The sequence below is a fragment of the Musa acuminata genome, chromosome BXJ3-1, assembly GCF_036884655.1.
Source record: "Musa acuminata AAA Group cultivar baxijiao chromosome BXJ3-1, Cavendish_Baxijiao_AAA, whole genome shotgun sequence".
Taxonomy (NCBI): domain Eukaryota; kingdom Viridiplantae; phylum Streptophyta; class Magnoliopsida; order Zingiberales; family Musaceae; genus Musa; species Musa acuminata.
This window is the reverse complement of record NC_088349.1, coordinates 28,566,737-28,638,825: the sequence shown is the minus strand read 5'-3', so window position 1 is coordinate 28,638,825 and position 72,089 is coordinate 28,566,737. Positions and strand designations below refer to the sequence as shown.

The window sequence follows — 72,089 nt, the reverse complement described above, 5'->3', positions numbered from 1 at the left end:
AAGGTTAACTCCATTATCAATTTATTGTCATCATCAAAAAGGGGGAGATTGTTGAATCTCGGATTTTGATGATGAAGTCAATTGTCATTTGTTATCTAATCCATATGTTGAGATAAGTGTGTAGGATTAACTACAATGAAAGTAAGACATGTAGCAGGAGTTGCGCCGGAATCAAGACTAAGATCACGTTGGGAGTTCGAGAGTTCGACGGAAGTCCGGATGGTCGTCGGAGGATCTACAGGAACAAATCCGAGAAGTCCAGGAGCTTGCCAAAAGAAGCTCATCAGAACTGGCCAAGTGGATCATCGCAAGTCCAAGAGTTTGCCGGAAGTCCACAGGAGCATCACCGAGGGTTCATCGGATGATCGACGGAAGTTTGTCGGAAGCTCGCCGGAAGAAGCGATTGACGCACTGGAGCAAGTTGCAGTAAATGTCTTAAGAAATATCGTAGTTAACACAATGATTAAGTTAGAAATGGGAGGTGATCCCACTAACTTAATCTTGGGGTAATTGGGCCCTTGACATACCCAAATTGGGCCGAATGGATCAGCCCATGCGGACCCAGATTTCTTGGCCAGCGGTGGCACCGCTTGGGTCGGCAGTGGCACCGCCCAGGGCTCAGTCTCCGAGCTCGGCTGGGCGGTGCAACCGCCCTTGACAGGTGGTGGAACCGCCTGAGCTCGGTCTCCGAGCTTTGCCAAGCGGTGCAACCGCCCCAATCAGGCGGTGGCACCGCTTGGGCTCAGTCTCCGAGCGAGACTGGGCGGTGCAACCGCCCCTGTCAGGCGGTGGCACCGCCTAGAGGCTCAGTCTCCGAGCTCTGCCAAGCGGTGCAACCGCCCCTGACAGGAGGTGGCATCGCCTAGAGGCTTAGTCTCCGAGCTCTGCCAGACGGTGCAACCGCCCCAATCAGGCGGTGCAACCACCAGACCCCGGAATTCCGGGAGATGACAATTTTGAGCTCAGAATTCATACTAGTTTAGGGCCTATAAATACCCTACCCTTTCAGCAATGAAAGGGTAACCAAATGCACCGAAAATTCAATCTTACTTTGTGATTTTTAGAGCTCAAAAGTGTTGTATGAGTTAAAAGTTCTCCTTCCTCATTTCTTCCAAGTTTTGATCTGTCAAGAGAGGAAAGAAAATTCTATAAGGGTTGTCTCCTAAGCCCGTCAAAAGGAGTGAAACTGTAAAAGGGTGGTTGGCCTTCGCCTATTGAAAGAAGGCCTCTAGTGGACGTCGGTGACCTCATCGGAGGAGGAAGCCAAAAGTGGATGTAGGCTAAGATTGACCGAACCACTCTAAAATTGTGGTGCTTTCTGGTTTGCATTTATTCTTGCTACTTACCTTACTGCAAACCTCCATATGTGCTTTACTTCCTCTTTACTTTTGCTGCACTCCTTTACGAACTCGCTTTCAAGTTAAGTTTCTGAAAACGGTTTTACGTCGGAAACAATTTCATCGTACAAACATAGTTTTAAACGTCGAAAGTTTTCCGCTGCACTAATTCACCCCCCCCTCTTAGTGCTCTTGATCCTAACACTAAAAAATAAAAGACAATCGTACGGTTTATAACTGAAACTGAATATCGTGTCATCGCCATCGCCGTTGTTGAACTCAATTGGGTCACAAATCTGCTCAAGGAACTCAACATCAACTCCACAGTTACTCCTACAAGATATTGTGATAATATTGGAGCTACCTACTTATGTGCCAATCCAATGTTTCATTCCCGCATGAAACATATTGTCATTGACTTCCACTTCATACGAGATCAAGTTGTTAGACATCAACTATATGCTTCTCACATGCATACGACTGATCAACTAGCAGACTCACTTATAAAGCCTCTCTCTCGCAAACATTTTTCATTACATCGGTCCAAGATCGGGATCCTTGATAGAAGCTCAATCTTGCAAGGGCATGATAGCAAATAAGATTTCCTTAACTGCATAAGAAAATCTCTGAGCAATCAAGGAAAATCCTCTCTGCTAAATGTATATAAATAGCTTTTAAAGTTCACTATCTAAAAATACTTTTGTAATTATGTTTCATAGTTCATCAACATATACATTGCTCCCCTCTAAATATAGTCATCATCATGAGAAGATGGAGGCTAAAATCCTAAAGATTGTTTATCTTTGTGTTACCTCTTTGTTTCTATTTCTTTCTGTTGAAATAAGGGTGATTGTGATGGCTATGTGTTTGATTTTTCTTCTAGAGTAGATTGGCGAATGTTATTGAGAGTTTTTTTTAACTATTGACCAAAGGAATTACTTAAGTGTTTATCGTTCAATCTCCAGATGTAGCTAACTAACAACTCATTCCCACCTTATCGAACTACCATCAATATTATTATAGATTTTCTCATATATTGATTCATTAAGAGCTCAAACTTTTTCACTAATTCCTTGAAGGATATTATAATATGGCAAGAAGATAAGAATATATGATACTTTCTCATAAAGTGTTTGAAAAAGATTGACACACGAGTGCTTTAGAAATGACATACAAAACCATAAGCACCCTGAAGGCAACCACATGCTTCATGGTCAATGCATACATCAAAAATCTCTACTACGCAAGGGAGGTAAAATTTAGAGGAAATAGATTTCTTTGATATTCGGTGGATAACAATACTTGTAATAGAGATTCTCTTAGTCAGACTCTTTCCTAGGTTGAATATTATATTTTATGTCAATGTGCTTGTCTATTTCTTATAATTGCTCATGCAAAATAGGACCCATTTTATTGACCAATTACATAACAAAATTCAATACAGGTGGTTGAGGCTAAATTGGATTGCTTAAGGAAAAAATTGTGGTGCTTGAGAAAGAAATTGTGCTATTGGATCGATTGATGGCAGGACCAAACTCGAAATCTTCTCATTGTCTAATAAGGGGTTATGTATTGTAGTTAACTATGGCACTATATGTCACACCTCCTAAATTTAATCCTCCTTCAGGAGATATGAAACTAACAAAAAATTGATAATATTATAATTCACCAAACAATCCAAGATCCAAACACACATTTGAGGCCACTAAGAAAACACTCAAGTCAAAATTCACCTCTATGATCTATAATTTATAAAACCTGTGCAGTTTATAATCATACCATCATATCACTTAATGATTCATAAAATCCAAAGCCAACTCAACTAAACCATAACCACATCATAAATTCATAAGCATGGGAATCTATACAATCACAAAACCAACATATACTCTATGTTTATATCATTACACAATTTAAACTTAACATTCCCAAAATCTTGATATGAGGGGTATTTTTTAAATATTTATAAGATATATCAATCTAGATTTATCGTTGATATACACAAAAGGAACTTATACAACATCAACATATCAAGTACGAAAGATTTGCCCAAAAATCTTCTAGCTTTCCACTGCTTCAACCCAAATTACACATTTTAGCGAGCGATAAGCTATCCTAAAAAAATTTATATAGCAATAGGGTGAATATAAAGCTCAGCAAGTGACTAACATATCCATAGCAAAGAAGACAGTTTTCAAACAAAAAAGGTATCAAAATATAAAGTAGAGATACAAGATGAAACAGAAGCATGTTTTGTTTGAATGCAGAATTACGATGTCATTTCGTTGGTAGCATGTTTTGTTCATATAATCAAGAAAAGGTAATTGGAGCATATCATTAGCATAAGGAGCATATCCATGGCATATAGTATATTTCAAGGTATAACAAAGGTTTATAAATATTTCGAAAACATATCAAAGAATAAAACATAAATAAAAGCTCAAATGTCACATGACATTGCATTCATTTCATTCATATCTAAAGCATGCATAGAAACACAGCCAAAGCTTTGGGTATTATACCAAATACATAGAAGGTGAAGTGAGATCATAATATAATATGGTCCATTCATTTCTGAATGACTACCAAACATAAGTCTCCCACGTCTAGGAGCTCCATCCATCCACGGCAAAGCATCATAGGCTCTAAGCATTGTTGAATCTCGTATTTTGATGATGAAACCACTTGATATGTGTTTATGTTTTAATCTGCGTTTTGAGTGACGCAGGATGCTTTGATCAGGATGAGACAATAAAAGCAGGAAAAATTATGTTGTGCTAGAGGAACATGTCAGAAGATTGGACGTCGGGTCGGTGGATCGGTCGACATATCGACAGAAGATTTCGGGTCGTGGACTTGGGCATCGAGCCAAGAAGAGCAGGTATTATGCTAAGGATATCAGAGTTGCAGAGTCAACTGGCCGATTGGGCAATAGGCCGCAAGAGAGGACGATGCGCCGAATAATCGGACGAAGCGTCGAGGGACCAATGACATGCCGGACAACTTGGTTAATTGTTTAGGATTAATTGTCTCGATTGAAGTTTTATTTTACATGTGTAGGATTAACTACGATGGAAGTAAGACATGCAGCAGGAGTTGCGCCGGAGTCAGACTATGATCACGTTGGGAGTTTGATAGTTCGACGGAAGCCCAGACGATCGACGGAGGTTCTACGGTAACAAATCCGAGAAGTCCAAGAGCTTGCCAAAGAAGCTCATCGGAACTCGCCAAGTGGATCATCGCAAGTCCAAAAGTTTGCCAGAAGTCCGCTGGAGCATCGTCAAAAGTTTGTCGGATGTTCGCTGGAAGTTCGCCGGAAGCTCGCCGGAAGAAGCGATTGATGCACCGGAGCAAGTTGCAGTAAATATCTTAAGAAATATCGTAGTTAGCATATAGATTAAGTTAGAAATGGGATGTGATCCTATTACTTAATATGGGGGCAATTGAGCCCTTGATAGACCCAAATTGGGCCGAATGGATCAACTCATTCGGACCAGAATTCTTGCTAGGCGGTGGCACCGCCCAGGAGATAGTCTCCCAGGAAAGCTGGGCGGTGTAACCGCCTAGGTTAGGTAGTGGCACCGCTTGGGCTTAGTCTCCGAGCGAGACTAGGCGGGCAACCGCCCTAGTCAGGCAGTGGCACCGCCTGGGCTCAGTCTCCGAGCGAGACTAGGGGGTGCAACTGCCCCTGTCAAGCGATGGCACTGCCCAGAGGCTCAGTCTCCAAGCTGTCAGGCAGTTGTACCACCCCAGGCAGGAGGTAGTATCGCCAGGACCCCAGAAATCCGGGAGGTAACATTTTTTAGCTCCAAATTTAAACCAATTTGGGGCCTATATATACCCCACTCTTTCCTGCATGAAAGGGCAACCAAAAGGCACCGAAAATCCAATCTTACTCTGTGATTTTTAGAGCTCAAAAGTGTTGTAAAGGTTAGAATTCTCCTCCCTTTTTTCTTTCAAGTTTTGATCTTTCAAGAGAGGAGAGAAAATTCTGTAAGGGTTGTCTCCTAAGCCCGTCAAAAGGAGTGAAACTGTAAAAGGGTGGTTGGCCTTCGCCTATTGAAGGAAGGCCTCTAGTGGACGCTGGTGACCTTGTAATAGGAGGAAGTCGAAAGTGGATGTAGGTCATGTTTGACCGAACCACTCTAAAATCTGGTTTGCATTTCCTTCTTGCTATTTATCTTAACTGTGTTAGGATCGGAGTGGCACTAAGAGGGGGGGGTGAATTAGTGCAGCGGATTAAAACGTTGATTTCGACAAATTTTTCGTACGATAAGAACGGAACTTGAAAAGCTTAACTTGAAAGCATATTCTTAAAGTTGCGCAGCAAAGGTATTGATGAAACAAAGCAAGTAAGAAGATTTGCAGTAATGTAAATGACAATAAGAAATGCAAACCAGAGATTACGCCATTTTTAAAGTGGTTCGGTCAAGTGACCTACATCCACTTGCGAGGCCCCTCTTCGATGAGGCTTCCACCTTCCACTAGCAAATCTCTTGAAAGTGAAGGGTGAATACCCCTCTTACAACTTTTACAAGCGGTTCACTCTCTTACAGATTTTCAACAAGAAAGAAGGAGGTGAACACTAGCAAATTGAAAACAAGACAAGCTAACACTTTTCTAAGGCTTTTCTCTCAAACACTTGCTGCTCAAAAAGTTGTTCTCTCAGCTGAGATTTGAGGGGTATTTATAGGCCTCAAGAGGATTCAAATTTGGGCTTCAAAATTTGAATTCTCTTTGGGTTCCCGCTGCAGGCGGTGCCACCGCCCAACGCTCGGGTGCTGGATGGTGGAACCGCCCAGCCAAGGAGGTGTCACCGCCCAGCCAGGCGGTGCCACCGCCTGGCTCTTATCAGCTCACTAGTTGGGCTCCAAACTTGGCCCAAACCAGTCCGAACTCGGGCCCAATTGGCCCCTACTTGGGTTATAGGATTAACACCTAATCCTAACCCTAATTAACGTGCTAACTACGAATTTAAAGACAATTTCTAAGCTATTACAAAGTCTGCAAGTCAAGACTTCTTTCGACGAGCTTCCGGCGAACTTCCGGCGGTCTTCCGACAAACTCTCGGAAACCATTCTGCGGACTCCCGGCAAGCTCGTAGACTTCACGATTTGATCTCGGCGAGTTCCAATGAGCTTCTTTGGCAAGCTCCGATCTTTCTCAGTGAGCTCTGTGAACTTCCGACGAACCTTTTGGCGAGCTTCCGAAAAACCCTTCGGCAAGCTCCCTACTCATTTTCGGCTAGTTCCGGCAGCATTCCCGACGAGCCTTCGGACTTCCATAGAACTCTCGAACTCCCAACGAATCCTTCGTGCTTGACTCCGGCACTTTGTTTCGCTTCATGTCTTCATCGTTATCGTAGTTAATCCTGCACACACAAGCCAAAACTCTACTCCGATCTAGACAATTATTACAATGCGAATTGACATTCTGTTGCCCGGCACGTCATTGGTTGGCGCTTCGTCCGATTCTTCGGTGCATCATCCTCTCTTGCGGCTTGTTGCCCAATCGGCGATTGACCTCCGCAACCCCGATATCCTTGGCGCAATTCCGCTCTCCTTGGCCCGATGCCCGACGTCCGAAGCCTTCTGCCGTCCAATATCCTAACGTGATCTCCTCCGGCACAACGTCAATTCCTCCTGCGTTAACTGTCTAATCCTGATCGAGTAGACCTGTATCACTCAAAATGTAGTCAAACATTTAAACACAATCAATTAGTTTCATCATCAAAATCCGAGATTCAACAAACTGCAAACTGCCACCATATGTTCTTTACTTCCTCATCACTTTTGCTGCACTCCTTTACGAACTCGCTTTCAAGTTAAGTTTCTGAAAACAATTTTACATCGGAAACGATTTTATCGTACGAATGCAGTTTTAATCGTCGAAGGTTTTACGCTGCACTAATTCAGCCCCACAACCCCCCCCCCCCCCCTCTTACTGCTCTTGATCCTAACAATTGGTATCAAAGCCCTGTATTTCTCATTTCGGATTTATACCTAAGAGAAATGGCTCTTCATGGCTTTCAAGAAGGCTTATCGTTTGTTCATCCACCGTTGTTTAACGAATTAGACTACACTTATTGGGAAACTCGAATGGGAGTTTTCTTGATTTCTATGAATTTGGATTTATGGAATATTGTTGAAAATGGTTTTTAACTTCCCTCTAAACCGATGAACGAATGGTCGGATTTGGAGAAGAAGTATTTTTCATTAAACGCAAAGGCTATGAATGTCTTATTTTGTGCTTTGGACAAAAATGAGTTCAATCAGATTTCTACGTGCGAAACGACTTTTGATATTTGGCGAACACTTGAAATCACGCACGAGGGAACTAGTAGAGTCAAAGACTCGAAAGTTAACATTTTATTGCATGATTTTGAGCTTTTTCGAATACAACCAAGCGAGATTATATGCGACATAAAAACCTGTTTCATGGATGTAGTCAATAATCTTAGAGTTCTTGGTAAATCTTTTTCGAATTTTGATCTCGTAAGCAAGATCTTAAGATCCCTTCCAAAAAGGTGGGATCCTAAAATAACCGCAATACAAGAGATAAAAAATTTAAATGATTTTCTATTAGAAGAATTAATCGGGTCATTAATGACTTATAAAATGACACTTTTGGAACATTTTGAACCCGATGAGCACTTGAACCACCTTCCAAAGAATAGGAAGGATTTGGAACTCTGGACAAATGAATACCACTTGAGCAATGACTCAAGTGATGAGGACAATGATGAACTTGAACTTCGAACACTAAATCTTAATAAGTTTATTAAACAAAAATCTAAAATAAACAATGAACTTGAACGGAGGAAGAGGTCAAAGAAGAGGAAGGCAACGAAAAATGAATCAAGAACTTCCAAAGGTGAAATGGCGAATTGGGCTTTGACGGGCTTCGACTACAAGATAAGTAACTCAACTCTCTTGAATTATTTTGAAATTACTTGAAGTTTTTCATGAGTGCTTAATTTAGATAGTAGGAATAGAAAATAAAAAAATTATTTTTTAAAAAATTATATCATGTTTTTCTTTTTAGCATCTTTGAAAAATTAAAAATTTGATCATGAAAAGTATATTGCTAAGGTTTGATGCATGTTATGTTTTGAAATGTTGAATGATGTATGCAACATTAGGGATGATAATTATATGATATGTGATAATGCTTAGGATTAATCCATGCATGTATCTTGATGATTCATGCATGTGTATCTTGATGATTTTATGTCATGCATGAGTTTTTGAAGTAAATGTTGATTTGAAACTCTCATTTTAGATTAACATGTTTTTGGTCTAATCATTTTTATGACGAATTAAGATAATATTCTCATGACATATTAAGATAACATAGTGTATGTACATCTATGTATGAATTTCTTGATAGTCTTTTGATGATAGATGTGATATCATGATGAGTTTGGTCTTGACGGTTTCATGACGAAACTTATGTTTCAATTTTAAATGATGATACATGTTTTCACAAAAGACTTGAATACCCTCACATGAAATCAATTGTATGAAATGGAAATGAATTTTCTATCCTATTGAGATTAATGAATTTATTTTACCAATCTTGTGAATCTCATGAAAATAAACATGATGAATATTTTAAACATAAATGAGTGTATCATGCATTTGGTCTTAATGATTTCTTTTGAACATACTTTTTGAAATCATATTTGATGATGAATATCAAGATATTAAAAGGATGTTATCATGGAATCATGCATGATGATTTATTTTATAAAATTTACCTTTCCATCTTAAATGTTGGCACTTGTTTTATTAAAGGTAAGGGCATGCTTATAAGAAGCAAATCACATGAATAGAAATTTATAAAAATGAAATGCGATCCTCTATCTTATTGACTTTTCAATAAATCTATGCTTGTCATATATGAATTTATTGAATGTGACTTTGAGGATGATTTCGGATTTCACAAATGCTTAATTCATACTTATGACATGAGACACATTTTAAATATGAATCATGTTCAATACTTCAATCATGTTATATCTCCCTTTATTCATTTTGTTCTCCTAGATTTATTTACCAAAGAGGAGAATCTTCTGAATGAATGAAATGATACAAATGAATCACTTATCGATATATCTTTTTGAAATATCTTTTTAATGTGATGTTGATAATTTGAGATGCCTGTTGGAATTCATGACATTAGATTATTGAATCCTTGACTTACTCTTTATATGGCTTGAAAATAGATGTTTAAAATCCTGCTTGATGAGTTGTTTTATAAGATTTTGCCTTTATGTCTTGAACCTTCATGCTTATCTTGATTTGGCATATAAAGACTAAGGCATGCTTAAATGAAAAACAGTCACTTAAAAAATGCCTTTCCCATCTGATCGAGATTAATGATTTCATGATATTTTGTGAATCTCGAAATTGATTTTGATGACTTGATTATGAGTTTCAAATTAACGATTTGACTTGAATGAGTTTTATCTAAATCATAATCTTGATCTTGAAAATTAGAATCACAAATAATATCTTTTGGTATTCATGAATTATACTCACAATATGAAAGTATTGGTATTCATGACTTGAATTTGATTGAAACATTGCATGCTTAAATTAATCATTCTCCTATGTTTCAAAAATTCTTTAAATGCCTTATGTGATGATTAAAAATAAATTTGCTTTATGATGAATCACGAATCATGACTTGATCTATAATATTGATATATTTTAATTATGATCTATAATTCTTTTGCTCTATTAAAAAGATATGTCAAATGAATCATGTCCTTCTTGAATTTTCTTGATATCATGACATGATTTTGTAATATGGCTTGTATAATGATTAAATTTTTTAGCCATTGATTTCTCCCTTCGTTTTTATAATGATAAAGGGGGAGTTAGTTTACTAGCCTGCATATTTCAAAGGAAGGAAAATTTGCTAGCTGGATCATTTCATTGAAAGAACTTGCTATCATGAACACTACCAATGAATTGCAAATCTTACAATATAAAGAGAAGCAAAGAATTACTATCTCGAAAGAAGCAAAAAATGTAAAACTTATAAAACTTGCAATATAATTGGTTGATATCCTTAAAAGCATCGCATTAAATTTTTTAATGTATCGCAATGTATAACATGTATCACAAATTGAAATTTTTGAGACTATTATCATATCATGTTTAACAATTGATGTCTTTCATGACATGATTTCTTTGCATTGTTGTCTTGTATGTATCATGTGATAATTGAAATATTGATTGATGCAAATTCATAGTTTATGTAAAAGTCTAAATCATTGGTTCCTCTCCTTTTTTTCGGCAATGACATAGGGGGAGAAAGATTGCTAGCTCAAGGCAAATGCTAGCTAGCTTGTACTCTTCCCTTCTTTTCGACAAAAACAAAGGGGAGAAAGCTTTTGCTAGTTAAAACATGCAAAGAAAAGCAAAGTGCAATCTTGCACAAGAAGCAAGTGTTGAATTGCCATGATTGAACTTAAGAATCTTGCTATGCTTTTGTGCTTATATGTTGTGATGAAAATCTAGCTTCATGTTACAAAAACTTGCATATCTTTTAAAATAGCTAGAGCTACTTCTCCTTTGATGACAAAGGAGGAGAAATATATGAATTGATACTATGAGTGCCATATTTGAATGAGAAATATATGAATTGATGCTATAAGTGCCATATTTGAATTTGAATTATGTTAAGATATCAAAAGAAGCTTGCATCGAAATATATGGTAAATTGATAATTGAAATGCTATGATTGTCATATGCCATGTTTGCATCATATTAAGATATCAAGAACTTGCATCGTAATTTTACTTGCTAATATCTTGCCATGTGATGAAATGCTATGATTTGTTGTTAAAATGATGCATGCAATACTTATGCTTTTTATTATGATATATATGATGTATTGCATATGATGTGAATCATGATTAAAATTGCCTTAATTTGAATTCAAGGTTTATCTCAATTATGAAATTTTGAAATAAGAATGATTACTCACCTTTGTCATGATTTAAAAATTGACATAAAGGGTCTTCCCTTCTTTTTGACAATGACTAAGGGGGAGATAGCTAGCTTGCACAATTCAAGAAGAAAGCAAAACTTGTACTTCTCAAAAGAGAAGAAATTGCTATCTTGAATATCACCGAGAATTGCAAATCTCAAGAAAATGCAAAAATGTGCTATCGTGCCTATCTCAAGAAAAGCAAATATGCTAACTTGCATATCTTTGAATTTGCTAGCTTGTATATTGTAAAACTTGCATATCTAAAACTTGATAGCTTGAATGTTCTAAGCATGATGTAACACTTGCTAAATTTTCTAACTTCAAAACTGCATGATGATAAAACTTGATATTATGTTCTTCATGCAATAAGTTGAATTAATACTACAAATACAAGAATAGTCGGACTTCTCCTTTTTGTTGATAAAAAAGGGGGAGAAGTATGATGTTATGCATAAATTTATGCATAAGTTCGTGATGATGTGTTGCAAGTATTCATGATGAATATTGCAATGACTTAAATTCAGTTTGAATTCAAGGTTCTATGGTATATTGATAGGGGGAGTTTGTTTAAATTCCGGGAGTTAAGTTTAACTCCGTCATCAAGTGGTTGTCATCATCAAAAAGGGGGAGATTGTTGAATCTCGTATTTTGATGATGAAACCACTTGATATATGTTTATGTTTTAATCTGTGTTTTGAGTGACGCAGGATGCTTCGATCAGGATGAGACAATTAAAGCAGGAAAACTCATGTTGTGCTGGAGGAACATGTCAGAAGATTGGACGTCAGGTCGGTGGATCGGTCGACGTATCGACAGAAGGTTTAGGGCCGTGGACTCGGGCATCGAGCCAAGAAGAGCGGGTATTGTGCTAAGAATATCGGAGTTGCAAAGTCAATTGGCCGATTGGGCAATAGGCCGCAGGAAAGGACGATGCACCGAAGAATCAAACGAAGCGTCGAGGGACCAATGACATGCCGGACAACTTGGTTAATTGCTTAGGATTAATTATCTCGATTGAAGTTTTGTTTTATATGTGCAGGATTAACTACGATGGAAGTAAGACATGCAGTAGGAGTTGCATCGGAGTTAAGACTATGATCACGTTGGGAGTTCGAGAGTTTGACGGAAGTCCGGATGGTCGTCGAAGGTTCTACGGGAACAAATCCGAGAAGTCTAGGAGCTTGCCAAAGAAGCTCATCGGAACTCGCCAAGTGGATCATCGCAAGTCCAGGAGTTTGCCGGATGTCCGCTGGAGCATCACCGAAGGTTCGTCGGATGTTCACCGGAAGTTCACCAGAAGCTCGCCGGAAGAAGCGATTGATGCACCGGAGCAAGTTGTAGTAAATGTCTTAAGAATTATCGTAGTTAGCATGTAGATTAAGTTAGGAATGGGAGGTGATCCCATTAACTTAATCTAGGGGCAATTGGGCCCTTGATAGACCCAAATTGGGCCAAATGGATCAACTCATTCGGACCAGAATTCCTGCTAGGCGGTGGCACCGCCAAGGCTCAGTCTCCGAGCGAGACTGGGCGGTGCAACTGCCCTAGTCAGGCGGTGGCACCACCTGGGCTCAGTCTCCGAGCGAGACTATGGGGTGTAACTGCCCTTGTCAGGCGGTGGCACCACCCAAAGGCTCAGTCTCCGAGCTGCCAAGTGGTTGTACTGCCCCAGTCAGGAGGAAGTACCGCCAGGACCCTAGAAATCCAGGAGGTGATATTTTTTAGCTTCAAATTCAAACCAGTTTGGGGCCTATATATACCCCACCTTTGCCTACATGAAAGGGCAACCAAAAGGCAATGAAAATCCAATCTTACTTTGTGATTTTTAGAGCTCAAAAGTGTTATAAAGGCTAGAAGTTCTCCTCCCTATTTTCTTCCAAGTTTTGATCTTTCAAGAGAGGAGAGAAAATTATGTTGAATCTCGGATTTTGATGATAAAATCAATTGATGGGTTATTTGATCTAATCCATATTATTGAGTTAAGTGTGCAGGATTAACTACGATAACCAGAAAATACAAAGTGAGAATACCGGAGTCAAGTTCGATGGACGTTTAAGAGTCCGAAGAATCGTCGGAGATGCTGCCAGAACCAACCGAGAAGAAATCGGGAACTTGTCGGAATTTTCGGAAGTTCGCCAAAGAGATCGTCGGAGGTTCACGGAGATCACCGAGAAGGCTTGGCTACTCATTAAAGTCATCACAAGTTCGGGAGCTTGCTAGAAGCCCGTCGGCAGAAAGTTCGTCGGAAAGCTCGCTAGAACAAGACTCGACGTTCGCGGTTGAAAATTTGCTTAGGATGTATTTTGGTTATGTAGTCCACTTGTAATTAGGATTAGGATTAAGAGATAATCCTATATCCTAGTTAGGGGACAACTGGGCCCAAAGTCAGAGTTGGTTTAGGCTAAAAATTAAGCTAAACCAGCGAACTAGAGAGCCAAGATTGAAGCCCAACTAGTGGCTGAAAACACTGTAGTCGGGCTGAAAACACTGTAGGCGGTGGCACCGCCCAGCACCCGAGTGCTGGGCGGTGACACCTCCTTGGCTGGGCGGTGGCACCGCCTGGTTGGGCGGTGGAACCGCCAGCACCGGGAACCCTAAGAGAATTTAAATTTTGGAGCCCAAAATTTGAATCCTCTTAAGGCCTATAAATACCCCTCAAATCTCAGCTGAGGTTACAACTTTTGAGAAGCATTTTGATTGAGAGAAAAGTCTTAGAAAGTCTTAGCAAGTCTTGTTTTCAATTTGCTAGAGAGTTCTCCTCCTTCTTTCTTATTGAAAATTTGTAAGAGGTTGAGCTGCTTGTAAAAGGTTGTAAGAGGGGTGTTTACCCTTCCATTTCAAGAGACTTGCTAGTGGAAGGTGGGAGCCTCATCGAAGAGGGGCCTCGCAAGTGGAGTAGGTCATTTGACCGAACCACTCTAAAAATCGGCGTAATCTCTGGTTTGCTTTTTATTATTGTCATTTACATTACTGCAAATCTTCTTACTGCTTTAGTTCCTTATTACTCTTGCTGCGCAACTTTAAGAACACGCCTTCAAGTTAAATTTCTCAAGTTTCGTTCTTAACGTACGAAAGATTTTGTTAAAATCGAAGTTTTAATCCGCTGCACTAATTCACCCCCCCCCCCTCTTAGTGCCGCTCCGATCCTAACAAGTGGTATCAGAGCAAGGTTATCTCTCATATTTGGTTTAATACCCAAGAGAGATGGCTTACTCCGGCATGCAAGAGGGTCATTCTATTGCACGACCACCTTTGTTTAATGGGTCGGATTACACATATTGGAAGACTCGCATGAGAATCTTCCTCATTTCTATGGACTTTGAGCTTTGGTCTATTGTCGAGAATGGATTTCAAAAATCTTCTCTTCCGATGAGCGAATGGAATGAATCGGAGAAGAAGGTTTTTGCTTTAAATGCAAAGGCTATGAATGCCTTGTTTTGTGCATTAGACAAAAACGAATTTAATCGTGTTTCAATGTGTGATTCGGCTTTTGATATTTGGAGAACTCTTGAGGTCACTCATGAAAGCACTAGCCGAGTGAAAGAGTCCAAAATCAACATCCTTGTGCACTCTTACGAACTTTTCCGAATGAAACCAAGTGAGTCCATCGGAGACATGTACACCCGGTTTACGGATGTCATCAATGGACTCAAAGCTCTTGGTAAAGATTTTACTAACTTTGAACTAGTAACTAAAATCTTAAGATCCCTCCCTAAAAGTTGGGATCCAAAAGTTACGGCCATTCAAGAGGCCAAAGACCTTAAAGCATTCCCTCTTGAAGAACTCATTGGGTCTCTAATGACCTACGAAATGACATGTCAAGCTCATGACAAGCTCGAGAACCCCCTTCCAAAGAACAGGAAGGATATTGCACTCAAATCACAAGAAGACCACTTGAAAGGAACATCAAGTGATGAGGACAGTGACAATGACATTGCACTTTTGACTCAAAAATTTAAAAAATATTTAAGAAAGAACAAACTTAAAAATAATGTAAAAAATAAATCTGAACAAAAGAAGGACCAAGTGATTTGCTATGAATGCAAAAAACCGGGACACTACAAGAACGATTGTCCTCAAGCCAAAAAGAGGACATCAAAGAAGAAGGCGTTCAAGGCAACGTGGGATGATTCAAGCGCATCCGAAGAAGAGGAGTCCAACACCGAGCAAGTTGCTCATTACGCGCTAATGGCGTTAGGAGAAGAGGTATGTGATTTATTTAATGAAGATTTATCTTTTGAAGAACTATCTATCGCTTTTCATGAACTATTTGATGAATGTAGAACTGTTAGCAAGAAGTTAAGTATCTTAAAGAAAGAGTATGCTTTGCTACAAGATAAGTTTGATAGTCTTCAAACTCCTCCATGCTCTAAGTGTGAGCACTTAGAAGTAATAAAAAATGAAAATTTGCTTCTTAAGGAAACCTTAAACAAGTTTAAGGTGGGTAGCAAAGGATTAGATATGATCCTTGCACACAAGGGTCACATCGCAAATAGAAATGAAATTGGATTTGTAAAAGGATTACATCAAAATCCTACCACTTTCATAAAAGGACCTACATTACATGTTTCCTCTTATATGAAATGCAACTTTTGTTGCAAATCCGGACATATTGCCTACAAATGCCCATTTAGGAAAATTAGTTCACAAAAATTAATATGGGTTCCTAAAGGAACTATAAAGAATTCAATCATAAATAACAAAGTTAGTGGGTCAATTTTTGAGGCACCCAAAATCAAATGGGTACCTAAAAATCATCCTCTTTTGTAGACAAACCCACAAGCTAGGAGCAAGAGATGGTATCTCGATAGTGGATGCTCAAGACATATGACTGGAGATCCATCTCATTTCTTTATGCTCACTAGCAAAGAAGAAGGGTACGTTACCTTCGGAGACAACAACAAGGGCAAAATCATTGGCAAGGGAACTATTGGTAACAAATTTAATTTTTTCATTGATGATGTCTTACTAGTTGATGGATTGAAACATAATCTCTTGAGTATTAGTCAACTATGCGATAAAGGTTACATCGTTAGATTTGAATCAAATATGTGCATTATTGAAAAACCAAATCATAACATGACTATGATTGCTTTAAAACAAAATAATGTCTATACCATCAATCTTGATGAACTAAGTAATGAAATGTGCTTCTCCGCCGTAAATGATGATGCTTGGCTTTGGCATAGGAGATTAGGCTATGCAAGCATGAAAACAATATCTAAGATCTCATCTCAAGAATTAGTACGAGGAATTCCAAATATAAAGTTTATTAAGGACAAAGTATGCGATGCATGTCAACTAGGCAAACAAATAAAAACAAGCTTCAAACCAAAAAATCAAATTAGCACTACTAGACCATTACAATTGATCCATTTGGACTTATTTGGACCAATTGATACAACAAGTCTAGGTGGAAGCAAATATGCTTTTGTGATTGTGGATGACTACTCTAGATACACTTGGACCTATTTCTTAGCTCACAAAAGTGATTGCTTCAAGTGTTTCTCTAAATTTTGTAAACTCACTTAAAACAAAAAAGGCTTCATGATTTCATCAATTCGGAGTGATCACGGTGGTGAATTCCAAAATCGTGACTTTCAAAATTTTTGCGAAAGTAATGGGTACAATCACAACTTCTCAACTCCAAGAAATCCTCAACAAAATGGAGTAGTTGAAAGGAAAAATAGAAACCTACAAGAAATAGCAAGAACTATGTTGAATGAACATAGTTTACCTAAGTACTTTTGGGCCGAAGTCGTAAATACGGCTTGCTACATCATGAATAGAGTTCTAATAAGACCATCCTTATCCAAAACTCCCTATGAATTATGGAATAACAAAAAACCAAACATCTCCTATTTTAAAGTTTTTGGTTGTAAATGCTTTATTTTAAATGAAAGGGATGCTTTAGGAAAATTTGATGCTAAATCTGATGAAGGCATCTTTATTGGTTACTCTTCCGTTTCTAAAGCTTTTCGGGTTTTTAATAAAAGAACTTTAGTAATTGAAGAGTCTATTCATGTAGTTTTTAATGAAACTTTCGATTTAAAGAAAAATGATTTTGATGATGATCTTGGTTTTGATAATTTGAATTTAAATGAACCCTCTCCTCAAAATAGCCATTTGAATGCATCTTCTTCCGAAATTTCTTTACCAAAAGAATGGAAGTATGTAGATGCTCATCCAAAAAGAGCAAATTATAGGAGATACATCAAAAGGGGTTCAAACTCGTTCTTCTTTCAAAAATTTCTGTGCTAACGCCGCTTTCCTTTCTCAAATTGAACCTAAATGCATTGACGAAGCCTTAAAAGATAATTTTTGGATCATTGCAATGCAAGAAGAATTGAACCAATTTGAGAGGAATGAGGTATGGAAGCTTGTTTCTAGACCAAGTGACCACTTAGTCATAGGTACTAAGTGGGTCTTTAGAAACAAGCAAGACGAAAATGGTATCGTGGTTAGAAACAAGGCTAGATTAGTGGCCAAAGGTTTCAACCAAGAAGAAGGTATCGATTACGAAGAAACCTTCGCTCCCGTGGCTCGATTAGAAGCCATAAGGATGCTCCTTGCCTATGCTAGAAGTAATAATTTTAAACTATTTCAAATGGATGTTAAAAGTGCTTTCTTGAATGGTTTTATTTCCGAAGAAGTATTTGTCGAACAACCTCCCGGATTTGAAAATTCTCTTCTTCCTAATCATGTATTCAAATTGACTAAAGCTCTCTATGGCTTAAAACAAGCTCCTAAGCTTGGTATGAAAGGCTTAGTTCCTTTCTTATTTTAAATAATTTTACCAAAGGCAAGGTTGATACTACATTGTTTATTAAACATTTTGAAAATAATTTTCTTATTGTGCAAATTTATGTTGACGATATTGTGTTTGGCTCTTCGGATGAATCACTATGTGAATCATTTGCCAAATGTATGAGTCTTGAATTTGAAATGAGTTTAATGGATGAATTAACTTTCTTTTTGGAATTACAAATCAAACAACTTAGTGATGGTATATTTCTTAACCAATCCAAATATACATTAGAATTGTTAAAATGATTTAACATGGATAATTCAAAAGCAATAAACACCCCTATGAGTACTGCGACTAAGTTAGATATGGATGAAAATGGTGAAAGTTTCGATCAAAAAACATATAGGGGAATGATAGGTAGTCTACTCTACCTCACTGCGACTAGACCGGATATTATGTTTAGTGTAGGACTTTGCGCTAGGTTTCAATCTAATCCTAAATTATCTCATCTTAAGAGTGTTAAAAGAATATTTAGGTATCTTAAAGGAACTTCAAATTTAGGATTGTGGTATCCAAAATCTGAAAAATTCGATCTAATAGCTTATGCAGATGCCGATTTTGGCGGATGCAGGATAGATAGAAAAAGTACATCCGGAACATGCCAATTTTTAGGACATGCACTTGTTTCTTGGACTTCCAAGAAACAAAATTCAGTTGCACTATCTACGGCGGAAGCCGAATACATTGTTGCAAGTGCATGTTGTGCACAAGTCATTTGGATGAAAAATACATTAGAAGACTATGGAATTCACTTTAAAAATATTCCCATAAAATGTGATAATACTAGTGCCATATGTCTTACTAAAAATCCAATTCAGCATTCTAGAACTAAGCACATCGACGTTAGGCATCATTTCATACGCGATCATGTCCTTAACAATAATGTTGTTCTAGAATTCATTGACACAAAGCATCAATTAGCAGATATATTCACAAAAGCCTTGAATGAAGACCAATTTGAATTCATTAGAAGGGAATTAGGTATGTTAAATTGTCCCTAAACAATAAACTTGTTTGATTGGATTTTCCGTAAAGTTTTTCATCTTCTTTCCATCTCTCATTCTCCTTCAAATTCCATATGACATGTTGTGAAATCTCGAAATCGACTTTGATGACTAATTATGAATTTCAAGTTAGCGATTTGATTTAAATAAGTTTTATCTAAATCATAATCTTGATCTTGCAAAATTGGAATCACAAATAATATCTTTTGGCATTCATGAATTGATACTTACAAATATGAAAGTATTGGCATTCATGACTTGAATTTGATTGAAACATTGTATGCTTAAATTAATTATTCTCCTATGTTTCAAAAATTCTTTAAATGCCTTATGTGATGATTAAAAAGTAATGTTGAGATTTTCATGAATTTGACGATTTGAATGAGTTTGTATTCGAATTATGATCTTGACTTCGTGAAATTACTACTTGAATTTTTTTTTATCCCAATCTCTCTCTTATACATCTACAATTTCTGTTATTCATAGAAAGAAGAGATTAGATAATATGAATGCATGCTGAATTTTCCTCTAAAATGAACTCTGCGTAAATATTTTTGCATACTTAATTTTCAATGATAAAATCGTTGTATGACAAAATATGTGCTTCAAGTCTCATTTTCCTTTTTGTTGATGACAAAGGGGGAGAAAAGTGATGACTTATATCATTCTTAATAGCATGACAAAATATGAATTGCAAAATCCTTGAGAAAAGTGATCGATCGATGATTATCTTATATGCCTTGCAAAATCCTTGAAAATATCGTAAGATTGATTGATCATATTGAATGCATGTCTAAAATGTATAATCATGCAATTCAAGTTGAAAATCTTTATCTCTTGTCATAGTAAAATTTGTCTCTTATCTTTCGACTTGAAAAAGATTTTCATCAAAGTTTCGCATTTACATTATGCTTAATGAGAATAACGATAAGTTCTATGGTTAGAGCTTATCGGTTTATACTTGAATTCAATGATGAAATTCAAGTGTTTTATCTTCTCATAATATGGCATATAGATAGGGGGAGTTACGTTTAACTCCGTCATCAATTGATTGTCATCATCAAAAAGGGGGAGATTGTTGAATCTCGAATTTTGATGATAAAATCAATTGATGGGTTATTTGATCTAATCCATATTATTGAGTTAAGTGTGCAGGATTAACTATGATAACCAGAAAACACAAAGCGAGAATACCGGAGTCAAGTTCGATGGACGTTTAAGAGTCCGAAGAATCGTCGGAGATGCTGCCAGAACCAACCGAGAAGAAATCGGGAACTTGTCGGAATTTTCGAAAGTTCGCCGAAGAGATCGTCGGAGGTTCACGGAGATCACCGAGAAGGCTCGGCTACTCATTAAAGTCATCACAAGTTCGGGAGCTTGCTAGAAGCCCGTCGGCAGAAAGTTCGTCGGAAAGCTCGCTAGAACAAGACTCGACGTTCGCGGTTGAAAATTTGCTTAGGATGTGTTTTGGTTATGTAGTCCACTTGTAATTAGGATTAGGATTAAGAGATAATCCTATATCCTGGTTAGGGGCCAACTGGGCCCAAAGTCAGAGTTGGTTTAGGCTAAAAATTAAGCTAAACCAGCGAACTAGAGAGCCAAGATTGAAGCCCAACTAGTGGCTGAAAACACTGTAGTCGGGCTGAAAACACTGTAGGCGGTGGCACCGCCTAGCTGGGCGGTGACACCTCCTTGGCTGGGCGGTGGAACCGCCAGCACCGAGAACCCTAAGAAAATTCAAATTTTGGAGCCCAAAATTTGAATCCTCTTGAGGCCTATAAATACCCCTTAAATCTCAGCTGAGGTTACAACTTTTGAGAAGCATTTTGATTAAGAGAAAAGTCTTAGAAAGTCTTAGCAAGTCTTGTTTTCAATTTGCTAGAGAGTTCTCCTCCTTCTTTCTTATTGAAAATTTGTAAGAGGTTGAGCTGCTTGTAAAAGGTTGTAAGAGGGGTGTTTACCCTTCCATTTCAAGAGACTTGCTAGTGGAAGGTGGGAGCCTCATCGAAGAGGGGCCTCGCAAGTGGAGTAGGTCATTTGACCGAACCACTCTAAAAATCGGCGTAATCTCTGGTTTGCTTTTTATTATTGTCATTTACATTACTGCAAATCTTCTTACTGCTTTAGTTCCTTATTACTCTTGCTGCGCAACTTTAAGAACACGCCTTCAAGTTAAATTTCTCAAGTTTCGTTCTTAACGTACGAAAGATTTTGTTAAAATCGAAGTTTTAATCCGCTGCACTAATTCACCCCCCCCCCCTCTTAGTGCCGCTCCGATCCTAACAAATTATGTAAGGGTTGTCTCCTAAGCCTATCAAAATGAGTAAAACTGTAAAAGGATGGTTGGCCTTCGCCTATTGAAGGAAGGCCTCTAGTGGACGTCGGTGACCTTGTCGGAGGAGGAAGCCGAAAGTGGATGTAGGTCACGTTTGACCGAACCACTCTAAAATCCGGTTTGCATTTCCTTCTTGCTATTTATCTTACCTGCAAACTACCTCCATATGTGCTTTACTTCCTCATCACTTTTGTTGTACTCCTTTATGAACTCGCTTTCAAGTTAAGTTTCTGAAAATGATTTTACATCGGAAACGATTTTATCGTACGAATGCAGTTTTGCAGTTTTAATCGTCGAAGGTTTCCCGCTGCACTAATTCACCCCCCCCCCCCCCCCTCTTAGTGCTCTTGATCCTACCAAACATAACTCTCTTTACCATTTCTAATGAAGGTTTACATTTATCCCACAAACACCGGACTACAAAATAATAGTGAATAATAAAATTGAGATATATCGGAAACACATGCGGAAACAACGAAATGCATGTGCCTATATGAAACATTATGATACAAATTTGATCTTTATATGATAAATGTAGGTATACAAATAATTGAAGGACAAAAATATATAAGAATTCAAGGCAATAATGTAAAACTCAACTTAAGTAAGGGTTTTTGCTGAAATCGATTTCCAAAGAGAAGAAACAAGATGAGGCAAAATCGACTAAAGCTCAATTCTAGTAGAATTTAAGAGACAGATTGTATAAATTATTTAGATAACCAATTATGCTCCAATTTATACAAAATAATTTTATTTGAAATATATGTTAATCTATTTTCAAGTAAATTAAGTTTTGTAGGAATTGGAGTTCACAACAGGGAGTTACAAATAATTTCATAGTAAAAGGTATAAAAGCATCAGCTCTGTTTTACTGAATCCATAGGCTCGAAAAAAATAGATGTTTTCAGTTTTTGTTTATATTCCAAAATTTTCAAATCAGGTAAGTGTAGATGTTTGAGTCTAGCTTCCAATAAATTAACTTTGCATGAATCTGAATTCCTAACAGAAAGTTATAAATAGTTAAGCAACAAGAGGTCAAAAATTACAATCCCTATTTTATAGAATCTATAGGGTTAATTGAAACAAAAGTTTGAATAGGTATTTAAACTCCAAATCAGTCAATCTATATATCAAAATAAAAGCCTTTGAGTCTAATTTCAAATGGATTAGACTTTTCCTAAATCAAAATTTAGTACTAAAAGTTAGATCCGAAACAATGTATAGAAGTTAGATTACCGAAAATTTACAGATTCATGACTTTGTATCAAAACGAAATAAATGTCTGGATGGGGTTAAAACACTTACCTTAGAAAAGTTTGATTCCCAAATGTGAGAAAATTGATGCAAAAATCTTCTTCTTCTTTTCTTTCCTTCTCTTCTCTTCTCAAACCCATGCTAGTTGCAGAAACTTAAGTTTTGTTTTCTTTAATCTTTCATCTAATTATTTGGATTTCGTTAATACAAGGGTTGCAAGATGTCATGCATGAAAAGATTTATGTGTCATCCATAGAACCAACATAGGTGGCACCATACTTAGGTTAGCTAGTGACACCTTATATATATATATATATATATATATATATCTTAAATCTAAATCTTTCATAAATCATATCAAATTTCTAATATTCACATTTAGATCCCTAGCTATAAATTTCTAATATAAAATTATTTAATATAAAAAAATTATTAGTTAATCCTCATATTTATAAATAAGCATTTATAAAATTTAAAAAAAAATAAGAGAGAGATGTTACACTGTGAGAGAAGAGGATATTTGCATCCTCCCTATTAAAGGTTGGCCCTATTTGGGGAGGCCAATAAAGACTTCAATGAATTGGGAAAGGGAAGGGAATCTACGGTCGTTCTCGAATTGCCATTGGGAAAGGTTCTTGTCTCATTTGTCTGGTCTGGTGTGCCATATATTTATTTATGTAGAGGCAGTTGAGCTGAATCGAATTGCATTGTCGAGGAAAAGATTGCGATAGTTGAGGAAGTAATTATGTAATCGATTCAATTGCTAACCAAACTGATGTGCAATATTTTGATTATGGCTGATTAGCAGTCAGGAATATGCGCTGCTATTAGCTATGTCAATTATAGATAAAGGGGATGATGATCTGCATCATCTCAATTAGAGATTATACGTATTTGGTGAGGCTAATCAAGGCTTTAGTAAGCACGATGATTTGAGTTAGAATTCCACTCTATTAGTAAAAGGAAGACAAATGGTCTTGAAAAAGGAGAAGGTAAGGTGTCCAAATCTATGATTAATCATTATGACGAAGCAGAGGCTTCTCTCTATCGATACTCTCTTATAAGATTCCATAGGTGTGATTTTCTTGTGACACAGTCTAATGTGACCCTTCTTATAGCTTCAATTTCAATTTGATGTGATTAATTTTAATCATCAACCATCTTATAGGCTTTCAAGGCTAATAAAAAAATATTACTCCTCTACAAAAACAAAATTATGCATATGAAAAATTAAGAATTCATAAAAGTAGTCACTAAAAATCAGAAAATTTCTTTCTTTCTTATAAATACTCCTATAGGTCAATTAGAGAACAAATTTTGCACTTCACTTAACATCTCGAAAAGAACATTTTCATTCAAATGTCTCGGTACCATGATATGCCCTTGTAAACCTCCGATTACAGCTTTTGAAACTCAATTTAATCAAATATAAAATAAATTAGAAATTGTTTCATATCTAAGCTACCCGTGTCTCACTCTAATCAAATTGATTCTATCAACATCTATACATATATTTAGTGTTACATGGATGCGAAGAAGGGCCATAAACATTATTGAAAAATCAATGAGAGATTTGCAATATCAAAAAAAAAAAAAAGACCAAGTCTAATTTAGGTTTGATATTCATGATCTGTATATCAGATCTGGTTCACATGTAAAACACATCTACTCTTTTATGTTAGTGGAATAATGTGGCATTAGCTAAATATGAAAGGTTATCTCTTTGAAACAATGTTTGTGGGATAATGTGGCATTAGCTAAATATGGAAGGAAGGTTATACCCTTGAAATACTACTTGCGGAAATTTGTGGTATTAGCTAAATATTAGAAAAAAAAAAAAAAGGTCATTCCCATAACACAAACAAAAAATCTAGATGGGTCGGAGAATATTTACTAAGTTCATGGCTGATTTGGCTAATGGTTTTAATTATATAATTGGATGTGGTGATTCTATAAATGTGTTTAGGGATAATTGGCTTTTTAAAATTTTAATTTTAAATTTTTAAAATCAACTTTGGATTTCTTTATTTTTAGTAATTTCGTTGTCTCAAATCTTCTTCTCGATGGTATATGGAATATACATTTGATTGAATACCTTTTTGGCGTGTTACTTGGGAGGAGAAGATTTCTAAGAAAGAAATCAAAGCCACATATAAGAGAAAGAACAAAAAAAAAAAAAAAATAGTTGCGCTTCTTTTAATAAATAGTTGCACTATGCTTGTATATATGTTAGTTATTCTATTTTATTGAAACACGATAGATTGCAAATCAACGCAAGACCTGTGGGACACTAAGAATCTAGGATGTACATAATTGTTATTTTTTTTTGTAATAATGAAAGGGATATCAATAACGCATATTCTTCTCTTATTCTTTTTCTATAAATTTATGAATCTTTTTAATTAGCACTATGATAAAGCTTAAAATCGAACACTTTGGCGACCAGGAAAATACTAATTGCCTTAAGGAGGGTGATAATTTGGCTAAGAATAGCAGTTCAAGGAGCAAAGGAGGGTGATAATTCCCTTCCTCCTCGCCTTAGATAAATCCATTGAATCATTTAAAATCCACAAGCATCAAAAGGAAATAAAAAGAAAGCTCGTCATATGAGACGGAATACCTTATGATGTTGAGGAGGAGGAAGGGAGTAGTTTTCTATTAAGAAAGAAAGTATATATCTTAATAGTTAGTTGGATCAAACGGCATTGATGAGTTAACTCATCATAAACCAACCGGGGATCAAATTGAATACCTTATGATGAGTTAACTAAACGAGAGGGAGTTTTCTATTAAGAAAGAATATCTGGTATTGCTTCCAAAATGAGTTGTTGTCAATTTACGATAGATTGGAGGATCAAACGTGCAGTGTCAAAGGCACACAATTCATCGTGATCGAATCAGATGTTGCGTAGAGAAGAACATCCATCCTCCATGCAACCGTATCAATAATTTTTTTTTTTTTTTTTGGAAGTTAATAGGTGTATGCATTGGTCGGCCGCCTGACTTAAACAAAAACAACAAATCCAGAGGACCAATTAGCCACTACAATATTAAATTATTTGACGTTCAAACAATGGTAAGGTTTGTAGCAGATACATTTTCTTTCTTTTGAAAAAAAAAAAGTTGTGATCATCATCAATCTACATTACTTCGATCAAATTGATCCGATTGCATTTGGAAGAGAGGTGAAGAAGTTCCATCGGTAGAATTCACACATGCAATATTCTTCTGCTTCCTTTGATTCTAAAAAGAAAAATAAAATCATTATATTGGGGTGTACTCAATAAACCCTCATGAGAATCAACTCAATTTTTTTTAAAAAAAATAAAAAAATAATTATAAATAACCCAAATTTTCCCTCAAATAATTGTTCACTTATTCAGTACTTTAGTAATATTTTTTATATGTTACGATGTTTTGATCATCACAATAAAAATATTATGTATGAGTCAAATAAATCCAAAACACCCTAAAAACACCATTTGATATAACAATACTATATTTTAAATAGAAGTTTATAATCGTTTAGGACAACATCACTCAAATAAAAATTAAAAATTATTTTATTATAAGATTTTGACACCCGTAATAAAAATACTGAAAGACCTATAGTTGAAAATTCTATAAATTATAGGTCTAAAAATATGATATACGCCACATGTGTTTATAGTACTTTTAGTACTTCAATAAAAAAAATATATTATAAATATTGTTAAAAATATTATAAATGAGTCCAATAAAAAATAGTTTAAAATTGATAACAAAATGAGTAAAACAATTTTTAATAAAAAAAATTGGAGATATTTTTTTTTTTTTAAAAAAAAAAATATATATATATATATATATATTATTTAGGAGAAAGAAAAAGGAATATCGATCGAAAAATAAATTCATCCAAAATACTATAATGTATTTTTACGGAAGATTTTGAAAACAAAAATTGTAGCGCGGCTCCATTCCCATATCACCGACGTGCCGACGATACATAATCTTATCTTAAACACATTAAAAATGTACGATTAGATAGATAGTTGCTAACTTTTACATAAAAATATAAAATAAGCGACGCTATAAAGCCCGCCTCTTTCCGTCTTGGACCGCACGAACGCGCGACCTGGAATCTCTCTCGTCGCTTCCCTTTGGTGCCCGACTTCTTCCCGATTCCTGCTCGCGATCGAACCGTAGTCCAATAAGAAAACGAAGAAGAATCAAGTTTGACTCGATCAGTGATTCGACACTAAGTGAAAATCCTCGTCTTCTCCTAGGGTTCCGCCGTCTGCCGCAATGGCCAGCACCTCTGGCGGTGTGGCGAGAGGGCGCCGGCTCGTGGGCGATTACATTATTGATCGACAGATTGGGGCGGGAGCGTTCTCTACTGTGTGGCTGGCGCGGCACCGCATTCAGGGAACGGAGGTGGCCGTCAAGGAAATTGCCATGTCTCGTCTTTCTGAGAAGTTGCGGCGCAGCCTTCTCTCCGAAGTCTCCATCCTCGGTCGCATCAGCCACCCTAACATCATCGCTCTCTACGACTTCATCCAGGTCCTCCCCGTTTTCTTGTAGTTTTCTTTTAGCCTTCCTTCCTCGATAGAATAAAACTCTTGGGCTTCTTCTTTTTTACTTGCTGTGGTCATTGGTCCTTTCTTTTAGTTAATAGCTGGAACTAGGTGCCGATTTTGGTTGCTTTGAACCACCTCTGTTTTTATTAACGACTGAGAAGGATGAATTTTGTTAAATGGTTCGTCTTGAGTCAAAATATGCATGGACATGTGTTTTGATTTGATATCTTCACCTGATTATTGATTTTAGCTTACGGATGTCTTGTTGTTCATCTGTGGGGCTGCATAAATAAAAAATGACTCGGGACTTGGAAATTAGAACCCACACGAATGTACTCCTACTGATGTTTGATGGTACTATGAACAGGATCATGGAGAACATGGTCTAATTATATTGAACAGGGACCAAGGACGACCATGTGGGGTTTGAAAAGATGGTGAAACAGAAACAAAGGTCCCGTGAAAATGCTACTGAAAATTCTTGATAAACTCGTATTGGTGTATGTTGAGTGCAGACTATGGCACATTGGTATATCAGGGTTCGTGCAGAAACATCTTCATTTACATCCAACTGTCAGTTCTGGTTCAAAATGTAATAATTAAATCCCAAAATAAGAGTTTTAGATGTTATGCAATTAGCAAGTAGATGTAAACTAAGCAACTAATTGGATTAACAATATCTTAAAATTCGCTTGGATTTTTTCATAGCGCAGTTCATAATCAGGAAGGTCATGGTTGCTGAGCAAATAATTAAGTATCAAAATCCTTTGTTTGTCTTTGAAGTCATCAATAATGTATGCAGATACAACCATCAACAGATTTAAGGCCGTTCCATGATTTTCAATATCTACAATTGTTTGACAGTCAAACCTGCTGTACACTGCTATGAAGGCTATTAACTTCAACACCTCTCTCAATTTTGGTGCTCGATTGAGCCTTTTTTTCATGAAGAAGTCATCTGAAATTAGGATTTAGTGAAGAAGTCATCTGAAATAAGGAATGAGCATCACTACCTTTGGATTTCTACAACATTTACAAATATGCTAGATGATCATGAGGTATGTTGATGCACAACAGAGGCAAAAGATGCAGCCTTGGTGGCGAGTTTTGTTAAGTTTTAGTTAGTTGGATGAGGATTTAGTCTCGTGTGAAACTATCCATTCTTACCTTTTTAATGTTAGCCTTGAGTTAATGTTTTGTGTTTAATTTAGATTGGATCCTATATCAGAGTCTCGTTTTAGGTAGATTAGGTTCCTTATGTCAGTAAATGCTAACTGATTATATCCATAAAATTAATGTTGCTGGATTGGAAGGGCAGATGGTCATTAGATTTGTCGTTTTCAAAACCCATGATGACAATAAAACATTTTCTAAAAAATTTCTATCACATTATAAAACCTAAAATTTCTTAGCAGTAAGTTATGTTATAAAAAAGTTGGACAAATACCAGCTGATTATATCAAAAAATTTAATGTTGCTGGGTTGGAGGGGGATATGGTCATTAGAGTTGTAGTTTTGAAAACCCATGACTTGAATGAATCATTTTCTAAAGAATTTCTATCACGTTATAAAAACTAAAATTTCTTAACAGTAAGTTATAGTAATATGTTGGACCACACATTTTTATTTTTTTCACTTTTTGTTTCTGAATTATTATTTTCATATTCATCTTTGGCCAATCATACCTGAACCCGTATGCTAAGCTGGCTCTTGCTTTCGATTCTAATGTAGATCCTAAAGCCACCTATAACCACAATCACGTTATTGGGAAACTTGGTTGTCATTGTCTGAGCATCACATTTTGGATATAGTGTTGAAATATTTTTTATAGGTGAAAAACAAACTCTATCAATAGTGGAAATAATATTATATGACCTGATTGAATAGATTGATTAAAAAGGAGCTCCTTGGTTAATTATGTTAGGATGCTGATCATGCTGTGGTAGAACTATCATAAATAAATTAACTACTGTTAAACATGGATACTTTAAATTGCTTGTGGTATTTGTACTGGATAGGTTTTGGATAAATATCTGGTTTTAGATAACTATCAAAAGATTGGATTCTTTTTCCATACTTATCACATGAAATCTTTTTTGCATATGTTGATCTTTTGATTTTAGACATACATGAAATTCTAAGAATCTAATGGCACAATTCCAACCGAGGAAGGCCATTTATGCATTCCAGCATGAGCTTAGAGTTGTTTAAGACACTTGATTTTAATCTGTTTGAGTTTTATTAATGCCATTTAGATGTAATAATCAGGAATTGTAACAAATTTATTTGGATCTTAACTTGAGAGTTTTAGTTGTTTGTTTGATGTCATTTAGGAACAGATCTTGGGAATATATATGATCCAATACACTCTTTGGTACCCTCTTGGTGGGATGATAGACTCTTATATATAATAGGTGCTTCCTACTTCCTAGGAAGACCAATATTTTCTAATTAAATTAGTGATCATATTTATTGACAATTAGTTCATTTTAATAGTTTTAAAAGCTCACATTTATTTTTAAAAAATAGAACTACCAGACTGTATGTATGGTACCTGCACCAGATGGTTTGTCCATCGACAATGTCAAAATGTAGGCTGCAATGTTGTACATAGAGTGTACCAGTTTTTGCTTAAATTGGTAAATCCTAGGTGCTACACTCTGTATATTATTAAATTGACTAGTGAATTTTATTATTCTTAGGATTCTTCAGCTGGTTTAGACAAAGTAACTAATATGACTAGCTACAGGCCTTCTTTTCTCTTCTTTTTTTTTTAATTTTTTCCTTATCTTCTTTGCGTTTTGTCTGCTAGTACAGTCGGTTTGGTTCTTTGGTTTCTTTTAAACAGTCTAACCTTTTTTTTAGTTAATGCTTTAGCATCAATATCCATGATAGTGAGGGTACAACACCCTCCCTAGATCCAAAAACTTGGGAGCTTTGTGGACTCGATGCTTTTTCTAAAAATGATAGTACTTTTCTTCTGGTTCAAAATTTTAAGATAGTACTTGTTGCAAGGTTTAATATCCTTTTGTGCAAGAAATTTAAATAGAACAAAAAATGTTTCCTAGCATTCATGCCTTTTCATAATTCTGCATTTTTTTCTTTATGCCCATCATTTTATACCAGATTCCTGGGCGAATATATCTTGTATTGGAGTTATGCAGAGGTGGTGATTTATCTTTGTACATACAGAGTCATGGTAGAGTTTCCGAAGCAACTGCAATGTATTTTATGAAACAGCTAGGTACTGTTGTTTGTCTTTTGGAAAATTGTTATGTTCTACACTCCTTAATGGTCTTTCTTGCAGCATTGTTACAGAAATGCGGTTAATTTAATTTACATTTCTTTTTATAGCTTCTGGTTTGCAGGTTCTCCGTGCTAATAATGTCATTCATCGTGACCTGAAGCCACAGGTTTTATTCTGCTTTTTTGCTCCCATACTTTTGCTTGATCTCTGATATTTGAAGCTTATGGTTCTGAAAGCTGGCTGGACATTCTGAAAGATCGTGTTTATATCTTAATTTTGGAATTTTTCAGACTCTCACCTCTATTTTTTTGTTAGGATTTTGCAGCCTTACTGCCAAGAATATGTTTCATCTCTAGTTATTTTTTGCAACTTATCTTGCTTTGATAGTTTGATTTGTCTTTTTCACTTTCTAACATTCTGATATATTCAACGAGCTTATTGATTATTTGTGTTAATATATGCAAACAATGTTTAAATTGGATTATGCTTCTTGGCTGGTCACTAGTTAATAATCTTTTTCTTGTCACTAAGCTTAGTTTTAAATTCCAGAACTTCCATCTAAAGCTTAATCCTTTGTTTGACAGAATCTTCTTCTCTCGACATATGATGAAAATGCAACCTTGAAAATTGCAGATTTTGGCTTTGCTAGGTGTGTTCTTTTGTTTCTTATTCTTTTACTATTTAATGAATACCAATTATTTATTTATTTTGGTGACCATAAATATTGTATTAACTGTAGGTGAATGCCACTTCTTATGGTGTTGACTATTATTTTTCTTACAAAGCTTTAATTTTTCATAACTTATAAAATCAGATGTGTGGATTAACCAATCTATTGTGGAATGTGATGTAAGTAAATCTTATTCTTCATTAATCATCAGTTACGAGGAAGGTTTACTGTGAATTCCCTATGACTTGACAAGTTAGCGAATTCGTGTGTAGATATCTAATACAAGTTTTACAAGTTGACAAAATTTTCTTGTGATGTTGTATTAGTTTTACAAGGTTTCCAATGATATATTATCTATTCATTCGCAAATACAATGAATTTTTGCATCACTAATCATATTAGGTTTTTGGAATAAGATGAGCCAACATCAAATAGGGTAATTTCTCTGGCCTAGAATGTCATTAAGCAAACGAATTTCTCGTATTTTCATTTTTAATGGTTGTTGCATTTAGGGAAAACTTTTGTGAGTTGTTATATATCATCAATAGCACCATAAAATTAGAGATGTTAAATTGTTGTAGTTTATTTTAATCAGTTGAATGTGAAAGTTGTCTACTTAACATAATTCAAGATTTCGCATGAAACAGATTTTGTTTTAGATTTTAATCTAATTATGAAATATCTATTCTAGAAGGTGGTCTTCAGTCTCGATTAATGTGAAGTATTCGTTGCTCTAAGATGTCATCCTTCCCCTCTTTCATTGCTACTCTCTTCTACATCGCTGAAATTCTTGGTTTATTTAGATGTCTTGTCTGCTCTGGAATATTGCTCTAGAGCCTATTGTTTTCCTTATAATCTCTTGCAATGACTAAATCTTAAATACAATTTGATACCAAGGTTTGTCTTCTTGTGCCGATCGGTTGGTCGGTGGTACGACACGTACAGTTCCGTATCAGTGTATCGTGTGTCAATATGCTGGGGAATACTGATGATCCCAAAAAATCCCAAGAACCCTCAAAATACCTGAAAAATAGAAAAAAAAAAACAGATTCAGGTTTTTAATTTGGAACTAAATGCAAGTTTAGTTTAATTTCATCAAAATCATCTAAATTAGGAAGGGATAGTAGATTTATCTTTTTTAAGCTTTGAGGAGCAGCTTTACGACACATTTCGAGTCATTCTTCCATTGATATTAAATTATCTACAAAGATATGACTTGAATTGTTAGATCATGAGACAAAACTTTAAGATTCAAATGAATTAAATAATAAATGAATCGGCCAATGAATATACTTGTTCTACTACTAAAATGAACAACGGGACTCAACAGGCGGTTGATCGAGATCCTTGATCCTATATATTTGTATATCAATATGGTATATTTGTCGGATCTAATCCTAAAATTGCTCCTACGACATGGTATACTGATAGTTTGTACACTATTGGTGCATCAATATGATAACAGTTGTAGCCTAATCGTCTTGAACCACACATGTGCGAGGCGGCTCCTAAGGTAAGTATGATTGTGGCCTGTATTGGTGCGGAGGATGGAGAATACCAGAGTTTCTACTTTCGCCACTAATATGTTGCTCCGCATCATAAGATCAATCAACCTTAGAAAAGAATGACCAACCATGGTATGCAGTACCGAATGGTACCACCCGGTACGGGTGGTACATACCGGTCCGACGGCATACCGGTACGCGGACCGTCAGGTACCGCTACAGTGCTACAGTATTACATTGTAGCAGTGCTACAGTAATGAAGAAAATATATAAAATTGTTCGGTACACCAGGGTGTACCGCTCGGTACATCGGTACTATACCGTACCGAGCCAACCTCGAAACACCGGTACGATATGGTATTGCATACCTTATGACCAACTATCACTATTCTGTTATAGGCCTTAAGATCCTCCATAACGCGATGATTGGAAATACAACGAGCTTTGCTCGGTGTTTATGTCATATAGGCTCTGTCGCATATGTTCAAAATCATCGATTGTCTATCCCTTCCCCTTCCTCTTTCGTGTATAAACTGTGGCTATCTGCTTGAGCTCCATAATTTGAATCTTAGGTGGCATGCGTAATATATTGCTTAGTCCATTCACCACCCTGTGGCTGAGTAGACGGAACCATCGACTCTCCTGTCATCACCATCGTCGGTCGAGGTGCTACTATCTATGTCATTGGTATCTCTATGGATCGAGCAGGTTGTTGAATGTGATTAAGAAAGTGTCTCGTCGCCTGACTCAATTCTTTCTGATAGTTCGACTAATGCTAATGTCTTCCCCTGACTGACTGTTATGTGTCATGACCTCGAGTAGTCTAACTCAAGGTTGTTTGGCTCCTTTCACCATGTTCTGACTGTGGGAGATCTTCTTGCTGTTGGGGATGTTGTTCCTCCTCTTCTATTGCCCGGTGATTCAAACGAGAAGGATGTGGAGGATCTCCCACCTCATCAAGGATCCCTTTGGTTCTTCGTTGCTTTGATCTATTCCTAACATTGACTGTGAAACTTGGTTATAGTATTGAAGATCGAAGGGATCAATCTATGGTTCCTTTGACTCCTTGTCTAGCTCAACACACCATAACCTTAGTAGCATATTGTATTGGACGTATATAAGTTTCTCCAATCATTTATATAATAGTTTATTACGGACCTTCATGTGAATTAAGGCGAACATTGATCAATTACATTCACAACCACTCGATGACGCCATCTACGAAAGTATATGGACCATAACCTTTCTTAAATTAGGTGCGGACCTTTCAAGTTGTAGTCACCACTTGGTCGTAAAAAAATATAAACAAGGCTTTATTAGCATAACAAATCATTGATGTCAATTTCAATTTATAATCAAAGATGGGTGTGTGGGTGTGTAACTGTTCTTTACCAGGATTCATATTGTAATGACACGATATAGCTACACCATCGTAAAATGAACTGACACTTTCTTGGCATAATCGACCTTCCATAATAGCCTCCATTGCATCGACACTTTGTGGCAAGTGTTGATATATAATATTCCTTAGTGCTTCTAATAAATCTAGTCAGGTCCCAAGACTATCGAAACTGAATGGCCGGATTTAGATAATGCTCTACAAGACATGATTTCGTTAATATTAAATTTTCAAATAATGATTATTCATATTATAAATGAGTAAATGACTATAATATAAATTTACCTGCATTATGGATGTCTTAGACCCTATGAGATTTGCTCCTACGATCGATGATCTGTAAGTATTGATCAGCCTTCTAATCATCGGACAATACTTTATTTACCTATTCTTTGGTTGTAAGTAATATATGTCGAAGATAAGGCATCTGTGGATGTATCTCCATATCGACCTTATGGAGGATAACATATGGTTCCATATTGTTATAATTTCATTTACGGACTCTTAAAATCCAGAAGTATGAATTGTATTCTCCATCTTTTTTACATCACTTGTTTTTAAATACTGTGAATATGATCATTCCTGTAATGCCATTATTTTGCCTTGAGATCATGCCTCTTTTGCAAGATTGATTTTAAAGCATTAAAATTTTAGCAAATTGAGTTACGTTGGGTTGGAGTGTCTCACCATTTGTAGACTTCTACATCAAGGAGTGGACCCAATGATGGTTGTATATAAACTTTGTCATCGGTCGTGCCCTTGCCACACTTTATTACTGATGGTAACCCACTAATGTTCATCGTAAGGTCCATGCAATGAGCTGTATATGGAGTTTAAAACAGTGTTTCTCTTCACTTTATCAATTGTAAATCGAGCTTCTTGAAATTAGCTCCATTATCGATCACAATCTAGACAATATACTAAGGCCCGATCTCTTCTATCACAGTGTCCATTAGGTTCTCAATATAGTTTGCATCTTAAATTTTATCGAAAGCATTAACCAACTTGTAAAATATGATCCTTCTATTGCAATAGACAAGAAAGTTGATGATGCTCATTCTTATAGGTCCAGTCCAACTATCACACATCAGTGTCATCCTACTGTCTCTTGAAGGATTTAATCCAATCTTTCAGTTTTGTGACCTCCTCATCTAAATAAACACCATATATCTCATTCGGTATAAGATGTTGGATCCCTGTGCTAGCATTTTGGATCGAAGACACCATGCTATAGAATATGGACCTTGAGCTCCATTTGCTAGAATATTGTGGAAGTTTAATCACGTTGCTATTGCCTTGCCAATATCTCGCTTCTTTTCTTTTGTATAGGCATCATCAATTCTTTTATGTTTTGTTGTTTGTAGAGAATAAGCTTGCGGATCAATATAAACAATATCATGTGTTAAGCTTCTACTAAGTCCTCTCATAAAATCTTAGATTCTACCCTACCTCATGCTACCAATCTTGCTTAACTGAAGAGGGGCAATTGGCTGCCTTATGCTAGCCCTCTTCTAGATACCCTATGCCCTTGACCCACTACCATTGTCATACTCCTATTGTGAGTCAAGTCATTGATGTTTCATTGTCTCCTCATACATGTACTGATGTTCCAGTGATGCACGAATACCAGCTCTAATATTCATATTGACATCATTGTCGTGACCCTCTATTAATCATAAACGGGTTCCTACGTAACCTGCCTGAATTCTTCCTATTCCTTGGCCTTCTTTTGCACTTCATTGTCCTTTGCCCATTGTAGCTTATCTTGAAATAATTTATAGATCTCCATCGGAACTTGTTTTCATTTTGCAACATCGGGATAATCGTCCATCGAATGTTGCTTCAATCGAGTGATTCTTTCATCTCGGCCGATGTAGCCACAATATGCACTGCCAATGATGAGGAGTGTCGTCCAAATGGTGGACATGATCCCAAGCATCATCATGTTTGTTCCTTCGATCCCATGCTCCTACAAATATTTATCAAATTAACAAACTGTCATAAGCCCTAATTGCCATCGAATTTGAAAAAACAAGCTATGATTATATGTAATGAACCCTACTTGGTCACTATAAACATATCAATCACTCCAAAAAGCATTAACTACATAGAATTGACCCAATGTAGGTCTAATTTTGATGAAATAAGTATTAAATCCACTAATCACAGCATTAAAAAAAACTATATTATTACTTAATTAGCCCTCTTTTACCACTATAATCGTGTCAATCACCCTAAAAGACATTAACTACATCGAATTGACTCAATATGGGTTTAATTTCGATGAAATCAGTATTAAATCCACTAATCACATCATTAAACAAACTGTGTTATTGCCTAATTAACTCTCTTTTATCATTATAAGCATGGTTTGCAGTACCGGTCCATACCGCCCGGTACGGGCGGTACGTACCGGTCCGCCAGACTTTCGGTACGCGGACCATATGTTATCGTTCCGATACTGTAGCAGTACTGTAGTACTGTAGCACCTAGGTGTACCGAGCGGTATACCGTACCGTACCGGTACCGAGCCCAGGTCGAAATTCCGGTATGGTACGGTATTGCGAACCTTGATTATAAGCATGTCAATCACCACAACAAGCATTAACTACATATAGTTGACCTAATATGGGTTGAATTTTGATCAAATTTGCATTAAATCAACTAATCACAGCATTAAAATACTGTATTAGTGTTGAATTGGCCCTCCTTTACCACTATAAACATGTCAATCACCTCAATAGGCATTAACTACATAGAATTAACCAAATATGTGTCTAATTTCACCGAAATCAATATTAAATCGATTAATTACAATATTAAGCTATATTACTCCCTAATTAGCCCACTTTTACCACTATAAACATATCAAACACCCTGATAGGCATTAACTACATAGAATAGAGCTAATCATGGCATAAATGAACAAAGAACTAGAAAGGGAATACATACCTCTTGATTACAGTGATCCTCCTCTAAAGAAAGTGTTACAATGTCTTAAAGCTTTGCTTGAGTTGAAGAGGGTGAAAATCTAAGAAAGAGAGATGTGAATGAGAATGAGTTAGAGAGAATGTAAGAGTGAAAGAAATTGAAAGAGCAGGGAGGAATGAGTTTAAAAGCCCATTCAAATGTTGCCAACTATCAAATTGACCATTGAAGACACTTGAATCTGAGCCATCAATCGAAATCCAAATGTTACTGACCGGTACAAGTCGGTAATAGTCGAGTTTCGACCATGCCATTCAGTATATACCCTCGTACCACCTTGTACACCCCTCCTAATAGAAACCGCTCGGTATAGGGCGGTCTGCGTATTGATCGCTCGTTGGACCAGTATGTATCGTACCATTTTTAGTGTTATGTCAAACCTTGTTGATACTGATTGTTCTTCTGCATTTTAAATATTCAAGATCTTCACATCTCTTGAAGTGGAAAAATACTGTTGAAATTTTCTATTTCTTCCCTTTCTTTTCTATTAAGATTGTGTTTGTTTCGGGCACTTTATCCAACAACTCTTTTTTTTTCTTTTTCACAATATGGTTCTTTTGCTGTGTTTTCTTGTTAAACTCATCTGGCAGATCTCTGTCACCTTCTACCCTAGCTGATACTCTTTGTGGTACACCCCTTTACATGGCTCCAGAAGTAATGGAATTGAAGAAGTATGATGGAAAGGTGAGAAATGAATCCTATCTTATAATAAAACTATTCATTTATTTTGTGCAGCCTATTTTGTTTATCATGTTTTACTAAAATGACAGGCAGATCTCTGGAGTGTTGGAGTTATATTTTATCAACTTGTAACAGGAAAGACACCTTTTACTGCAAATAATCAAATAGAGGTTTGCTTATTTAGTTTGTTACTGCTGTTCTATGTATTCTAGTATGTTCTTTCAGTAACAAAGGACCTTTCTCAAGCAGTTACTGCAGAATATAGTCAATGCAAAACAACTATGTTTCCCATCACATCACAATTTGAGCTCTGACTGTATGGATTTGTGCCAGAAATTATTGCATCCTAATGCTGGTATGTACAGTTGGTTTTCACATGAAAAGATAATCTGTCAACCTGCAAAAGCCTTCTTCCAGTGATGGACTATAGCAATATATAGAAATCTCAATGAATTTTTTTACTATATTTCAATTTTCAACTACTGGCTATTAACTTGATGCCAACCCACTAAATATGTTTCAAAACCCAAACAAAGATGAGCCAAAGCAACAGAAGGATTTTCTTTGGTGAATAGCAAGAGTCCACCGTGCTGATTGTTGTTTAAGATCCTGAAACCAAGGGGCAAATCTCCTAAATCATCCTAGACATAGTGCACAAAGAAGAAGTGACATTTTTCAACAAGAAAATGTTAATTTCAAAGAAACATCAAAAAGCATATTGAACATTCATTACAAGAGAATGAAAGAGTCACAGGGTGCTTTATTCATGATCCCTTTCATCTCTGTTTCAATGCTCAACTTCTTTCTTTCTCCCTTGGGCTGGTTCGGTATGTCTGCATTTGCTTTTTATACTCATATCCTAGCTAATGATGGAGCTTTGCCATTCCTGATCTAATACAATAATTTTGATGATTTCTTTTTTGATCCGGAAACATCTATGATAAAGAACATTTGAGACAGGCCCCATTTGACCTAAGTACAATAGGCTCATCATAAGTTTCTGTCAAACCAGCAACAAGAATAATCAAATGTAGAACTTCTAGATAAAATTTTGATACTTCCTAGAAAACCCTAGGGACATAAATGTATAAATAATTGGATGCTGATAGCCTGCACTGATGAGTTGAATAATGAATTCACATTTCTAGGAGTTTCATTTATAGGAGATAACTGTGCTTTATCACTATGTAGATTGATTTACTAACATTTTTTTAAAACGGAAAAGGTTAACCAAATCTTTGTTGCTTTTACTGTTTCTTGTGTAGCTTGTGCTATTCTGATAATTATGTAAGTCCTTTATGCTTTTTGTCAGACAAGTCCATTTAAAAATCTTCTTTGTGTTCTTTTGTTACACTTGGGGATGGTATTGAAGCATTGCTATGTTATGGAGGTTTTCAACCTAAAGTTTATCTGGGGATGTGGAACCTTCTAGTGGCAAATGTTTTTTACCTACCTTTTTTTGGTGCCTATTCTTTCCATCCCTTTTTAACCTCACTTGTACGGAGGTATATGAGGTAGACAACACATCATAGAGTCTCTTCAAATTGTCAGGGGAAAAAGAGTTATCTTTTTCTCAAAAGAATTATATGCACCATGTTAACTTCTTGTTCAGAATCCCACATATGGTTTAAACTTAAATTTTCATCGCATTCTGTATGATTATAAATAATCAACTTCTTCCAGTGGAACGTTTGACATTTGAGGAGTTCTTCAATCATCAATTTCTTTCCAAACAGCCTCCCGTTGACATAGCAAGGTCAGAAATGTTTTTCATATACTTGAATGATTGCTACACACAATTCTTTATGAAGGCTTAATAATTTTGACTTAAGCTGTGCATTTTGCAGGATGATATATAGAGAGCAAGAAAGCATTCCACTGGTTGAATGCAGTCGTACAAGGTCCATCGGAGAAAATTCACATGATGACTATTTGCCTTTCCCTTTAGATGAGGAATCTATTAGGAAGAAAAGAAATCTTTCTCATTCCATGCTCAAGGGCACAGTGAAACCGGATTCGGGATTCTCTGTTGATATTGGACATAAAAATCGGATTTGTAGTCCATCAGAAGTTGTAGCCATTTCTTCCGGATATGCTGGCCATAGGCATGATTCTAGGGAGTCTACTGGTGTACCTGCTAAAGATATATTTTTCATGGTACAAAAGCCTACTAGTTCCTCTTCGAAAGGTATGGTTTTTCATATTCAGGCTATTACTGTTGCCTACTATATTACAGCTTCTAGATTTACCAGTTACTTCTCTGTCATCTGTAGATTCTGCGGCTGTGGACTCATTGGAACTTGTTGATCAGGATTATGTCCTTGTTCCTAGACCACCCCTGCTTATGTCTTTGTCTTCAGTAAGTCCCTCCAGGCCAAGCAATTCACCATGCAAATCAGAAGGTTCACAAATTACATCTCCAAATGTTAGGGCATCAAGTGCACCAATGCCAATAAGTGGTGCAGCAGTCAGTAATGCTCCTGCCATAAGAAGCCTGGGAAGTTTTGGCTCTCCTGCATCAGAAACTTCCCATGGATCCATCGATATGTCTGATGCTGTGGAGCAGCCATCAGGTCACTTCATGACGAGGATTATATCGTTGCAGCAGTTTGCATCTGTCATAACAGATGTGGTCAAAGAAAAGGTGAAGATTGTGATTCTCATTTTCTCTTCCTCCTCTAGGAATATCTTTTGTTTGACTTTTTCTGAAACAATTAGTCATTCTGCATTTATTCCAGGGATAACCCAAGATTGAGGGTTGAACAATGCTTATTTCATCAAATGTGGTTTTATTTACTGTACTTGTGTTGGTTTATGCTGCTTGATCAATATTTCTTTGATTAGTTTGAACCTTGATTTACTATTCCAAGAAAAGTAACTAACTTTTATTTTGTTTCTCCTGATTTTCATTAATGTGCAATTACGTCAAGAATTTGAAATTGCCCTCCAAGAAATACTATTAGCGTTTAGAAATAATGATGCTAGGTTATCCTACACAAGGTTTTCAATTTCGGTCCATACCGATGTACCGAGCCTTGCTCAATACGGTACGTACCGAGGTGTACCGACAGTATGCCGTAAAATGCCAAAAAAGAACTGAAAAAAAATACCAGGGCGTACCGATCTATCACGGACAAAATTATAAACGAGGTGTTTGATGTAATGCTTATGTATATCCGTGTCTTTTGGTTTGTTCATGCTTTGCACAGCATGTAAAGGGTTGGCAATAAGCATAGTAGCCCCATTTTCTTTAAGTTTGGTAGTCATTTTAGGTTTATAAATAAAGGTTGTGTCATGTGGACACTTGTGGGAGATCTCGATCTGTAGTGGATCATTTTGGACCCTTTGTTATGTAACCATTCAGAGCTTGTGAAGTCTATTTGTAATTTGCATTGGCTATAAAGTGTTTACTAAAATGATTGTTTGTGGATCCCGTGTGAGATGCTTTCTCTAACCCGTTTTCTCTTTTGTAGGTCCTAAGAGACCATAGGAGGTTTCGGGGAGGCTGACCTTTGCGAATGGACACGCAAGGGTATCGCACAACTTAGACAAAACCAGCTAAGTACGTGACATATGGTATCAGAGCAGGACAAACACTTATAGAGACACTTGGCATGCACGACCGCTTGGGGAAAAATGGGCATGGAGATGTAGGGAAAAGGAGTCGCTCTAAGGAGCGAGCATCTGAGATTGGCATTCAGAGGAATGGCCAACCCTTCACGCAAGAGGCACCACAAGGACAAGCAAGTTGCGAAGAATATGTAGCGCAGAAAGGTTGGGATGGTTGAGTTCAAGCTACGACTCGACATTGGCAACCATACTTGATGGTGCTCGAGGCAAGCGAGACACTTGGTAAAGGATGAGACCTTGCAAGGTGGAATGGGTCGTTCAGCGACCAAAAGAGTTATGCAAAGCTCATAGAGGTGAGGGGAATTGCTAATTCGAAGAATTCGGTACTCATGCAAGGGCTTGTATACAGACGATGGAATGTTCGTGGCCATCTCAAGGCAATCGAAACTTGGCACTATGGAGCATTGAAACTTTCTCTAAGAGGCTGAAGTGTGCAGCGAGTTTAGCATGTTACTAGGTCTTGAGCAATGCAGCGGGGGCTGTATTGACATGGAGTCGTAATCTAGCAAGTGCGTTTGCGGGAGACAGAACAATTCACAGTTTGTTCAGCAAAGCGGAGTAGTCCAAGGGGATGGTAGTCTTCGAAACTTCTAGAGGGAAGGAAGCAAAGAGAGAAGTTGCTCCAACAGGACAGATATCCAAGAGGGATAAGTCTCGGCTCTCCAGAGGAAGAATTATGTGTAATGGACCTTACATGTTGAGGAGGAGTGCCTCAAAATAACTCCACAATACTCAATGGACTTAGCGAGCGGCGAGGAGTCGTCGCATGATCTCGCTTGAGATAATGCATTAAGGGATGCATTGCGAGATCAAGTGGGGGAGTGACCCAAGGTAACACAAATGAAGACACACTTGGAGCCGATATTGAGATCAGACTCAATGGAGGGCTAACCCGTGGAATGGTGGACGTGAGGACCAGCATCAACTCAATGCAAATCGAGGAGCGAAGCAACTTGGGTGTAACTTGGCAAAGTACCCAAGCCGCATGAAGGGAGCCGACATAGAAGATGGAACATGAAGCGGAGGCACAGAGCTTTCCTTTGACATAGGTCAAGGACATGAACTCTTGTAGACGCAAGAGTGGGATCATGTCATTTCATGGATCCTTTATTCTGATGGAGCGGACTCATCCTGCATGGTGCCAAAGACGAAGGGAGCTTCTAGGCACATGCACCTTATCTCGAAGAAGCATTTGACGGAGGAACCAAAACAACTCAACTTGCGGAGGCAAAGTTGGGTTCAGAAGGCCTTGGCACGGGGCAAGAGGACGCGGAAGTGAGTACTCTTGAAGAATACACCACAGTGCTGTCATTCAAGTTGTCATGAAAAAAGCGGTGCGTAGCGGAGATTGTGTTGGTAGGGGGTAGAGGCCCAGGATCCAGACAATGGTGCATCAATTTCAGCGAAGTCGGTGGACTTCGAGAGCTACTAGGCGACGGACTGTCCTAGAGTTGTGCTTCGTTTAGGTGCATTGGGTATGAAGTGTTTACTGAAATGATTGCTTGTGAATCCCGAGTGAGATGCTTTCTCTAACTCGTTTTCTCTTTTGTAGGTCCTAAGGAACCATAGGAGGTTTCGGGGAGGTTGACCTTTGCAGACGGACACGCAAGGGTGCCGCACGACTTAGGCAAAACCAACTAAGTGCGTGACAGAGCAGTACACCTCGGTAACGATCGAAATCCAGGTCATATCAATCGATAATGGTCGAATTTTGACACCGCCCGATACAAACCCTGTTTCGCCCAATACGGGGTCAAAACACTGATACCGCCCCGTAGAGGGTGGTCCGCGTATCAATATCGTATTGGTACGTACCGCTCATCCCAGGCGGTACACATCGAAATTGAGAACCTTGATCCTACGCAGTACAAAATACACCCATTGTCACTCGTACCTTCATTCTCCATCTTAAGTTTGTAGTTGGAACAAATAGAGAGATTTTTATAGTAATCTAAAATCATTGCATGCCTCTACTCGTATGTTTGTTCCTATGCTTAACTGATTTTGCAGTACTAGTCCTGTTTAATTTTCAGCACAATTTGCTTGGCTGCTTCCTATTTTTTGGAATATGTACATTCAATTAAATCACTTAGTTGAAACTTTTGTTTTATTTGATTTTGAGGATGTGGTCTGATTTGATATCTTTCTGTATTGAACATTATACTTAACTGAATGAAAGATCGAAAACGGGCAACGACTGGAAGCATTCTCAGTTCAGCTAGTGGTTCTTGCTATCTGGAGGCAAGCACTGCACATTTGCCATGCACATGATGCATCGGGTATGGAAGCAAGTCCGTCGCATGAAGTAAAGACCCAGAAAAATTGCATTTCCAAAACAGTGGAATATATCAACTGCACAAGCTCTCAAGCATTAGATGCTATTTCCTCAGAGATTCAGAGAAACTTTCTTCTTGGAGTTGAGTATGGCGAGGAGCTTTCCTGGGAAATTAGGCAAATGGCAGGTACGATTATAAGTTTTAATTTCGAACTTTTTTAAAATTAGAATAATTTTTTTCTTTAATTCTGATGCTTAAATTGATAATCATGCAGTAGCTACCAAGCTGCCAGATGCAATGGAAATAATATTCCAATCTGCCCTTACATTGGGCAGACAGGGTGGTGTAAGTAAAATCTTTAGCTCTATTTAACACAAGTCATTATCTTATTATTCATTCTGGTCAATAATATTAGTATCATTTTGACTTTGACTGATACGGACCTGATTATCCATTTAAATTTTAACAAAAATGGAATTTTGTGGGTTGGTATTTTTATCAAGAGCATCTCAATAAAACATCAAATAATTGCAGTTTCATGCTGATCCGTGCGTTAGTGACAGCACTAACGCACCTTTTTTTTCCACTCAAAATAAACAGGTCGATGAGATGATGGGGAACACAGAGAGCGCGTCATCTCGGTATTCAAAAGCAGTATGCTTGTTGTGTTTTCTTCTGGTGGAGCCACCATTTCTTGTTCTCAGCCCGCCATTTTCCCTTACGAATTCAGATCGTTGCCGGCTCCGCTTGTACATTGAGGTTATCAACGATCGACGAGGCCAGTCCCAGTTACAGAGAACAGTCATCAAGCATGAGGGTCATTAAAGCCCCCTATAACATTTCTTCTAAGCCGCTGATAACTACTGTTCGATGACTTGCAGTATTAGTTTTTTGTATAGTTATTATTTTGTTCAATGGTTGGGTAAGGATGGTGGCATTGGGGTACTGTAACATAAGGGTGAAATGATTGTAGTCACTCTAGCAATTTAGTAAATAATAATTCAAATCATGGTTATTGTTGTTGTTGTAGTAGTATTTTTGTGTTGGTGAGTTATTACTTCCATTCATTTTTGGCATTATAAACTCAAAACTGGACTGTTGTATAAGCCCTATTTTTTCAAACAAAAAAAAAAGTCCATATTTTGTGCTTCTCTTTGTTGGTACCCGTTTTATTTTTATTTTTTTTCTACTCCATATTGTCTCGTCTCCAAGATACTTTTCATAGGATATTGATGGATCAGAGTGTATATATATATATATATATATATATATATATATATTTACTTATTTATTTATTTATTTATTAAAGTTTATTTCATGAAGATCCTGTATCTAAAAATAAATGTATTTTATTTGTGCATGAATTTAATGATCGACAAAGATGGCTACAGAACCTTATAATTAATATCCACCACTCCGAGGGTCTCTCATCATCAAAACCCACAGAAATTGGATGCCACTCTCAAAAGTACGAAAGCCATCTTCCTCGTTTCACCCACATTGCAGCTTCGCCATGTCACAGGGGACGTTCTCCTCTCACCTTCGATGGAGCAGTCAAGATTTTCTCCGAACAATCCGAAGCCGCACCCAAGATTTGGAAGGAGAAACCTTCTATTATAGCCAATGATCTCTCTCTCTCTCTCTCTCTCTCTCTCTCTCTCTCTCTCTCTCTCTCTTCCATATCAATACAGTTCGCATCATACTCACTGCTGGAAAGATGAGGAGGATGAGTTGGGAGTTAATCGAACTGAAGGGCTCGAGGAGAAAGAGACAAGCGAGTAGATATCATGTTAGTGCAGTAATTATGTTCCCTTTCTCCAGTTTCATTAACCTTTATCCCCACACCTCCGGTTGAAATAGTTCACCTGTTCCATGGAGGAGAAGATGGGAGCCATCAGCCTCAGCTCCAAAAGTTATTAAAGGCGAATACTATGTACGTTCGTACAGCTATAGCTTCTTTGTACATGTTGTAACATTAAGCTCAGTCACTCTGCGCGTAGTTGGCGTACATGCAAATTCATATTGTTGGGTCCAGCCTACGTGGGCTTAGATAATTGGGCTCATTAAGCTCAAATCAGCAAACGAAAGAAATTAAAAAAAAAAAAAATATGAGGAAAATAGATCCGATCTTACAGCATGCAGCGCGCGACTCGTAAAGGAAAAAGGAAAGAGAAATAGAGAGAGAAAGATTAGATTTCTGAGTTTTCTGCTTACGATTGGAGGCTAAACGTTGTCAGTTTTAGTCCAAATTTTATGTGGAGAATTCTTACAGTAAACTCTACAATCCTAACGGTGTTGATCTGTAGTTTACCCTCTCTAAGGTACTTTCCTGCGATATCCATTTTATGAGACCTAGAATTCTCTTTTGAGGAGATCCATCCTATATGATGAAGATATGCTATTCTTGAGCCAATATCTATGATCTTGATATTATTCTGATCCTCTAGTTATTCTAGAGAAGTCCTACTGTAAACCTGTTATCATTATTATTGATAGTGGAAGTTTGAGGTGGACTACGGTCCCGTGGTTTTTCCCACATTGGGTTTTCCACGTTAAAAAGATTTGGTCTCACTGTGTGATTGATTTTTACTCTATTGTTTATGCTGTGCTGGTTGATATGATATTTTCATTTGGATATCAAGTTGGTATTTTGATGAGGAACCTATTTTGATACACAAAGAGGGAAAGAATTATTCCGCTTTAATAGGTTTCTTCCCAACAAGTGGTATCAGAGCAACAGGTTGTTTGGTGTTAGTTTTCTTGTATGATTGAAATGGAGCAGTCAGATGGTATGATTAAATTGAACTCATCAAATTATTCCACTTGGAGACGTCTGATGGAAGATTTGCCATATTGCAAAGATTTGTATAAGCCTATCAAGGTTAAAGATAAACCTTCTACTATGGACGATGAAGAATGGGAAGTTCAACATAGAAAAGCTATTGCCTATATTAGAAGATGGATGGATATAAACTTGCATGAGCATATTTCTGATGAAACCAAAGCTGATGTTGTTTAGCAAAGGTTAGAAAACCTCTTTGCGAAAAAGACAGTGGGAAATAGAATTTTTCTCCTCAGAAGACTTGTAAATTTGAAGTATAAAGATGTTGGTAACATTGTTGAGCACATAAGCCTATTTCAGAGTCTTGCAAATAAGTTGATTGCTATGAAAATGAATATAGATGATGAGATGCAGGGATTGTTACTTCTCAGCTCTTTACTAGAAAGTTGGGAAACGTATGTGGTGACTATTTGTAACTCCACGCCAGAGGGAACTCTAACTATTGATATGGTTAAAGACAGTTTGCTAAATGAAGATGCCAGAAGAAAAGAACAAGGTGAATCTTCTTCTGGGACATTTGTTACTGAAAAACAAGAAAGACGTGGAAGAAGTCATAGCAGAAACCCACATGGATATAGAGGAAGATCCAAGTCTAGAAGAAATATCAAATGTTTTCACTGTAATAGACCAGGTCACATGAAGAAAGAGTGTAGATTTTGGAAGCGAGAACAGAATGAAATGAAGAAAAATGAGAAAGAGACCAATACAGTTGCTGCTGAAGGTAATATCACTATTGTCTGTGATGAAGGTTGTGTTAGTCTTGTAGTTCAGGACAGTAATTGGGTAATTGACTCTGGTGCTTCATTTCATGTCACTTCTCATGGTGATTTCTTTAGATCTTACACTACTGGTGATTTTGGTAATGTCAGAATGGGAAACAGTGGTACATCTAAGATTGTGGGTATTGGAGATATTTGCTTGGAGACCAGTATTGGGAGCAAATTAATACTCAAAGATGTAAGGCATGTTCCAGATATTCGTCTTAACTTGATATCTACAGGTAGACTTGATGATGAAGGCTTTGCACATTATTTTGGTGAAAGTAAATGGAAACTCACTAAAGGTTCTCTAATTGTGGCAAAAGGAAAGAAGATTAACTCTTTTTATGTCATGGAAGCTAAGCTACACAAAGGAGAGATTAATGTAATTCGAAAAGGTGAAAGTATAGATCTTTGACATAAGAGGCTTGGACATATCAGCGAGAAGGGACTTCAAACTCTTGCTAGAAAGCAGTTCTTACCAAAGTTGCAAGGTACATCTCTTAAATCTTGTGATCATTGCTTAGTTGGAAAAACATATAGAGTTGCATTTCAGACATATCCATCATCTAGAAGATCAGATATTATTGATTTAGTTCATACTGATGTGTGTACTATGCAAACTAGAACTCTTGGAGGTGCTCTTTATTTTGTTACTTTTATTGATGACCATTCTAGAAAAGTGTGGGCTTTTGCTTTGAAATCTAAAAACCATGTACTCGATGCTTTCAAGGAGTTTCATGTCAGTGTTGAAAGAGAAACTGGCAGAAAACTAAAGTGTATTCAATCAGATAATGGTGGCGAGTACAAGGGTCCTTTTGAGAATTATTGCAGGTTTCATGGTATCAGGCTTGAGAAAACAGTTCCTAAAACTCCTCAACAGAACAGTGTGGCAAAAAGGATGAACAGAACCATTGAAGAAAGGATTAGGTATATGCTTTCTCACACCAAGTTACTAAAGTCATTTTGGGGGGAGGCTATGAGAACTACAGTTGACCTGATAAATCTTTCTCCATCAGTTCCTCTACAAGGTGATGTTCCAGAGAGAGTATAGAGAGGAAAAGATATATCTTATAATCATTTGAGAGTCTTTAGGTGTAAAGCATTTGTTCATATTCCCAAAGATGAGAGGTCCAAGCTTGATAATAAGGCAAAAGCATGTATCTTCTTGGGATATGGTCATGAAGAGTTTGGGTACAGATTATGAGATCCAGTGAACAAGAAGATTATTAGAAGCAGAGATGTTGTGTTTCTTGAAGACCAATTGTTTGATGATGGTGATAATATTGAGAAGCCAGAAACCTCTGTTTATATTCCTTGGAGTTTGGGTCCAGTTCCTTCACCTGTAGTTCATGATGATCATGGGGGAGATGAAAAAGAAGATCATGGTGAGAATGTAAGTGATGATACACCTACAGTTGATGATGCTGAACCAACTGAACAGTTACCTCCACCACCAATTGAGATTCCATTGAGAAGATCCACTAGAGAGCGACAACCCTCTACCAGATATCCTCCACATGAGTATGTTATGCTTACTGACGGGGGAGAGCCAGAAACTTACCAAGAAGCTATTCTACATGAGACTAAGAATGAGTGGGTTAAAGCCATGTAAGAAGAGATGAGATCCCTGCTTGAGAACCACACCTATGACTTGGTAAAGTTGCCTAAAGAGAAGAAAGCTCTCAAGAATAAGTGGGTTTATAAATTGAAGACCGAAAATAATAGCTCACAACAGATATACAAGGCACGACTAGTTGTGAAAGGATTCAGTCAGAAGAAAGGTATTGACTTTGAAGAAATATTTTCTCCGGTTGTAAAAATGTCCTCTATCCGAGTTGTTCTTGGTTTGGCTGCCCGTTGAATTTAGAAGTTGAGCAACTTGATGTAAAAACAGCATTTCTTCATGGTGACCTAGAAGAAGAAATTTACATGGAGCAACCAGAAGGTTTCAAAATCAAGGGAAAAGAAAATCTGGTATGTAAGCTTAAGAAAAGCTTATATGGATTCAAACAAGCACCTAGACAGTGGTACAAGAAGTATGATAGAACCACATTTGATCATTGTGTGTTTATGAAGAAATTTTCAAATGATGATTTTATTATTTTACTGCTATATGTTGATGATATGCTGATTGTTAGCCATGATGTTGGAAAAATTGGAAAGCTTAAAAGAGAGCTAAGTAAGTCTTTTGCCATGAAAGACTTAGGATCGGTGAAACAAATACTTGGCATGAAGATTCTTCGTGATAGGAAGAAAAGAAAGATTTGGCTATCTCAAGAGACTTACATTGAAAAGGTTCTTGAAAGATTCAATATGAGTAAAGCCAAAGCAGTTTGTTCCCCACTTGCAGGTCATTTCAAGCTTAATTCGAAACAATATCCTACAAGTGAGAAAGAAAAAGAAGAAATGTTCAGAGTGCCTTACTCATCTGCAGTAGGCAATTTGATGTATACTATGGTTTGTACTAGGCCAGATATAGCTCATGTAGTTGGAGTTGTCAGCCAATTTCTCTCTAATCCTGGAAAGGAACATTGGGCAACAGTGAAATGGATATTAAGATATCTAAGAGGTACTTCCATGTTGTGTTTATGTTTTGGCAGTGATGAACCTGTGTTAGAAGGTTATACAGATGCAGACATGGCAGGTGATATTGATTCCAGAAAGTCCACTTTGGGATTCTTGATGACATTTGTAGGAGGAGTAGTCTCTTGGCAGTCTAAGTTACAGAAGTGTGTAGCTCTATCAACCACAGAAGTAGAATACATAACAATTACTGAAGCCTGCAAGGAAGCTTTATGGATGAAAAAGTTTCTACAGGAATTAGGCTTGAAACAGGAAGGATATACTGTTTACTGTGATAGTCAGAGCGTCATTCACCTCTCCAAGAATTCAACATATCATTCTACATCCAAGCATATTAATGTGAGATATCACTGGATTCGTGATGTGCTTGAGATGAAAGAATTACAGTTAGAAAAGGTGCATACCAATGAGAATGGTTCAGATATATTGACAAAGTCTTTGCCTAAGGAGAAGCTTAAAGCATGTAGGCGAAGAGCGGGCTTGGTACAACCCACCATATGAGCTGGAGGGGGAGAATTGTTGGATCCAGCCCATATGTGGGCTTGGACAATTGGACCCATTGAACCCAAATCATGAAAGAAATTAAAAAGAGGAGAGAGAAGGTGAGAAAAATAGATCAGAGCAATGTGCAGAGTGCAGAGGAAAGAGGAGAGAGAAAGATTAGGTTTCTGAATTTTCTGCTTCACGATCGGTGGCCAAACGTTGTCAGTTTTGGTCCAAATTTTATGTGGAGAATCCTTGCAGTAAATTCTACAATCCTAACGGTGTTGATCTGCAGTTTACCCTCTCTAAGGTACTTTCCTGCGATATTTATTTTGTGAGACCTAGAATTCTTTTTGAGGAGATCCATCGTATATGATGAAGATATGCTATTCTTGAGCCAAGATCTATGATCTTGATGTTATTCTGATCCTCTAGTTATTCTATAGAAGTCCTGCTGTAAACATGTTATCATTATTATTGATAGTGGAAGTTTGAGGTGGACTATGGTTCCGTGGTTTTTTCCACATTGAGTTTTTCACGTTAAAAAGATTTGGTCTAACTGTGTGATTGATTTTTGCTCTATTGTTTATGCTGTGCTGGTTGATATGATATTTTCATTTGGATATCAAATTGGTATTTCGATAAGGAACCTATTTTGATATACAAATAGTGAAAGAATTATTCTGCTTTAACGTGTTTCTTCGCAACACATACAACCACGCTAATTAGTTCGTACGTTTATTACTCGTCTCGCAAGTTACATACGTTCCAAAGATGAGACTCGCATGCCGTCGTTTATTACTTGTGGTTACACGTGGCCTAAAAATTCATGGTCATGGAAGGCATCGGCTGCGGAGACATCGGCTGTGAAGGCATCGGCTGCGGAGACAGCGGCTGTGAAGGCATTGGCTGTGGAGACATCGGCTGTGGAGACACCGGCTGTGAAGGCATCGGCTGCGGAGACAGCGGCTGTGAAGGCATTGGCTGTGGAGACATCGGCTGTGGAGACACCGGCTGTGAAGGCATTGGCTGTGGAGACATCGGCTGAGACTTTGGCGAAGAAGAGATTCGAGTGACATCGGCGTCTTCGGCGTCAGCAGCCCAGAACATAGGCCCGTAGACGGCAGCTTGTCCGTTGTATTGGAGGATAAGCACGTACTCGCCCTCACCCTGTGACGACGGCGCCGTCGACCACAGGGTGTTATACCTGTCGTCCTTGATGGTGAGCTGCCCCAAGCGGTTGAGCCTAAGGAAGCAGTGAGCACCGAGGCCTGCCGTTCCAGAAACCCAGAGGTATTGCTCACTTCCTCTCTGCAGGTTCAGACTGCAAGAATCATCCATGGCGAGAGTGTAATCCCTGGTTGTCAGCTCGCCTTTCTCTTCGAGGATCTCGGTGGAGAACAAGGTGTTCTTCAGCGGCGCCGTCACTGAATTCACCTCTCCCACGGGGTTATCTTGGCCCTCGGTGACGACTGGAAGCGTGGACCAGATGGGCGGGCCGTAGATGCCCAGGTTTCCGTCGGGCTTGAGGACGGCGGCGTACTTGCCTTGGGGGCCGGGATCCCCAGAGACCCAAAGGACGCGGCCGGTGAGGGGGTTGGAGATGACGATTTGGCCGTATTGGTTGAGGACGGCGCTGCAGTTAAAGGCACCCTCGTCGTACGTGGAGGAGCTGAAGACGGGGTCCGATTGTGCATACAACACGAGGTCGCAGTCGCTCCGCATGGTGAGGGACGCGTCCAGGAAGGAGAGCTGGCAGTCAGGTCGCAGGACGTCGCCGGTGAGCAAGATGTTGTTGTCGTTAGCAGTGGAAGGGGTCGGGAGGAGGAGGAGGACCAAGGAGAGGAAGGAGAGAAGAAGAGAGCACGCACTGGGGATGCCCATTTTCTCTCTGATCACCTTCGCTAGGGAACGTACTCTCACTCTCTCTCTCTCTCTCTCTCTCTCTCTCTCTCTCTCTCTCTCTCCATCTATATGTAGATGCAGGTTGGGAACGGTTACGTGCGATGAAGCGTCTACGCAAGCAAGCTCTACGAGTCATCAACTGTGTGTGATCAGATCGGCTAGTCTTCCTCTTCGAACGACAACCAAGAAGGTGTGCTCGGGGGAGTAATCGGTGGGTGATCCAAAAAGGTTAGTCGCTGTTTAGTGTTCAACACAGATGAGGTGATAAATGATCATCGAATCAAAATTTATTGTGTGTTGCAAACCATGCAAAGGGTTCCGCCGACGGACGCAACTCAGTATTATTTTTAATTTATAATATTTATTGTAGGCGAAATTAAATGAGTTTAATTCCTCGCATATCTAAATTATTATTATTATTATTATTATTATTATTATTATTATTATTATTATTATTATTATTATTATTATAAATAACTTACTTATACGAGAATTTTATATAAAATATATATTTGGAAGATGGACATATCTCCACTATTAGACTAAAACATTATAACTCCACTTAAAAAATATTGATATAACTAAGTTTAGGTGACAAAACATTTGTTTTTTTTTTGTGTATATGAAAAAGATTGGTGTTTGTGATAAAGTAAGAGCTTCTATTTTTGTTTCTATTGCCTTCACATTCCATACCCAAAAAGAATACTGGTAAATCGATCTAAATTCGAACGAGAAAAATATTTTCATCCGTTTTTATAAAATTATATTTTAGCTCGAGAATTATATTGTTCAAATCATTAAATCGTTATTAATTAAGTTTAAGCCCAAATCATTAAATCAAAATGACTGGGCATCGATTGTGATTAGGCCCACGGACACAAAAGGGACTTACTTATCTCCACATTCTTATGGATCTGCAGAAAAGTCGGATTCTTTGTGCACACTTGTCTTTTCGTGCGTAGTTTTAGCTTGTAATACAGATTCCTATTTTGGGAAATAATAAAGTAACTAACTTATCATGTGTTCTGATTTTTCAGGATCGGCTAAGAATAGTTTTAGCATGATGCTTCCCATTGACCTTCTCGATTGCTCGCCTTTGTCTCATGAGGTTGAAAACGATTGCCTTATATAAAATATATATTCGACTTATTTATTTTATATTAAGAAATTAAAGCTTCATCCGATGCATAACTCACCCACAAATTATTTATTTTATATATAATCTATCTTGGTTTGAAATCTTAGGTTTTTAGTTTTTAATGTTGAAGAATGATACTTATATTAATAATAATAATAATAAATAAATAAATAAATAAATAAATAATGGGCACTTCTTACGAGAACCTCTTCTAAATATACTTTTATGACAGTTGTAGCAGCTCTCCAAGTGTTGGCATGACAAGATAAGTAAGTAGACCCTCTTTCTTTGAAATTTATTTATTGATTATGAGTGTATGACTCAATCAAACTAGTCAGCTTGCATATCAATTCAATCTGAAAGTTCAGGTCTTTAAATTTTGAGTCAAATCTATAATTCAACTCTTTTAGTTCTTATATATATATATATATATATATATATATATATATATATATATATATATATATATATATATATATATATATATATATATATATATATATATATATATTTCACGAACCATAACTTTGATAGCATGATAAAATTCTAACTCTTATGATGTTTAATCAAATATGAGATTATTCTGTTAATCATCTCTCCTTAAGTGAAAATCTCTCTTCCCATATATATATATATATATATATATATATATATATATATATATATATATATATATATATATATATATATATATATATATATATATATATATATATATATATATATATATATATATATATATATCCTAAGACTGTTCAATTGTCGTGGAGAATGCAAATTCCCAATTCGTTCTCGCATTCAGCCATTGAAATGATGTCGATCTTGAAATAATGTACTCTCAAAGGGCAATATTTAAGCAGCAGCGCAGCGCAGCGCAGCGCCTTACCTTCAGAACGCAATCTTCCTTCTGCTGCCATCCTCAAACTCAGTGCTTCGATACATCCTCGACATCATTGCAAACCACAACAATGGAAAGATTACCAGAGCATCCTTTTTCCAATTACTGGACATAAAAGAAGTATTTGCAATGCTATATTTTGAGTCCTCGAAACAATTTACAAGACTACCAGCTCCTACACATACATAACGGAACTCGCTCCCAGGCAAAACTCACGAGAACTTGCAAGGGTGGCACTCCAGCTTAGCACAGGGGTACGCCCAACTCCTCCGGCATTCACCTCCCACGCCATCGCAGCAGCGGCATGTGATTCCAAGTGACTGCAACACCTGGACATACCCTGAATCGTTCCAATCAAATAACACGCTCAGAAGAATCCTTAGGTAGAAAGAAAGAGAGGGTTCTTGTATTATTGCTCTTACTGTTCTCCTTGGCGATGAGAAGTGGTCTGGCCTCTGTGCTTCTGGAGACATGGACATGGAAGGAAACCAAGAACATGAGCACGACCGCAAACCGAAACCTTTCTACACCCATGGAAACCTCTTTCGCTCCCTTCTCCTCGCTCTGTTTCTGCGTATGCTGCAGCCTGAAACGAACACTTGATATAGTGGGATTTCAACCTTTTCCTCTGCTTACCGTGGGCACCTGATGCGATTACCTAACACCAACCCTCCGGTATTGGGAGAAGGACAAATCTGGCCACTGTTCTCCTTCGGCGTCTGCATTCTAGAACAACCACGGCGTGCGTATGATGACTCATCAGGGAGACGAATGCATGGTCAGCGGACTATTTTAGTCCACGCCTTGTCATTGTAATGGTTGCGTGATGGATGATGTGTTTCTTTCTACGTCGTCCGTTTCTGCAGACCAGCGTGCTTCTAGATAGACGAACCTGGTGCAGAATTTTTAGATCCCCATTCCTCCGCGCTGGCCAACTCTTTTGTCCTTACGCCACTGCAATGTGGCAGCCCTCTCTGGAGTCCAATGTATTGGAAGCTTCTTATGTCAAAAAGTCATCAATGCTCTCGCCCGACAATACAAATAATATAATAAAACCAAATTTATGTTGGGGGATGTTCTCGATGGTAGACTTCGAACGTCGATTGGCTTCCCTGATAAGTAGATGAGATTTTCCTAAAGAAAATCTCTCTCGAGGGAAATCCTCTAACCGGTAAGGAAGGAGGATATGTTAATAACAATCAATTTTTTTTATAATTTGTTTATCTATTTATTTTCTAACATGGTATCCACAACCGCTGCATCTTCCTTCCTCTACCGCAACAGCTTTCGCTGTCGCTTTCCTCTATACATCTAATTGCTGCAGATTTCTCTCACTGCAGTTTCCTTGAGTACCGCTACAGATTTTCGCGGTCATTTCCCGGCGAACCGCAGTCTTGAGTACCGCTGTAATTTTCGCGGTCATTTTCCAACGAACTGCAGCCTCTATAATCTGCTGCAACAAGCAGCAATCCACAACAGCGAACCGCAGTCTTGAGTACTACTGTAGTTTTCGCGGCCATCTTCCGGCGAACTGCAGCCTCTATAATCTACTGCAGCAAGCAGCAATCCACAGCAGCGAACCGTAGTCTTGAGTACCGCTGCAGTTTTCGTGGCTATCTTCCGGTGAACTGCAGCCTCTACAATCTGCTGCAGCAAGCAGCAATCCACAGTAGCAAACCGCAGTCTTGAGTACCATTGTAGTTTTCGCGGCCATCTTCCGACGAACTGCAGCCTCTATAATTTGCTGCAGCAAGCAGTAATCCACAGCAGCTGCCGGCAACTTTGGGCACTGTTGTAGATTGCCCAATCTGCTACAACAATCTATAGCAGCAGCCTCCTCCCTCATTCTCCACCTTGTGTGACCCGAGTATCACACAAGGTTCACTACATCCCTTCTAAAAAAAAGTCTTCGTTCACTTCTTCTGATGTTTCAGTTCCTGTAGGGACTCACACTTCTTGTTCTTCTACAGGGTTTATCTCCATCAATGCTGCCACGCTGATCCCCTTTAAGTTATCAAAGGGTGGCAACTATGCGTCCTAGTGAGCTCAATTTTTTAATCTTTTATTTGGATATGACTTGTTAGGTTACATTGATGGCTCTTTCAGTTGTCCTCCGGCCATGCTCAACATCCCCGCACGATCCCAGTCCAGTACCCAATCTAGCTTACAAACTATGGCTATGTCAAGATCGTCTCATCCTCCAAGCTATTCAAGCTTCAGTTGCTGGATCTGTTGCTCCCTTGATATCTTCATGTGTGACAGCTGCCGATGCATGGTCTACATTGTAAACCACCCTGGCAAATCATTCGCAAGCTCAGTCTTCTATCCATGCTTATGGTGACAAAACAAGAGGGAAGTACTATCTCTGATTATCTACAACATATCAAGGTTATCATTGATGACTTAGCCTTGATAGGTCATTCCCTATGTGACAAAGTGGTTGTCATTCATACCCTCAATGGTCTCGACACCGACTACAAGGAATTGGCTGCTGCAATTCGAGCACGCGACTCGCCAGTCTCTTTTGAAGATCTCTATGATAAGCTAATTGACTAGAGATGTACTTGAAGCGTGCGGACAATGTAGAGGCTGCTGTGGATTGCTGCTTGCTGCAGCAGATTGTAGAGGCTGCAGTTCGCCGGAAGATGGCCGCGAAAATTGCAACGGTACTCAAGACTGTGGTTCGCTGCTATGGATTGCTGCAAACTGTAGCTGTACTCGTCAAGACTGTGGTTCGCTATTGTGGATTGCTACAAACTGCAGCGGTACTCGTCAAGACTGTGGTTCGCTGCTGTGGATTTCTGCTTGCTGCAGCAGATTGTAGAGGCTGCAGTTCACCGGAAGATGGCCGCGAAAACTGCAGCGGTACTCAAGGCTATGGTTCGCCGGGAAATGGCCATGAAAATCTGCAGTGGTACTCAAGGAAACTGCAGTGAGAGAAATCTGCAGCAATTAGATGTATAGAGGAAAGCGGTAGCGAAATCTGCTGCGGTAGAGGAAGGAAGATGCAGCGGTTGCGGCTGCTGCTGGCCAGGAAGCGATTGCGACAACAAAGGAGGAAGACGCAGCAGCCGTCGTTAAGCAAGGAAGACTGAGCGAGGAAGACACCGTCGTTCGCCGTTCGTCTCTATTGAGGAGGAGGACACCGCCGTTAAGGAGGCGTCGTTGTGTAGAGGGAAGTGGCAGCGAAAGTTGCTGCGGTAGAGGAAGATGCAGTAGTTGCGACTGCTGCTGGCGGGGAAGCGAGGAAGACACCGCTGTTCACCGTTCACCGCTATTGAGGAGGCAGTGAGAGAATGTTTTCCTCCTTGCGTGACGGCGACGAAGAGTGTCTGCTGTAGGCAGCAAATGGGAGAGGGAGCAAGGCCGGCGAAGAAAAGCAAGACCGACGATGAAGGAAGAGAAGGAGTGGATGAGCAGAGCCAAGACGATGCTCGTTAGCATTGGCTCTGAATCCATGTCTTGTGTTTCTTCAATGACTCCGCTTGAGGCAGCGTGTTACTGTGGCCGCTTGGCTAACACACGACGATACTGCTGTTGCCAAGGAGGAACTGCTCTGATACCATGTTAGAAAATAAATAGATAAACAAGTTGTAGAAGAAGTTGATTGTTATTAACATATCCCCCTTCCTTTTATACTGGTTAGAAGGGAGAATTTTCCTCAACATAGTAGAGAGATTTCCTCCAACAGTTAGGGAAATCTATGGAAGTCCTGCTACGGAACCCACTCAATACCGCCAAGTTGTTGGCTCTTTACAATACTTAGCTCTCACGCGTCCAGATATCTCATTTGCTGTCAACAAATTATCATAGTTTATGCAGCAACCATCTACTCTACACTAGTCTGTGGTCAAGAGACTTCTACGATATCTTAAACGGACCCTAAATCATGGACTCTTTTTTCCTAAACACTCTCCACTTCGTCTTCATGCCTTTGTCGATGCTGATTGGGTAGGTAACCTTGATGATAGAACATCCACATCGGGGTATATTATCTTCCTTGGTGCTCATCCAATCAGTTGGAGTTCTAAGAAGCAAAAGACAATCGCCCGGTCTACAACTGAAGCTGAATACCGTGCCATTGCCGCTACCACTGCAGAACTCAATTGGATCACGAATCTACTCCAGGAACTCAATATCGATTCTACCCCTATAATATATTGTAATAATATTGGAGCTACCTATCTGTGCGCTAATCCAGTATTCCACTCCCGCATGAAACATATTGCTATCGACTTCCACTTTGTACGCGATCAAGTTGTCCGCCGTCAACTTGGGAAATCCTCTAACCTGTTGAGGAAAATTCTCCCTTCTAACCTGTATAAAAGGAAGGGGGATATGTTGATAACAATCAACTTCTTCTACAACTTGTTTATCTATTTATTTTCTAACATTCCCATCTTATTATTGGAAAAACAAAAAAAAACATAGATATAGAGTTTTGAATATCTGAAAGTAATAATAAATCTTTTTTTTATATAAATTAAATAAAATATAATTTAATTCTAAATATGTCACAAATAATCTAATAATATAAATCAATTAGATTAGTGATAAAATATTAAACAAATTATAAAACAAGATTTATCTGAAAAAAGTTTTCAATATGAAAGAAAAAAAATTAATATTATAATATCACCCTCTCTAGATTAACTACCAGAGGATATCAATATTATATAAAAATCAAATACTCATAGAGCTTCAATAAACCAAGGGAGAAATACTAAATATAAGAATCAATCTTCAAAATTTACACGGATCAATTCTAAGAGCATATTATCTATATCAAAAAATCATAACAATCGAAACCAATTTCACTAACCAATAGTCGAATCACGATGAAAATTCTTTTATTTCCTATGATAATCATATAAGATCATGATTATATTTTAATTAATCCCTATGGGTCCCACCACTTAAGTCATGGGTGGGATCACCAACAAATCTCCCCTTCACAACCATCTGCGGAGAGCCTCCATCCCTACTATCTCTCTATATGCAATAAATTATTTTTAATAATGATTTAATCATATTTAGTATGGATTTTCTCAAAATATAATAATTTCGTCTCTAATATATCTCAAATCTAATGATAACTAACATTAGTTTTTTACTTTGATGAATTAACGCTTTCACTATCACAATATAAAATAAAATTTTCTCGCTCAAGTCCCAACTGTTTTAATTACTAGTAATATACTCAGCTTTAATAGATTAGGTAATACTTTTTTTTTTATAGTTTTGACTACTATAATACTGCTCCGCCTTTAAACTAATCTCGAGTAACTAGAGGTAGACTTTTTAAAATTAATTTTACTAGCTATATCTATATTTGTATAGGCAAATAACATAGATTTTTTAGTGTCAAAATATAAACATAATTTAGAAATACCTCGTATTGAATCCCGGATTTTGAAGATGAAATCAATTGATGAGTTTACGATCTAATCTATGCTTTACGAAAAGTAATGCACGACTAACTTTGATCAAAAAAGATAAAATGATTAAAGCAAGAAGAATTAGACATTGTGCTAAGTATTTCTTGGATGTTGCGATAAGATTTCTTGTCTTAAGATTGGATGTTGCGTTAAGATTGGATGTTGCGTTAAGATTGGATGTTGCCAGAGATCGAGCGAGATTCGGACGTTGCGTTAAGATTGGATGTTGCGGAAGTCAATATACCAATGGATCGGGCGATATGCCGAAGGTTTGGACGACGCGCGGGAAGTTCGTCGGGAGTTCGGATGAACCAATGACATACCAGACAACTTAGATTTCTTGTCTTGTAATTGTTTAGGTCTTAATTATCGTAATTAGATCGTAAATTGAGTTAGTTTCATGTGTAACCCTATTCACTCAATTACGGCCCCATTGGGCCTAATCTGGGGCTGAGTTGGGCCCAATGGGAGACCCATTCAGTAACCCAGAGTTGGGTCAAGTGGTGGCACTATCAGACCTTAGTAGTGCAACCACCTATGAGCTAGAATGCACGAAGTGTACGTTTTCCAAAAGACTCGACAATGGCACCATCAGTGCCAACCGGTGGTACCGCCCAGACTAGCGGTGGTACCGCCCAGACTGGCGATAATACCACTAATACATGGTCTCTCATGTGTCAAGCGATAGTACCATCCAAACAAGGCAATGGTACCGTCAATTGTCAGTGGTGAAGGTGGTGGTACCGCCAGTACCTCAGAAACCCATGATAAAACCTTTGTTAGCTCTATTTTGTACAAATTAGAGCATAATTAATTATCCAAACAATTCATGAAATGTGTCTCTCAAATTCTGTCAAAATCGAGCTTTGGTCGATTTCACCTATTCTTGTTTCATCTCTTTGGAAATTGATTTCAACTAAAATCCTTACTTCAGTTGAGCTTTACATTATTGCTTTAAAATCTTGTATACTTTTGTCCTTCAATTATTTATATATCTGAATCTACTATGTAAAGTTCATGTTTGTATTATAATGTTGCGTGTAGTCACATACATTCCATTATTTCGTATATGTTTCTGATATGTCCCAATTTATTATTCACAATACCATTTTATACTCTGGATTATTTAGACCTTTGCTAGAAATAGTAAAGGGATTATTTGGACCTTTGTCAGAAATGGTAAAGGGATTATATGGACCTTTGCCATAAATTGTAAAGGCTATGTGCTTAGAGCCCACGATGCTCTATATTATGTTTGGTAGTCATTTAGAAATGAATGGACCATATTATATTTGGGATCCCACATCACCCTCTATCTGTTTGATATGATATCCCAAGCTTTGGTTATGTGCTTCTATATATGCTTTGGATAAGAATGAAATATGTGCAACATCAAATGTGACGTTTTGAGCTTCTATTTCGTATTTGTTCTTTGATATGTTTTGAAATACTTTATATTCTATTGATATATTCCGAAGCATTGATATATTCCGAAATATTTTATTTATTATTGATATGCTCCGTAACATTTCATACACTATTGATATGCTCCAAAATGTTTCATATGCCATTCATATGCTCCGAAATTCTTCCCATGTCATTAATATACTCCAAAATATTTCATTTGTTATTGATATGCTCCGAAACATTTCATATATCATTGATATGTTCCGAAACATTTCATACGCCCTTGATATGCTCCGAAATGCTTTATATGTCATTGATATATTCTGAAGCATTTCATCCGCCATTGATATTTTATGAAATATTTCATACGCCATTGATATATTCCGAAGCATTTCATCCACCATTGATATGTTCCGAAATATTTTATCCGCCATTGATATGCTCCGAAATGCTTCCTATACATACCATTGATATACTCCAAAATTCTTCATATGCCATTGATATTTTCCGAAGCATTTCATCCGTCATTGATATGTTCCGAAATTTTTCGTTTGTTATTGATATGCTCCGAAACTTTTTATACATCCTTGATATGCTCCGAAATACTTCATATGCTATTGATATACTCCGTAACATTTCATATGCCATTGATATGCTCCGAAATGCTTCATATGCCATTGATATACTCCGTAACATTTCATATGCCATTGATATGCTCTGAAATGCTTCATATGCTATTGATATACTTCGAAATGCTTCATATGCTATTGATATACTTCGAAATGCTTTCATATGCCATTGATCTTGACAAAAGAGGAATCAAGAGTAGACGTAGGTCGCGACAACCGAACCACTATAAACTCGGTATGTACTTTCTTTCTAATTTTCATTGTCACTTATTGATTTGATTGTCTACTACTCTCACTTGCTCTTTAAGTTTAAACGCTTTCCGACACGGGCTTTATCTAATGAAATTTTCAAACTGATATTTTTACGAAAGCACTAATTCACCTTTTTCTTAGTGTTGTTTACGGTCCTAACAATTAGTATAAGAGCCAAATTTCTCTTCATTGATTTTACATCTAAGAGAGACTAAATGACTTTAGACGATAATCTAGCTTGTACTAAGACAAATGTCGAATGGATTTATTGATATTGTATCAATCTGGAAGTAACCTATGGAAGGGTAAGAGTGAGAATAGATAAACTTTGATAATCATATTTTAGTTTATTTTTTATAACCAGCGCCCCCATACATTTATGATATTTTACATAATAAAAAATATGTTTAAATATTTTTATTTGACTTTTGTTGATGTGGTGGGGATCGGATCGAAAGACTTAATGGAGGTAAATATTTTCCCTTTTAGTTTGTAAGAAAACTAAATACATCAACAAACACATACAACAAACTAAATACATCATTTATTCAGTTTATAACTTCATATATCTTTTTTTGTTTTCACTTACAAAAGGTGTTCAAGCATCTACACAGAGCAGCTGTATCATCTAAATAATGATATATTTTGTGGAAAAATTTAAGTTGTAACAGCTAAGTCAAGTTTCAAAAAGAAAAGCTAAGTCAAGTCAACTCATAAAACTATTTCATTCCGCATTTAAGCTATTACTAACTTTCATTAAATTTTGCTACTTACATGAAATGAAGTTCCCTAGCTATTAGTGGCAATAGCTGCTGCTGCGATAATAACTTCACTTTGTGATACTTACGTTTTCTTTCAATTACTACGCAATTAAAGTACACACAATATGATGACAATTAACGATTAACTTTAGTCGTGGTAAGAGATGTTCTTATGCTATTTTCTTATAGTTTACAGTGGAAATTACGGTAAGCCATGTTTTGGTACTGTTAGAGTATAGGTAGAAATTTCTGGATGATGAGATCAACAGTGTGCATCATCTTAAAAAAAAAAAAAAATTGCTTGGATATTAGGAAGAATGTTTTTTGTGAAAGGATTTCACGGAACACTGTTGCAATCCATGGGATGAAATTTGTAATACCCAAAAATTTTCACAAATTTGTAACACTGGGCTCAACGTTAAAATTATATTGACTTAATTTGATTAGTGTACTATTATTAAGTTAAATTTAAGTCATTTGTGTCACTGGCTCAAGCTAAGAAATTTTAATTACTTCAATCATAACATTCAAACAAGATGAGAGATTTAAATAGGAAATGACTACTAACGGATAAAGTCGTGAAGAGACCAGAGTCAAATCTTTAAGTAAAAAAAATATAATATTTTAGTTTACTCTCATATTAAAAAATATAGATTAAATGTTAGATTGACTCAAATCTAAGATTTAATATTTTAGACTAATTATTTAGATCTAATGAAATTAATGAGTTAGTTATCTCATCTTTCAATTTTACCTATCCCTACCTTTTTCTTACTTTTTAATCTTTTTAAATTTGATTTGTGGGTTTAGTTTATCAAATGAATTAAATTTGATTTAGAATTTTAGAATTAGATAATTTCAGAAAGGCAAATTTGAGAACTAAATTCAAATTTAATATAAAATATTTTGAATCTATAAAAAAATTTAGAACACATATCAACATATATATATATATATATATATATATATATATATATATATATATATATATATATATATATAAAAAGATATTTAAGCTTTTAAATAATAATTTAATATATTTAAATATATAAATTTCAATTAAAATATTTAAAAATATAATATGATTGATGAAGATCGATTACTTCCAATTTTTTTTACCAGATTACAGGAAAATAAGTTGTGGGTTGTAACCTAAACTTATTAAATTTTTGATAATTTTAAATAATTCCAACTTGATGATATCATCATATAATTTGTATAAATGTTAAATTGATCACAAAGCAGACTATATATATATATATATATATATATATATATATATATATATATATATATATATATATATATCACTTGACACAATTTATATTAAAACGTGAGCCTAAATTCAAATCCAGACCCAAATAAACTCGATACCTGCAACGGGTTACTTTGACACTTTCAATTGTTTGCTCACCCACGACGCCACTATGCCGACTTGGACCCACCATAGCGGTTGTTGGTCCTCAACCGAGCTTTCTGGAATTCACGCCAAGTGGTCGCCCGGTTGAACTGCTGCTGATCCAACCTCTGTCTCAATGCCTAGGGCCCACTGTACCCCAATTTGTAACTGGGCCCACGTCAGGTCCATTAAGCAGGCCTGCCAAAACATACCAACAGGCCATCAGAAATTGAAATATTTATCGTGACAAAAATCAATATAATCATAATCAAACCATAAATAATGAAAAACGGTCTTATACTACTCTTGAATCAATTATTTGTATTTTATAATCAATAAAAACAATTATATCTTTGGCTAGGGTTTATATATAATATTATTTTGAAGTTACTATAAAAGAAATTAGTTTGAAGAAGTTCCAAATTTAACTCTATTGGGATTTCTTCATAAATTTTAAATTATTTATTGCGGACTAGCTTTGATTCCCATGTGATCATTCTTCACCTTGCTTATTGTGTAGCTCACCAGAGATATATACATACCGTTCAATCAAGAAGAAGATTATATATATATATATATATATATATATATATAATAAAGTCATTGACTATATAAATCTTTGACGATAATTATATTAATTAGTAAATAAAAAAATATTTATAATTTTTCTTAAAATAAATGGGATCTTTCTCTCGTACCAACATATATTTTACCTCTTCCAATTATTATAGGTCTCGTGAGCACTCATATAATTTTAAAATAATATTTTTTATTTTATCGAAATAATACCTAATATATTATTAAAAAATAAAAAATACACATAATATAATAAATATATTCTCAGTTTTAATTAATATGAGAGGATATTAAAGATTCAAATCACGTAAGGATTGATAAGGACTTCAAAGTGCGCCAGCAATCATTTCTTCCCCATTTCACGGTAACTGCACGGTTTCCGGAACCTAAAATAAGGCTATTTGCCAGAAAATGAAAAATACTATTCACACTGGGCGGTGTCTGTACCGCTCCCGCTGCGAACGAACTCATCTTTCGTCTCTCCCTCTGAAATAAAAGTCTAGAGATCGCGAAATTATCTCTTACCCTCTCTCTCTCTCTCTCTCTCTCTCTCTCTCTCTCTCCAAACCCCTTCGACCCTGACCCACGCCTCTCCATCCATTTTCCATAGATCTTATTGTGCTCCTTGTTCCTGTCCGAATCTGGTATGTCTTTCTTAATTCTTATCTATCTTATGTTAATTTTGTTTGTGTACCGTTTTCGATCTACGTATTAAATGGTTATACTCTTGGATTTTCACTTGGATCTGAAGAGGCTGGTTCTTGATCAGGTCATCCGGTTTGGGATTTTTGGCCGCCTAGATTCTTGAAGCTCGTTTTGATTTGCCATGGCGGCTCCTCCTGCTAGGGCTCGGGCGGACTACGATTACCTCATCAAGCTTCTTCTGATCGGTGACAGCGGTAAGGATCTGATCACTATTTTGTATTTGTTTGATTCGGTTCGTATGGGTTTGTGAGGCGTTATTGTTGTAGTTTTAATTCGAGGGTTTCGCATATGCGTTAGGAGCAACATAATGACTTATCTGTTGTCAATTTGGGAATTGGGTGTTTATTCATGACCGAGGTTTTATTTCCGTTGTTAGGATTTTTATTTGCCTTGGTGTATTGCAATAAGGAATATGGATATTTGGCATTAGATAGTGACCATGGATTTCGGTTTGCATCTGATGGTATCATGATAGTTTTTGAATGCGGTGGCTCTCTGTTGAAATGCTATTATTTTCTTCTAGTGATTCATAATGTAACATGACTGAAGCTCATTTACTTTTCGTCATAAATGTTTCATGTACACTCTGATGTTCTAGATCGCGGCAGGATGTTGAAACTTTGATCTACCAACAATAATCTGCCATTCATACTTCAAAGGCTATATGTTAGACTCTCTGTTTTAGTATCAGAATATGCAATATAATGATTAACATTCCAGTGGCATTAAAAGGCACATTCTCTAGTCAATCTGAACATTTGGAGATACAATGTTTGCTACAATATTTTGGTGGCCTCATGAATAAACATTGAATATTTATGGTAATCACTATAGTTTTGTTCGACGTTATCCTTTTTTAATTTGCCTAACCTTTCTGGTATTTATCTTCTAGATTTTAATACATTTTGGTACAATTTGATGCTCTTATGAATTACTTGAAAAGCATGAGAAATTGTGATACTCCCTCTGCATGCATGAGAGTCCTCACTTCCTGAACTTGGAGTGATGCTTTGCTCCGGGACCACTGAAATCACTTATGAGGAAGTAAAAAAAAAAAGGCTTAGAATTGTAACAAAGGTTATTCTAAAAGAACAAGATAAAAAAAATAGGCTCAGTTGGTTTAACATTATCCAAAAACTAAATAAGTTCATCCTAACAGGTATATTCTGATTAACTATTTTTAGGTACAAATTAACAAATAGTTGATTATGATTAATTCTATCTAGTAATTATTATATAATGTCTTTGTTAATTCTACACTTATTTTATTATTTTAATCTGATTTATTTCCAATATTATTTATTGTTTGTTGTTTGCTTATAGTACCATTTACGGAATCAAATTTTTGTTTTTTCGATCAGTGTAAACTGGTATTCACCAATTTAACCAGAATGGGCACTAGACCATATAAGCTTTCACCCCTTAATATTTATTTTGTTATTACTTTTTTGATGTTACCAAGTGTCACAGGCCAGTTCATCACTTGGTATATGGGTATCGATTTATTCGGTTATCGAAACCTAGGGTGAAACTGTAAATATTTGGTACAATTGTTGAACATGCTTCATTTGATTTATAGAAGATATATAAACAGCTCATGAGGGGTAGATAATGTCTATGTTCGCTAGAATATAATTTTAAAGTAATTGGCTTACTTTGTTCTTGAACTCCAACGTTTTTCATTAGAATTAATGTTATCAAAAGTGCTAGGTGCTGAAAGGAACCAAGGTTCTAAATTGCTTGTGATGCTAGTCACTTGAATAGGCGCTTGCCCGAGCAAATCAATGCATTTATCTCATAAAAATTATGGATATATAGTTAAGGATAAAAATAATCATTAGAAAAATGAATTTCAATTGAAAATGAGTCTTGTGCCGTTACATATATAAACAATCACCATTAAAACATCAATTATATGTATCTAGATCTGTAGTGAATTAAATAAAAAAAAAACATAATTAAATTAGGCCATGTGTAAATAATAAAATAAAAGACATTGAAAACATTTATTAGTCCGAGACTCCAAAATCTCTAATAATCATTAATGTCCATGTTATCATCAACATCATCATTGTGCTCATGTTCTTCATTACTTGATTTAGAACCCTCAATATCTTCTTCTGTTTCATCAGAATTAACTTCTTCCTCAGCATTTATTGTCCTGGAATTTAATGCTTTTGTAGTCATCTTTGTTTTTGCTTGTTGTTTTAGTATATATACTTGTTTCTCTTATACTGGATGATTTTGCTACATCATATTGATCTATATTAACTTAAAACTTCTACTTTATCCTCTATCAACATTCATTTTCAAGATCAAAATCTCAAGGATTTGTTAATTGGGTGATGCACTTTAATCTTTTGATGCTTCATTTCATCAACAACAGGCTCAACTAACAAGTCGACATTGACATGGGCATAGTTGAATATGAGAGCCATGATCCGATGATAATGCCTAGGGTTTTTCCAAATAGTTGAAACTGTGGTCCAAGCTACTATCTAGGCCTTGGTAAGGCAAACTCATTGTTGCCCTGTCTCTTATACAGATAAAGGCAAAACTATTGAGGGATTAACATAGGCGGATGAACTTGAGGAAAGGATAGTTCCTCGCATGTGGTCAACACTACTAGAATTCAGAAGCCAATCAAAGTCCGTGATTATAGCCCTCGTCATACACAGGGTCAACAATCTTCCAAAACTAATTCTGGCACCACCATGCTGTTCCTAGCGGAATATTCAATCCTAAATAGAATGACAAATTATGTTGTTGAGTTAAGTCTTCTCACTTAGTAGGCATGCTAGTGGAAGATAAAGCCGAATTTAGAAAAGTTACATGCTCTTAAAAATCTCATTGGAATCGTTGATTGGAGCTTTTGTGGGTGGCCTGGGGTCCCTCATAGGCATACAGAACCACTAGCCATTTGCAATCCCTTTTGGGATCTTTCTTGGACGCATAGGTAGTTGAAGAAGTATTTAAACAATTATATCCCACTAGCTAATAAGTACTCCTAGGCCCATCTTTGAGTTTGGGTTAGTTATAATACAAAAGTTTCAGACTTGTCTAGTCCTACTGGAATTATCTAAAAACTTGAAAATTTAAAGACCATGTTGATCCATAACAACAAGAAGATTTTGCCTCCTTTTTGTTGGAAATGGAGGTTAAAATAGATACGCCAAGGGTTTGCTAAGTTGGTGCTTATGGATTTTGATGATGATGAGGTTACTCCATCGTTGCAATGAATCTTGAAAAAACTATGAAGTTATAAAATACAAATATGAATGCCTCGATGGAATCTCACACTGACACATGATACTCTTACTGAAAACTCCTATGAAGAATCATCACCTTCTATAGTAGATATAGGATTTATTAGTAATTTCATGAGTTCTGAGCAAATGAGATTAGGCATCAGCCATACTGAGGCAACATGACTGGACTTTGCTAGCCCTTTCTATGGGGCTCTTGACCTAAAACAAAACTAAACCAGCTGTTCCACTTATTGGAGACACATCAAGAGTTATCTGACAGTATGTTTGGATGTCTATTTTGACTGGGAAATGATGGGACCTGTTAGTTGCTGGAAAGGCCTATGTGAAGTTCTGCACCCAGTAATAGTTGGTGGATTTCTGATTTCCATCGGGTTTCAGCTGAATGGAACTATAGTGGGCCTTTTCTGAAGTCCTATTTCCCCTCGATCAGGTAAGTGATTTGGCTAATACAAAGGAAATGGCCACCCCATTCCAAATAGCACAGGATGCCGTGTCAGTCTTATATGTGCCATTGACAAATCTTCTCTTGGCAAGACTAGGAGGTGACAACACAAAGACCTGGGTGCACAGCAATAGGGGACTGCCAATCACTGTCTCTTAAGAGAAGAGCTTGGTCAGCAGCTTAAAGAGAGTAGAATAAGTTTTTACCGGGTATTTAGGTCCATAATTTTATGTAATGCAACTCCAATTTGGAGAGGGTAATGAGTAGCCTATAAATAAGGGTCATTGTGAATACACAGGATATTAGTTGGTGTAACAAACATGCATCTTCTTCCCCCTAATTCCTCTTCCTTTTTCTTTTTTGTGAAATTTCTCATTTCCCTTACAGATTTCATTCTGTAAGTGATGTGAATCAACATACAATAACATTTACTTCAATTTTTTATAACCTGATGCAAGTGTGATAAAGCATATTGTATATAGAGAAATGGATATCACTACCACATGTAGCAAACTCGCAAAGTGGATCTTGGCTGTTAACATATTATTTGTTTTGAGAACCTTTTCACAAATAAAATCCATCTACTTTAGATGCCCTAATTATGCAATTTTTTTTTTTAGTTGATTATGTGCAACATGAGATGATATGCTGTGTTCTTTAGGTGTTGGAAAGAGTTGCCTCCTTTTGCGTTTCTCAGATGGTTCCTTTACTACCAGTTTTATTACCACAATCGGGTGAGTTCAGTTTCAAGGAGCAATAGTTTACATTTGCTTATTTGTAATTGGATTTGCAATCCAATCTCATTAGCTTGTTCTAGTTCCAATGGCAATTACCTGATCTCTGCGCAGCATTGATTTTAAGATAAGAACAATTGAACTGGATGGCAAGAGGATTAAACTACAGATTTGGGACACTGCTGGACAGGAACGCTTTCGAACTATCACAACTGGTAGGCTTCTTGTTTCTTTTGATCTTGACCTTTGCCCTGGGTTTTTCTATTGCATGCCATCTTTTCTATGTAAATCTTTGAATGAATAACTTATTTTCCTTTATTCTTTCAGCTTACTACCGAGGCGCTATGGGCATTTTGCTCGTTTATGATGTCACTGATGAATCTTCTTTCAATAGTAATAATATTCTTTATGTTCTCACTGTAGTTTTGCCTGTTCACTTTCTGGTTTTCTTATTCAGATTCTCTATATTCGTGGTAACATACAGACATAAGGAACTGGATTCGCAACATTGAACAGCATGCTTCTGATAGCGTAAACAAAGTTTTGGTTGGTAACAAGGCTGATATGGATGAAAGTAAAAGGGTATGTTTCTGTGTGTTCAACGTCCGATAGTTGATTTGTTTGGCCAGTAGTTCATAAAACCTTGCTGCCTCTGCCCTCTGGTGTTCTTTTTTCTGCTCCAAGTTTATAAACCATTTTCTATATAACTGGGTTCTTTTCAGGCTGTGCCGACATCAAAGGGGCAAGCTCTTGCTGATGAATATGGGATTAAGTTTTTCGAGACTGTATGTGGCTATGTTGGTTTCTATCCTGTCTCTACTTATGCTAGTTTTTAACAATGTCTTTGATATGCTGCAGAGTGCAAAGACGAACCTTAATGTCGAACAAGTCTTCTTTTCAATTGCAAGAGATATCAAGCAGAGACTTGCAGAAACTGATTCAAAATCTGAGGTAGAAGCAACCTTTTTCTATGTCAAAATATCACAACTTTCTAATTTTGAAGATTTAACCTGTCATCTGGTTGCAGGATCGGACCATCAAGATAAACAAACCAGACCAGACAGCTGCAGATGGCACTGCTGCACCAACATCGTCGTGCTGTGGTTCCTGAGGGAATGATTACCTGATGGTGGTGGTTGTGGCAGCAACGGCAATTGGGTTCAATCTTTCATCTCGTGGGAACTAATTACTTATTGGTCAATGGTGTTTCGAGGATAATGATGATGGAGCTTGTATTTTCAATCCTTCCATTCTTTGAAACTTAGCTAGCATGTGTTTTTCTTGTTTGAGATGTGGGAAACCCATGTACGTTTATTTGTTTTGTATTTTTTTTTTTGGGAAGGATCCGGCCTCACGATTGATGTCATGGTGATTGATAAACCTTTTTTAATTCGACTTTATTGGCATAGTTATATACCTATGCTTTGTCATTTAAGATTTTCACTCAATCCACAAAGATGATGACGCAAATGTTAAAAAGTCTAGTAATGTTGAATGACAGGCTCTTTGGAGGGTATGTTTGTGGAGCTGACATGATGTGTGGCCTTTCCGTGGCTCTTCTATGACTGCTAAGATTTCCGGGGCTCCTATTTTCCTAGTGTGTCAAATTCATGTTGTTTGTGATGATTTGGTTCGATGCGTTTTAAGGATGATGAGCATTCATTGTATGCTGAAGTAGCCAGGGAGGCCATGAGCCGTTAATAGGAGGCCATGATTAAGGAAGGGGATGCCTGCCGTTGTCGCCAAGCTCTCGGTATCCAAGCTCTCTGGTTATTTGTTAAGACTTCGCGCCTGAGGGAGTCGGACGTGATGACATGTGCAACTTGTCATTGGGGATGCCTATTGCAACTTGAATTCTGGCTTAGTTGGCTTTGACTTGTCAATCAGATCGATTGTTTAACTAAGATAGAGTTTATTTTTCCTTAGTTGGAACAGTACCAAATTTATCGCTCGTTATTAAAAGATGGCTGTTGGTGCTCTTTGGCCTTCAAGACAGGGATAGCCCTTGGACAGATCCTACTTTGACTCCGTAAAAATAGGGAAGACTAAAAGATCAGTCTTTGATAAAAATAGTATAGAAAGTTTTTATTTATTTATTTTTTAAATGATGGATTTATCTTTTGGTTTTTATTTTAGCAATATATCTATTAGATTCTGGTCTCTCTTTCATAC

The 72,089-nt window shown here is 37.0% G+C and overlaps 3 protein-coding genes and 1 long non-coding RNA gene across 6 annotated transcripts; 2 read left to right on the top strand and 2 right to left on the bottom strand.

Moving 5' to 3' along the window:
- Window positions 1–26,836: 26,836 nt before the first annotated feature.
- LOC135628138 (serine/threonine-protein kinase ATG1c-like) lies at window positions 26,837–44,727 on the top strand. Of its 3 annotated transcripts, none has more exons than XM_065134614.1 (13): window positions 26,837–27,282; window positions 30,426–30,543; window positions 30,654–30,712; window positions 31,131–31,195; window positions 37,699–37,792; window positions 37,879–37,959; window positions 38,039–38,144; window positions 39,473–39,545; window positions 39,637–39,977; window positions 40,063–40,433; window positions 43,599–43,881; window positions 43,973–44,040; window positions 44,296–44,727. In XM_065134614.1, the coding sequence occupies exons 1-13, from the start codon at window positions 27,028–27,030 to the stop codon at window positions 44,518–44,520; spliced, it is 2,139 nt and encodes a 712-aa protein (XP_064990686.1). In that variant the 5' UTR covers window positions 26,837–27,027; the 3' UTR covers window positions 44,521–44,727. The 3 variants fall into 3 exon arrangements, with proteins under 3 accessions (XP_064990686.1, XP_064990687.1, XP_064990685.1); XM_065134615.1 differs by having other exon boundaries at window positions 26,838–27,282; window positions 30,492–30,543; window positions 43,970–44,040; XM_065134613.1 differs by having other exon boundaries at window positions 26,838–27,282; window positions 43,970–44,040.
- Window positions 44,728–51,183: 6,456 nt separating this feature from the next.
- LOC135629230 (mannose-specific lectin 3-like) lies at window positions 51,184–52,248 on the bottom strand. Its single transcript, XM_065136425.1, has one exon. It carries the CDS (start codon window positions 52,246–52,248, stop codon window positions 51,184–51,186), a length of 1,065 nt encoding a protein of 354 aa, XP_064992497.1.
- Window positions 52,249–54,417: 2,169 nt separating this feature from the next.
- On the bottom strand, window positions 54,418–55,056 carry LOC135628576 (uncharacterized). Its single transcript, XR_010492893.1, has 2 exons — window positions 54,728–55,056; window positions 54,418–54,645 (listed from the first exon to the last, which is right to left on the bottom strand). It is a non-coding gene; the product is annotated as an uncharacterized LOC135628576 (long non-coding RNA).
- Window positions 55,057–65,184: 10,128 nt separating this feature from the next.
- Window positions 65,185–71,347, top strand: LOC135628587 (ras-related protein RABE1c-like). Its single transcript, XM_065135332.1, has 9 exons — window positions 65,185–65,411; window positions 65,537–65,666; window positions 69,845–69,917; window positions 70,032–70,132; window positions 70,245–70,310; window positions 70,402–70,499; window positions 70,640–70,702; window positions 70,776–70,868; window positions 70,945–71,347. Exons 2-9 carry the CDS (start codon window positions 65,594–65,596, stop codon window positions 71,026–71,028), a joined length of 651 nt encoding a protein of 216 aa, XP_064991404.1. The 5' UTR covers window positions 65,185–65,411; window positions 65,537–65,593; the 3' UTR covers window positions 71,029–71,347.
- The last annotated feature ends 742 nt before the right edge of the window (window positions 71,348–72,089 follow it).

Coding starts and splice junctions, on each gene's coding strand:
- LOC135628138 (XM_065134613.1), top strand. CDS start 27,028: ATGGCCAGCACCTCTGGCGGTGTGGCGAGAGGGCGCCGGCTCGTGGGC. Junction 30,713..31,130: donor ATCGTGACCTGAAGCCACAG/GTTTTATTCTGC, acceptor TTTGTTTGACAG/AATCTTCTTCTCTCGACATA. Junction 39,978..40,062: donor TACTAGTTCCTCTTCGAAAG/GTATGGTTTTTC, acceptor TGTCATCTGTAG/ATTCTGCGGCTGTGGACTCA.
- LOC135629230 (XM_065136425.1), bottom strand. CDS start 52,248: ATGGGCATCCCCAGTGCGTGCTCTCTTCTTCTCTCCTTCCTCTCCTTG.
- LOC135628587 (XM_065135332.1), top strand. CDS start 65,594: ATGGCGGCTCCTCCTGCTAGGGCTCGGGCGGACTACGATTACCTCATC. Junction 70,311..70,401: donor TGATGAATCTTCTTTCAATA/GTAATAATATTC, acceptor GGTAACATACAG/ACATAAGGAACTGGATTCGC. Junction 70,500..70,639: donor ATATGGATGAAAGTAAAAGG/GTATGTTTCTGT, acceptor GGTTCTTTTCAG/GCTGTGCCGACATCAAAGGG.